Raw genomic sequence first — 66,434 nt, 5'->3', positions numbered from 1 at the left:
ATATGATTAAATTTTTTAAAATATAAATTTAACTCGTTTTCAATCATAATATGACAATAAAATTATTTTGTAAAATATTTTATAATCCTATCATTTCTCTTCCAGCTTAATTTAATTCACCCTTAAATTAAATCTATGTAGCATAATTGACACTTTTAAAAATTGATTCTCTCCATAACGGCATTACTTGAAAGGTTGTATATATATAATAGGCGATATTAGTCCATCCGTCCATCCAATTCCCAATGCTCCAACTACCTCGCATTTACTCCGATCGACGGATGGACGGATGGATGGGACGGATGTGCTCTGCGCCTGCATTGGTGGTGGCTCAGAAACGACCACCCAATCTATCGTGATTCGTGAGAGAGAGAGAACACGTAAGCATGCATGTGAAGCTCATAAATGAGACAATTGGGGCTGAGATTTGTGTCGTCTTCATGTGGTCCCCCCCTCTGGCCTCCACGCACATCCATCCCATCCATCCGTCCATCCATCGATCGGAGTAAATGCGAGGTAGTTGGAGCATTGGGAATTGGATGCGGAGAGTTTTAAATGCCACAACTTCCCTTTGAGGTCCTCATAAATGAATGACTCTGACAATTCTAACTTTGAGAACAACACTCTCCCACTTCACAATTACCTTTTCTTTTGTGGGATAAATATTATACATAAATATTTTTGGAATTACTTTAACCCATTTACAAATTCTACCATCTCATGGTTTAAAAAGAGATTTTCTATTTAGCAATTTTTTTTTTTTAGCCTTTTCAGCTGAAAAATTGTTATGCTTCTAATTTTTTTTTTTTTTTTTTTTTAAATATGATTAAATTTTTTAAAATATAAATTTATCTCGTTTTCAATTATAATAGGACAATAAAATTATTTTGTAAAATATTTTATAATCCTATCATTTCTCTTCCAGCTTAATTTAATTCACCCTTAATTTAATCCTTGATATATTTGCCGATAGTTAAGAGCAGTAATTACTAACGTTCCTGCTCTGCTAGTTAACGCGCTTTGGACGAATTTTTTTGTTGTTTAGCCCACAAGATCTCCATCAACAATTAAATAATTGATGCAGTGCAACTTGACTTTGATATCAATTAATGCAGCGTGTAGTGATTAGTTTGCCAAGACAAACAAGATAAGAATCACAACTCTTCTTAAAACTAATACTCAATCAAGGATTTAATGTGGATAGAAAAGAAAACCACTCTTAAAAGTGTTTTTCATTGATCACTGGTCAAAATAACATAATAAATTAAGGCTATAGATAGCCATTACATATATTTATACTACCTAGACTCCTGAACCTAAGAAAACGCTCAAATAAAAGTTTGTTTACAAAAATTTATTGGAGCTTGTCTGAACGTGTAAGAGGCTCTTTCGAACCTAACTATGGTTTCCTCGTATTCTTACATGAATTGTCAATTCACACAGCAGCTCGTTCTAACCCAACTTTAAACGAGTGCATCTATGAATAACTCATTCGAACCCAACTTCATATGAGTTATTGAACGAGCTATTTTGTCAACTTGTTTTAAAGCTTGTTCAAACATAAACAACATACGAGCAATTTTGTACGGCTTTTCAAATTTCTTTTTACGGTCTATTTTAACTCAGTAAACATTTGAATTAGGAAAACTTAATGAAATATGATTTTGTAACCCTCTAAATGAGCTTTCCAACACCATTAATTATGTCTCCATATGATGTCAGAATCGCTATATATGTCCCTTTTGTTAAAGCAAATATGATTGAAAATTGTCCTCTATCAACAACCTTCATTATTCGACCTATGGCCCACGAAGGAATGTGGGTCAAACACGGTAGAGGATTTTCTTCTATCCATTTTGGATTAGAGAATATCCAATTAATAATTAGGATCTCTCTAAGGTCATAAATGAAACATATGTCCCATTGATAAAAATAATAATAAAATATTACATATATTTTAAATTTAAATAAAAAAATAATAATAAGAAGTTTTAAAAAATAATAAAATATTAAGGGGTGGTCGGACCACCCCAGTTGGGCTTGGGGTGGCCCAGCCACCACCTGGGGTGTTTCGGCTACCCTAAATTTATTTATTTATTTTATTTATTTTTTAATCTTTATTTATAATTTTTATTAATTGGGTTGAAAATTGTTGAGTTAAGTTGAAATTTTTTGAGTTGAGTTGAATTGAGTTTAAAAAATTGCCAAACTTGAATTTAGAAAAAATTTGAGATTGAGTTGGAAAATCTTGCTTCCCAAACAAGGCCTTAACCTTTTGTTTATCAGTTTAACCAAAAAAGAAAAAAAAAAAAATTGTATTTAGCTATCAATATATAGATATGAATTAAACTAATGTTTTGTGCTACTTAATAAGAATAGCACAACACTCTCCAAACAACTGTAATTGAGTACTAACTGTATTTGTAAGTTTATTTTTTCAATTTTTACTTTGTTTGAACGTTTGTTCTTTGATAAAAATTGTAACTTCTGAATTAAGATAATAAATTGTTTGGATTTTTAGTGGGCTAAGGGAAGATTATATTGTGTTTATTTGATTGTTGTGCAAGAAAAGAGAATTGAAACTCTTTCAAAATACCAAAGAGATAATTAGACATTGAACCTGAGAGGATTTATATCTCTCAGGTTAAATATTGGGATAATACTAGACATCCCAACACTTTTTTTCAAATGATCTGGCCCATTAAATAAATAAAAAAATTTATATATATTTTTTTCTTGAATGAATGTGGGGTCCAAGATCATTTGGGAAATAGAATTTGGGCAAAAGTGTTGGGATGCGTAGCAGCCCTCTAAATGTTGAGTCAAATATTTTGTTTTATTAGGTACTCATAAAAGAAAAAAGATTTTTTTTTTTTTTTTGCTCTGTATTTGATTTAGTCTAAGGTTTCTATTTAATCAAAAATTTCGTTGCTTGAATTTATTTTTGTGTATCTATGTATAAAAATAATGAGTGAAGAAGACAATAAGCAGGCGCGTAGGAGGCCGGGAGTGACAAAGGAAAGATCTCACTTTAAAAAAACCATATTTGAGATCCCAGCCCATCCTGACGAGCGAAGCGGTGGAGGTGTTGAAAGGCAACTTGAAGAAGGCGGCCGACCACAGGAAGGAGGGAGTTGGAGCTGCCGCGTGTGGGGAAAAACGAAAAAGAAGGAGAAAAGCCACAAAAAGACAAGAAAAAATGGGAAAAACGAGAGGGAAAGAGGGAGGAGGCTTTCATCCCCTGCAAAAGCCGCACAAGGCGATGGCAAAACCTCACTGAGGAGGTGGAACAGCGACCTTTTGGTTGAGAGCTTCTCTCTATTGTTTTAGAAAGAGAAGCCGACAAGTAGTTGTAGACTTATAGTCAAGAAATGGACTTCTGACTCAATCATACACACTCACAATTCGTGAAATCTTACAAAGGCTCACTCATACAACTTTCGTGAAGACCCTCCCTGACGCACACCTTTCTAGTGAAGTAAAGACTCTATATAAGCCACACACATCATCGCATATTTTCTCATCTTTCTCCTTCAGTTTAATTTCTAGCCCAAATTTAAAAACCATCTGAAAATACTCACATATATATGAAGAGCATGTCGAATAGCCGACAGAGGCTCAAAGTGACTATGCAAAAAGATGATTTAGGAATGGGAGGTTTTGGGTAAAAGAGGTTTTTTCTTACTTGCTATATCCTTTTTATTTTGCTCTATCCTTCTTATTATATTAATATTAATATGATTCAAAGATATTGTTACACTTGTGCTTAGAGCATGTTTGGGATCGTCGTTGATAAATATAACTTTTAAGTCAAAAAACATTTTTTTAACACAAGTTTTATTTTTAAGTTTTTACCAAAAGTGTGTTTTGACCATTTTTAGGTTTTTTGAACCCTTAAAAATGCTTTCAATTTTTTTTTTTTATCAAACAGACACTTTTTTCTTCAAATAGACTGAGTACTAAATGTATTTGTAAGTTGTTTATTTTTTCAATTTGTACTTTGTTTGAATGTTTGTTCTTTGATAAAAAATGAAACTTCTAAATTAAGATAATAAATTGTTTGGATTTTTAAGTGGGCTAATAGAAGATTATAGCGTGTTTATTTGATTGTTGTGCAAAAAAAGAGAATAGAAGCTCATTGGAAATACGAAAGAGATCTGAGAGGATTTATCTGATTGCGTTAAATGTTGAGTGAAATATTTTGTTTTATTAGGTACAGAAAAAATATTTTATTTATTTATTTATTTTTATTTTGCTTTGTATTTGATTTAGTCTAAGGTTTCTATTTAATCAAAAATTTTGTTGCTTGGATTTATTTTTGTGTATCTATGTATAATTGATTATTTTTATATTTGTTTCTCTAGAAAGTTTATTTTTATTGAAATATAATAGGCATCACACTAATGAGATTTTAGGTTTTAATTAATTTAATTATTTAATTATTTATTTTATTTTTCCTGTTTTGTGATTTACTTGAATTGTTTTACACTTTTTTTGAAAGTATTGAAAGATATTTATTTGATTGCATTAAGTATTGAGTGAAATATTTGTTTTATTTTGTATTAAAAAAAATAGCGAATATTTTGTTTATTTTACTTTGTATTTTTTGAAATGATTAGAACTTTATGGGTTTTATTTATATTTAAATATAATAAGTATCATACCAACAATATTAGAGTTTTATACTAAAACTTTATCAATGTTTTGATAATCAAAATTCAAACTTTCTTCTTGCAATTTTTATTTCTTTTATTCTTTTCATTTTAAACTACATAATTGGAACAAAGATTTAACATGTTTTAGTTTATGTGAATTAAACTAAAACTAAGGGTCTTATCTTGTAATTCATTTGAATGAGATTTTTTTTTTTTTTTTCATTTGTGTTATACTCAAATTTTCACGCAAAAGAAAGGAAAAATTTATTTGATATTGTACCAAAAAAACAAAAAGAAAAGATTTTCGCTTTTTTTGAAACACGAAATAGATAATTAATCATTGAATTTGATGTGAGAAGCTTTATTTGATTACATTAAATATTGAGTAAAAAATTATGTAAGATGGAATGCATTTAAATTTTAAAATTAAATTATAAAGAAGAATCATAGCAAGTAAAAGGAGAAACTTTACAAAACCTTCATAAACTTTTATACTCACAATTTATGGTATCAAACTTTTAATTTTTTATAATGTTCTCATTCGTTAAGAATTTCTGTTAAATCTTGTCAAAAATTTCAAAATACACCTTTTTTATTATAAAAAAGTAAAAATAAAAATTTCAAAAATTCAAGCGTTGTCAAGATTTAACAGAATTTGCAAAAATACCTATGTTTGAATCTTTGCAATTTATTTTATTTTATTTAATAAAAATGAAAAATGATAAAGACACAACTTTAGCCCAACTTTTATCTTATGTGGTCATTTTTTTTAAAAGCAAAATAAAAAGTGGTATGATACAACCCCAACTTTTTTGCCCAACTTGGGCACAACTTTTCCCTTATTTTTTTATTTTTATTTTTTTAAAAAAAAAAAAAACATAAAAAAAATTTCTGAAAAAATAATATCCTATGTGGTCCTTTTATTTGGTATTTTTTAAAAATAAAAAATTGTATTTTTCTTCATAATAATGACCATATAAATCAGTGTCCCTTTATGTTTCTCCCTTGTCTGCCAGCTCAACAAAAGACACATTTCTTCTCAGAAGAAACTTGAGAATAACTTGAAGTGGGAACAAAAATCCATTAAAACCAACTGTAGAAGATGAGATCAAAAAAATTGAGAACCAGATATCAAGATCTGATCTTCTTTGATCTTTCATCAACAAAACAGGAGGGGCTCATATACAATTCTAACTATCCCTTTCCAAAATCACAATGGAGCAAATTTGAAGGTGGTAAAAAGCATATAGGAGTCACCTTTTTGTACCATAAATTAGAGTGCAAGAAAGGTCAGGCTTTTACTTTCTCCAAGTTGACTAGCAGACAGCCAGGTCACCGCAACTGCTGCAACAAGAGACCCATTTCCCTTGTAGATTTTATGTGTATTTAGTACTGGATGGGAGAATCCCTTGTACCATTGCATGAGACCTCCAAATGGTATAGAGCAATCTCAGACACACATGGCTCAAGCACCTTGTATTACCATAGAAACAAGTCCCATTTTCACAATGAGCAATCTAACAAGCCTCTCTAGGGGTATTTCCAATTAAATTGGACATCATTGAAGCCATTTATTGCTCCAAGCCCATTATGCAACCTGTTAGCCAACTCCGGTTGCTGAAGAAGGTTCAAGCTATTATCCGAAGGCATCAATGGCACACCTACCCTTCCAGTCAAAGTGCCAGAGTTATTCCCCATGGAAACTCTTATTCCAGTAGCAGCGGTAGAGAGACCAACCCCAACACCAAAGTTACCAAATCCTTCACCAGGAACACCTGCATTGTTATTGACACCTCCATTCCCCACAGGGGAGTTGGTACTGGCGAGTGAACTGCTAAGCCCAATCACATTGTTCATATAACTCCGCAAGGATCCAGCAGAGGCCATGCTACCACCCTCTCTGCTATATTGTGACGAATGCATTATTTCTTGTATGATTTTCTCAACAGATCTTTGGGATTCATGGTTGGCCTCCTTTGACTGAGCTGTATGCTGTAGTGCGATTCGTGCTGGTGAATTCACTGAAGATGTTAAGGCATTTTGAGGAGTCTGAGGGGGGTTGCTGGAGGAGGATGGAGTTGGAGATAAGAAGGGAGAAGAGGGATTGAATTGAGCTGGAGGCAGCGTGGTTGAGGACCCTGCAGATGGAATCTGAACATGGGTCCCAGAATAGGGACTGCTTGGATTGTTCATTTGACTTTCATGCCCAGAGTTCATGGAATTCTCACAGAGAAGTCCAACAATGGTGGTAGCAGATGTCAATGTGGACGTTGTGGACAGGGAATTGTTTACACTTGTAACACAATCGCTTGCAGAAGGCTGCATGAAAGTTCCCGGTAATGAACGATCATTTATTAAGTTCTGTCCTGTAATTTGCTGCTGCATCAGCAGCCACTCCCCAGTTGTTTGAGCTGAATTACGCGAGCTAATCCCACAAGGGAAGTTTGCTAAACTTTCTGAAAAAGATAAGAGTATATTAACTACCGCATGGTAACTTGACAGTATATAATTGGCAATAAGTACATAGCAATAGTAATGAGTAATTGGTGATAAGTATAACAATAGTTATGTGTATAATTGGCAATATGTATATAGCAATAGTAATGTAAAAAAGAAAATTGATCTAGGAGAAAAGAAAAACTAATTAAGGCAGTCAGACAAAAAGAAACACCAAATAAATGCCTGCCAAAAAAATCATATTAGCAAGTTCTCTCCCAGTTAACATTGATGCAAGTATGCCTTGAAGTCTGAATTTGCACAAAACTTTCTATCCTCTTCATTTGTGCTAAAGTAAGATTACTTACCCAAACTTTAGGGCATTGATAAAACTACAGGCATATGACATTCAAAGGCTAATTTACCAGCAATTGGAAGTAGGAAATAATAAAAGCCAAGGCATTATATAAAGAACAATGATTTGAAACCTTCGAAAATGAAAACTTCTGTATCATTTAAAATCATATGCTTTACAGAAAGATAATATACTCCTAGTGTATACTACCACCTGCAATGACTTGACATCTTTATGCTAACAAAATATGCCTCCTTAACTCCCTCCTATGGAATGGTTCTTTCCCAAGACAAGAAACAAATAAAAAGCAATGCCTATGAAAAGCTTATAGGTCAAATAAAAGAAGACTATAAACCAAATGAACGAAAATTCTCTGTAAAGCTTACCCATGGGTCCCTTGCCTGTCTCTTGGCTGTAATCAATCAGATCCTTCATAATATGAACCACCTCAGCTATCTGTAATCCACCCAGGAAACATTCAAAGATAAAATCATGTGGCAACTCGGTCCGAAATTCATCATAAATGTCACAGCTCAGAATGATTCATAGAATGTATTAACTTTGCAATTCTCATTCTGAGTAGAATGGAATATCTGCATATTGCTGATGAAAAGAAAAAAAATACTTAACAGAAGTTAAAAAAATGACTAGAACAATCTGGTTGACAAGGCATTCATACAAGGTGTAATGAAACATATGCTGGATAAACAATCTGAATAAAATACAGAAGTTTTCCATGTCAAAGCCAACCGTATTTTAGTAGTAACCCGTGGCTATAATGGCCATGCAAAATACCCTGTAGGTTAGTAACACCCAATTGGATGACCAAATCGAAACTACTAGATGCAAAAAGGCCCAGCCTTATTCAAATTATCAACAATAATTAAATATAAAAGTATTACTAAGCTGCACCGCATTATACCTGAAGGCATCGAACATATCTCTTTGTATACCCTAAATCATTAACTAAAGGCGCCTCCAAGGTTTTTGCTAATTGACAAGCAGATGCAACAAACCTGAAAAGATTACATAAATTGAGTAATAAAAATCCATTGAAGCAAGTATGGGGAAAATAGAAATTCCATACAAGTTTATCAGTCATCAAGCAAGTTTAACTCAAGTATCAGGGAAGATGAAACATTTTCAGAAAAAGAAATAAAATTAACTTTATGGTGTTCAAGTTCACCACTACACATTTGTTAGATGCCAGTATAGAATATACAGGACATAATGATAAAGCCTATTCACACTATTATACCAATTAATGAGTTAATAATACACAAGCCATAACATAACATGTATACTCTCGTATACTGCAAACTAGGTTAACAGGAAAAGTAGAAAGACATTTAATACACCTAGTGCCACTATTTCTCTTCTATTCTGCAGAAAGAAAACACCTATATACGCAACAGGCTACCAAGCAAAGCAATTTGAATTGAAAAATTCCATAATAAAAAATTCATAGAGATTTCTGTTGAAAGCCAACATGTCATACATACTCCTATCCTATTACTGAAGTCCATAGCACAATTATTACTACCTATAAATGAGTTAATAGGTAGTAACAAACCCTTAAAAAAAATATGGTAGAAATAAATACAGAAAGAGAGCTCAAAAAGATCTCTATACGTAATTCGCTACCAAATGAGCAATTTGAATGGACAAATTCCATACTCAAACTCATAGATACATAAAAGTTGTTCTGGAAAGCCAACAAATCATACTATATCCCTTCCATTTCTCCAAGTTGCAGGCTTGGGGGCTTGTGTAATCTACATTGGGTTTAAATTATCATAAAATGCTCTACAGAGCAGAAATAGATCCCTTGCCTTGCCCTCATTGGGCGATAGAACTAACTAACTGTAGGACAAAGGAACCCAGTTTGTGTATTTTAATTGAAACCTTATTAGAAATTACTCTAAATATTCAACCTTATGAAGGGAGAAATGATTTGGTTCACATGGACAATGTGAAAACCATAATTTAAGTTTTAATGATCACCAGACTCCTCATACACAATTTATTTATTTACTTTTTTTTTAGATAAGTGCCAGATTCCTGAAATATAGGACAACAATTATCACTTACACATCATAACTGTATTGCAGGTCACCATATAAGACCAAACTCATGCTGGATACTACCACTCTGGCCATTCCTAATTACTTGGGCCATTGGCTGGATGATACTAGAATGCCAATACAGAAATACTTTTTTGATAAGAGAGATAATTGTAATAGAACTTGGGCTTCAGATCAAGCAGGCCTGTCCAAATCTTATTAAGCAGGAGTAGAAAAAGGAAGAAAAAAAAAAAAATGGAGAGTGTTGTGACAAATGCACTTGTCAAGTAGTGTATGAACACAATTTCTTAATACCATACCATAAGGATAACAGGATGGTAACAATTTCAAACATGAAACATCTAATGGCACTATGTATTGAGGGGAATTAACCCCACAAGTTACTTATATTTTCTATCATTGTCTGATTTTCATATTTTCCTTATAGCATAAAGGGAAAAGAAGGGTAGCGAAAGCAGAAGGAGCTATTTGATAAAATTAAAAACCTAACGAACTATTTGATAACAATCTAAAGAACGGGGTAATAGTCCATTATTTTTCAAAAAAAAAAAAAAGAACTCAGCCTTGGAAAGTAATTCAATTAAATAAAAGAGAATAACTTACATATTACAATTCCTTCGTAAATCTAGTGAAGATGAGCTGGTTGATGCCTTTTGAGCAGATACCTGATATTTTTGCGCAGCAGCTCCAACCTGACTAAGCTGCAAAATACGTATTATGATCAATTGTCTACACCATGATTAATCATTAAAATCCTTTCCACCACTATACCTGAAGGATAAGTGGAGAAGAATGAAACCAAAACAATGATATTTACATGCACCACTTCTCTCTCTCTCTCTTTCCCTTTAGTAATAATTTACATGAACTAATTCATGAAAAGAAAAAATACCAAAAACAAAAAGAAAAGAACGAAAAACTCTGAAAGGGTTGCCAATAAACCTCAAAACATCTCTCTCTCTCTGTCTCAACAATTTACATGAACTAATTCATAAAAAGAAAAAATACCAAAAACAGAAAAAGAAAAAAGAAGAACGAAAAACTCTGAAAGGGTTGCTGATAAATCTCAAAACAAGATGGGGAGTGAAGCAGAGCCATAATCACTTTTCTAATGCAGCAAAATCAAGTAGGTCTTGAATGCACCTCAAAAACCATTAAGGGAATGCAACAATGGTTTTGGACCAAATGGCATCTCCTATTTCCATATTTTTTATTTTTTATTTTTTTAATCCCCTTCCCATGAACAAGGGGTAGAAGGTGAAACCATGAATTCAATTCTCTAACTACTTATGTTTACCTATCAAATACAGAAACAAAAGCCAAGGGAACTCTATACATATTTCTTGATTTATGACAATGGAAATAAATATCAAGATAAGTTTTTTTGCCATTCTGTTTCATATAGGAGAGGCTAAGGTAATCAATGCTAATAGAGACAGCAAACGTAATGCAATGCAGTATCAAAACTAGCAGGGGGCCTCAAAGATAACAATCTATTTGAGGATTCTTCACCTCCTAAATTAACTGCATAGCATTCCTTATGGATGGGTCTGTAGACGTTAAGGTTGATCTCCTTGCAAGAGAAGGTGAGCTTCTCAAGAAATTACAAGGGTGAGTCCACTCTCCATTACTCCTTATCCCAGTCCCTTTAATCCTTTTAGTCTATCATACTCCCTCAAATTTTAAAATTAACTCATTCTTCACTCCCATCTCCCTCTCTCTCTCTCTCTCTCTCTCTCTCCACTATTAATGATGAATAACCAATAATAATATGATGGCTTAACAAAATCGAGTAGACCAATTCAATTCAAAGAAGCTCCCCTGAAGGTTGTAGCAAGTTCGTTACTCAAAAGAATAATGGCATTTGCATCAGAAATGAAAGCTAATCACCTGGGGTATTATTATCCTTCGAGGGATAAGCTCCTCATGACGCCGTGCACAAAACTCCCAAGAGCAAATCTAACAAAAATGAATAGAAGTTGTACCAGAGAATCCATAATTTATCTAGAAATTGAAATATGTAGTACAAAGGTCATCTAATAATTCCCAACCTTCAGATCTGAAGAAAAGGTAAGACGAAGATGACCATCTCGTACAACATGAAGCTGCTCAAAAACACTTTCTTGTATTGCTTTTGAATAGTCCAGGACAATTTGACCAGATGTATTCTCGTATTCATGGGGCATATCAACATAAAGAAGCTCTTGTAAAGTACCACTATCATACTTGATTTTGAATAGCCTGGGCAGAACCTCAACACTTGTTTCTGAAATTTCAATGAAGACAATTTTTGAACAAATTTTAAAATTGGTATGAAAAATCAACTTTGATGAAGAAGATTAAGAGAGTTCTATTCCATACTTACAAAAATATATCCAATCAGTTTGAAAACTTGGAAAAGTTATGGTTTTTTTAGCAGATGACAACAAATTTTGAAAATATATCCAATCAATTTTCCTTAAAAATATTTGAAATATTAAACAATGACATTCACCATAATAATATCTTAATTTTCCTGTTCTTCACAACTGATCACCTCAGACACGCTCATTGGTAACCTCTTTTCACAATTGACTTCCCTCGTTTGGTACAAGTACACACTTTTTTTTTTTTTTTTCTCTTACCATTAGTTTCTTATTTGAATCATATTAGCATTTGGATCGCATGCCAATTTAATACCAGAATGCTCAATCAGCAAACATTATTTGCCACATAATTCTCCAGACTCACCATAACTAGAAGAGTACAGGTCATTAGAACATGATAAAACTTTTAACGTTTACTGAATTTGGTTATGCCTTAACAGTGCTATGCCAGCTTGGTCATCTGTCATTACAGTTTCAATTTGTCTGCTCCTTCCCTATGTATGTTTCCAAGATGGAGTGGCAGCTTCTCAATAAGGCAAGCATCACAAAATTTCAGTTCCCATATATGTATATAATTGTTCACCTATCCTTCTGCAAACATCAATACCATGATATGGGACCAACTGGGCAGAAAACTTTGGTAAATCTTTCTATTCTATTACTTGCTGTTTCATCTTTTTTGTCTTGCATAATCACAATGAACTTTATATATCATTCACTTTTTTTGCAAGAAAATTGCAATTCAATTTACTTTATTATACTATTTTGGTCTAACAAAGCCCCAAAATCTTTTCAATTGGAACTACAATTATTTCAGTAAGAACAATGAAAGGATTCCTTAAACCTGATGTTAAGAAGAAACAGACATGTTTTGAAGTTCCTTGCACTTAATTTTAAAAAAAATTAGAGAAAACTGTTTCAATTGCTTGTTACGTTGATGATCACATGGAAATTCCATCGTGTATCCTTATTTGTTTGACATTCACCATATAATCTTCCCTCAGTTTTTCTTATGCATATTTCTTTCAAATTTGGAACAGGCTATGATGAAACCTTGCCCTCAAAATATGATATCGACTTCCTTGGCTACTGTGCTCCAGTAGAAGGATATGGATATTTGGACAGTTGGACTAACCATTAGTTCTAATGCACATGCTAATAGTACCTTCTTTAAAGAGTAACTTGATTCCGCCACTAGGAGCCAATGAAGAAAAAGGTTTATTTATTATGTCATCAAGAGAAGACACCATAAGAGCTCATTAATAAGATTGTCATGAGCAGTCCACTGTGCTTACTAAGTTAATTTTTTACTCATTATCAATGAGTGCAAATTAACTCTCCACCATCTACTAGCCATCCACCACTCATTAAGTCAACGACATTTCTCAACGAATAACCATTGCTTTAAGACAATGTGCCCATATACGAGTACCATTCACAACTTCATCTCATTCTCTCACTAAACATCTTCTTTTTGAAATTTTACTTACTCAATGCCTTTGTTGTCTGCTCTTAAACAGAATGACATATATTAAGATCATTCTGATGGCGAGAGGATGGAATGGATGCACTGGAAGCATTTCATATGGGAAATTCTTCCTTCTTAAGCAATGAAATTCCCTCTAAGTTTAAAACTTAAAACTTCTAAATAAAATGTACATTCTAGAACATGAGAAAGCTTTTTTTTTATAAGTAATTATAAGGAGAACAAAATGAAAGTTGAAAACATGTATAATCTCCAGTTATTATTAATCAATAAGGAAAAGTCCATTTGCAATGAAAGATTTAGAAAATAATATGAGACATGCAAATTATACAGAAACTACACTTCGTCCCCATGAGGCTTGGCCCCTTTTTTCTATCAACTTATAGTTTTAAAATCATCACTTTGCCACCTTGAAGTCTTCTCTGTCACATTTGTTAGAATATTAATTGAATGATTAAATTAAATATTTTCTATTCACTTAAGCTTTAGGAAGTAATCATTTAATATGGTATCAAAGTAAAGGTTCTAAATTCAGACATTGACTCTATAGTTTACCTCCCACTTCAATTAGATATTCTACATGTTAAGCCTCATTTGTTAAGAGAGAAAGTTTGAGATCTCACATGAAGGGGAGTGTTGAAATATTAATTAAATAATTAAATTCATAATTTCTTATCAACTTAAGCTTTTAAGATAATTAGTGATTTAATATTATATCAAAACATAGATCATTAGTTCAAATTCAAATTGTACAATCTACTCTCAATTTCAATTAAATATTTCACATGTTGAGTCTCACTTGTTAAAGGAGAGTTTGAGCCCACATATAAAGAAAAGTGTTATTGAATGATTAAATTCCTCATTCCTATCAGCTTAAGCTTTTAGAATAATTGATAATTTAACATAATACCAAGAAGAGGCCCTCAATTCAAACCCTGATTCCACAATTACCCCTGTTTCAGTTAAATATTCTATGTATTCGGCCTCACTTGTTGAGAGGAAGAGTTTAAACCTAAATGTAAAGGGGATTGTTAGAATATTAATTAAATAATGAAATTCACTATTTCCTGTCAACTTAATCTTTTGGAATAAGTAGTGACGACCGTACTTCCTGTTAGCGACTCCCATTTCATTCAAAAGTACACTAACAGTAAAACATAACAAAGCAAATTTTAAAGAGGCAAAGTGACTTCAAAACTGCATGGTTGCAAAGTGAAAAGGGGCAATGCCTTATTTCTCTTTTAAAATGTATACCCAACCCATGTCTAAAAGAAGTGTAATTAACTCAGTGAATTCCAAGGAGTAGCTTTTTTTGAAAACAAATAAATGGCAATGGAAAATTAATGAAGAAAGGGATAACATACCAAAACCACGACCAGGCTTGCAATTGCATATTTCACAGTGCCATAAATCCAGCAAATTCTGAAATTAAGATTCTAATATGAAAGAAAAACCATAAATCATATAGCATGAATTGATAATACTTATTACCATGTCTCTCATACCATGATTGTGTCAACTGCATATTAAGGGGAGTAATGTAAATCATGAGTGAATAAATGTCAAGGTTCACATGAAAGCTGAACCACATTTCAGGACACTGTTACTCAAAAGGGTATCAATACCTACACCAAGTGAGTAATTTCAAGCTCCAATATCATGAACGATTATCGTATTTGTTTCTTTGTTTTATTTTATTTTTTTAATAAATATGGTTGACAAAAATGCACGATGACTTTTTTCTTGTTCACATATGGTATTCTCAGCTTGCTCATAGGCAGCCAACCTCATCCCTCAAATTATCCATCTCCTACACTTCCTTCTTAAACTGCCAATGCATGTGCTGCTAAACGAGCACAAGAATCACACATCTTTCACTTGGGAAAGTGTGCATCTACCGCCCATTCCTGGATAGTAGCCAATATAGTCCATTCTACTAGGGTTTGAGACCACTTTTTCATTCCAACTCCCCTCACCCCAGACCAAAAGGAAAACACTCTCTTTTCCCCATATCAATTGTAAATCAACTACTATTTTCCTGGTAACATACCTGAGGGAAAACGCCATTTGTTTGGTGGCTATTTCCATACAATGAAACACACCACTTCTTCTTGGCATTTGGAGTGAAAAATTCAGCAACAAATTCTCGCCAAAATTCAATATTGTTATCCTGCATTAAGAACGAACATCACAACCAGATCAGTGAAACACTAAAGCCTGAAAAAAAGAACTATACAAGAAATAAATAAATATAGAAATATGACAACATTACTTCTGGTCGGTGCTGCTGCTGATACATGTATTGTGTCAAACGACGAGCACACATTCCTGGTTCATAGACTGGTCTCATGGCAGATCTAATGGGAAAATTCTGCTGTTGCTGTGGATGGCACCGTTGCTGAGGAAGAGTCTTGAATAGCTCTTGATCCTCTTGTTGTTGCCGCTGTAGAATTCGCTGCGGTTGCAAAAACTTCATCTTTGTAGTGGCAGCTTGAGAAGACTGCCCAGACATTTGAAGAAAATGCAGCTGTTGCTGTTGCTGCTGCAAAAGCATTGCTTGATCAGAATGTTGATCTTCTAATTTGACTGGTCGTATGCGTCTTCCTATCTGGTTCTGTTGAGGCTCTAGCTTCACTGGACCAAGATTATGCAGAGACTGCAGCTGCTTCTGAGGGGCAATCTGATCATTCAACATCTGCGCCTCCAACTTGACAGCGCGCACACCCCCTAAACCACCTTGAATATACTGGAATTGCTGCTGTTGCTGCCGCAGTTGATGTTGCTGCAGTTGGCTGTGAGAAACAGATGACTGCAGCATTGAGTTTCCAGAAGAGGCTGGTAGTTGAGAATTTTGAACTTGATCAGATGAACCAGAATTTGTTATGTTTGATGGGGCAAAATATGAAGGAGAAGGAGTGAAACCACAGTCATTTGCTGCTGCCGAACGAGGATCAGACCCGGGAGTGGTACCAACACTTCCTTGTTGAAAACCCCCCAAACCAGAGGTGCTGGTGTTCAATCCCCCACTGCCAAATGTTTGATTGAGCAGAGATGAAATGTTGGATGTATGTCCAAGAAAATCCAAGTTAGACTGTGCACGTGGAGGTCCAACTGAAGAAAATGCTGGTTGTGGAGGCAACAAACCCCCTTGAGATCCTAAAATGGCAGAGTTCGATCGAAGGAACACAGGTGAAATAGACTGGGCACCACCAATCGGTGTCGGCGATCCAGATGGAATCATCTTGCTAGTAGCAGAACTGTACCTATTCACCAAAATTATCCAATAAAGCATAAATAACATGTCAAAAAAAAAAATCTAATCAAACTCATACGCCAACATGCACGACTCAAAATTTTGATCAACCTAGAGCTAAATCAATTTCTTTCTCAAACCTTAAACACCTTACGGTTCTCACATCAGAAACAGAAGTTTTAAATAAAACAAACCAAAAAACAAAGGTCTTCCTTTAAATAATTTGATCCAAGTTGTGGAATATGATGAACTAAGCACAGCAAAACAAATCTAGAAAAGCTACCCTTTGTTATTCAACCCACAGTTTTGCCAAAATAAAAATCTCTAGCAAAGAATTGAGGCCAATATCTGATAAGTTCTTCTATATTGAATGAAACAATAAAGCTAAGCCCCAAACCTCTTTCAGCAAAACACAAACCAGAAAAAAATCGATTACCACGCTATAAAAAGGATTAGTTGGGAATCTCAACTAAAATGTTGCAAACAACACCACCCCCCCCCCCCCCCCCCCCCCCAAAAAAAAAAAAAATCCTAAGAGAGTTCGTTGAATTCATTTTAATTCCAATTAAAAAAAATGAGAACTTACGTTGGAAAGGTTGCAAATATCGGACTAGTAAAATAAAATAAAGTACCACCATATATCGAGCCAAGTAGAACTAGTTCACTAAGTTCAGGAGATAACTTACTTTTTAAGTTTCAAAAAAATAAAATAAAAACTAATAACATAAAAATGCAACAAAATTTCTTTCACTCTCTTTACCCATTTTCTCGACAACCAAACAAATAGCAAAACCCAACAACTAAGAACAAACATAGCATCAATCACACCAAAATTTGTGTATACCCAGAAGAAAAAAAAAATGACACAAGCACATATATACACCTAACATATCACTGAAATTATACAATTACACTCCAAACAAAATATCTAATTCAGTTTGAAAAAAAAAAAAAAAAACGATAGCGAGAGAGAGAGAGAGAGAGAGAGACTTACACGATTGGCAGTCTCGGTGATTCTGGGTAGATTATTATCCTAAACAAGGTTTAAAACAAACCCAAATAGATAAAACCACAAACATGAGTTAAAAAATATGATAAAGCAGCATGATTTTTGTTGTTTGTCTTTACACGGGTTTCAATGTGAATATTTATTTTGTTTTCTTTTTCTAAACAATAATCTTCATCGTAGAAGCGTCCGTACGCACTTTCTGAAACCCTTTTCTTCAGAGTCTCTCAGGTTACACGCACACACTCTCTCTCTGTCTCTCACTCACTCATTGTCTGCTGTGTTGTTTATTCACTCACTCTCTCTGTACTCTGCGTCTCTATGCACTCCGTGCGTCTGTCTGTCTGTCTCTCTGTGTTCCGGACGTCAAAACTCTTTTAGATTGGATTCAGTATTTTATTATTATTTCTTGTCTTCTCTTTTTTATTTACAAGTTGAAATACTGTACACCTTTTTAACTAAAAAAGTCAATGTTGTGGGGGTAGGGGGCTAACATGCTATTCATGCCTATGCTATGCATGCACATCATATCATTATAATTATTTTTTAATTAATCATATTAAACTTTAGAGAAAATGATGTGGAGATCTCTCAAGTTTCCATGAGATTCCTGGTTTGGTTACAAATTAGATTTTGCTTTCGTTTTATTTTGGGGACATTTCATTTCAGGCTTTTGAGTTATTGCGCGTTTTGAAAAGACTTTTTCAAAATTTAAAAATTAAACTTTTAATTTTAATCAATTTACCTTTATTCGTTAGTTTTAGTTGTTAACTTCTAATAAAGATATCTAAAAAGACCAAATTATCTTTCAATTTTTTTTAATGTTTAATTTTGAAATTAAGGATAAATTTAAAATTTGACGGAGGAGGGTCAATTGAATCAAATTAAAAGTTCAAGAGGTTAAATTGATAGTTTTTAAAATTTAGAAGGGTCCTCTCAAAATGCGCCGTAATTCAAAGGTTTAAAGTGAAATTTTCCCTTTTATTTTTCTATAAAAATTCATACTTGATACAAATTTCAAGCACTCAAAATATCCTTAATTATATTGATTTTTTAAAATATAAGATTCAAATTTGAGTTTCAGTTCTATGTTTCTTTCTTATTTTGATTAAATTCTAAATTTCTTTAATTTGAAAACATCATTTGTCCATCACCCTTAAAATATTAGTTTATAGCATGAATTAGTGAAAACCTTTACTAATATAAAAAATTAATTAAAAATTTGTTGAAAAGTATACCAAATCTATATTTTGCTTAAATATTTTAAATAGTTTGCTTTTAAGTTCAAGCCAATTAGACTACTTTGATTACTTCTCACAAATCCTTTGTTTCTCATTTAGTTTTGAAATTTTTAATTTTTAATTTTTTTTTAAAAAAAAAAAAACACACAAATTCTCATTTAGTTTTGTCGTTTTGGTTTTTTGAGTGAGAAAATTAATTTTTAAGTTAATACAGAAAAGTTGGTATTAGTGGAGAGCATCCATAATAATTGTTAAGAATATATTTGATATTATTCTAGGATTATTTTCTTCCTTATGTATTATTAGGCTTCCTGTTTATCACTCATAACCTCTTTATAAATAGAGGTCTTTGTAATATTTTAGTATATATAACAATACTCAATACAATGTAGTCTTTACGTGCTTTCGCTCTCTCTTCTCTCTCTTTCTTCAATATATCAATATATTTAACAATAAGCATCCATCTTTACAAGGAAATTAGGTGTTACTTCAATGACCAAGTGTGGTCAATTGATGGCAATTGGAGTAACGCCTCAAACAACTAATAGCAATCGAGTGGATAGTGGTTAAGGCATTACTCCATTATTGTTTTTCAGCATCCCCATGAATGGGGTGTGATTATATATAACCTCTCATTGGATAGGTTGAGAAATCTGAAAAATTATAGAACCAGGATAAGAAAATGCAAGAGTTCAAAAGTTAAGGTTTGGAACAACTTCATCAAATCCTATTTTCCATTAATGAGACCAAAACTAATTATTTTTTTTTTTTTTTTTTTTTGAATAAATGGCAGATATTATTCAAAAAATCTGGAATGAATACAAAACATCTAGAGCCACACAAGACTCTAAATACCAAGAGTTCAAAAGAACTCTAAACAACAACATCAGAACACTCTAATGTAATTACATCATGAATAAAATCCGGAACTTCTTCTATCCAAACTCGATGCACCCCATTGATACCAGCTGCTCTTGCTAATCCATGAGCTGCACCATTGGCTTCTCTTCTTACATGTTCCACCTTCCAGCTTCTAAACCCCGGCAGAATAGTATGAATATCTTCTATAATTTGACCAAAATTACTCCAGGTTGCTCCTCCATTGATCGCTTGAACGACTGTTTTTGAATCTCCTTCCAGCACAATTTCTTGGAAGCCCAAATCACGGCAGAACTCCAATGCATTAAGGGCTCCCATCGCCTCCGCCACTGTAGGCTCCGGGCTTCCTTCTATAGCTAAGCAAGATGCTGCACACACCTGCCCCATGAAGTCCCGCACTATAATACCCACACCAAAGTGTTTAGAAGATACTCTCACCGACACATCCCAATTGACTTTATACGTGTCAAATTCTGGAGCTTTCCACCGAATTTGAGAGACAACGTGTTGAGGTTCGATAGCTGCCCTTTCCTCCTGGTTCTCCCTAGATGCTTCCCAAACTTTCCATTGGGCAGCTACTTCTTCGGCCAGTACCCTTGGATGTTTAAATGAGCCCCCATGAGTTGCTTCATTTCTTCTATACCATATAGCCCGCGCAGTAGCTGCAAAGATTCCCAATTCCTCCATGCTGCATCTATGAGACTGAAACTCAAATATTTCCATGAACCCCTCCTCCTTGCACACACTTTTCTGCAGGGATCGAACACTTATACTCCACACGTCTTGAGCTGCTGGGCAGTGCCAGAGTGCGTGAGCAGTTGTTTCCACTTCATTTGTGCAAAAAATGCAATTTGCCTCCTTTATCACCCCTCTGTTTTTGAGGTTTGCTTTTGTAGGTAGAATATTACAGCACGCCCTCCAAATAAACATCTTTGTGGCATTAGGCACCCTCATTTCCCATAGAGTCTTCCAAATAGCCTTACTTCCTGCTTGTTTTGAACCTTCACCATAAGTTTCAGCCTTTCGTTCGAGCTCCAAGTGATAAGCACTTCTAACGGAAAATTCTCCCGACTTCGTGAACTTCCAAATCATCGCATCTTGCTTATTATATCTGCTCAGTGGAAGCCCGCAGATTGCATCAGCTTCATCCTCCCAAAAGATCTCCCGAATTAGTGGGATATTCCACCTTGTTGGTTGGGTTTCAATCAAATCACAAACCTTAGCATCTCTTTGTAGAATTCGGCATGGAGATTGAATGGTATAAGAGGATGGATTTGGGATCCATTTATCCCCCCAAATTGACACTGAATTACCATTTCCAATGCGCCAAATCAGCCCAGCAAAAAATAGCTCCTTTGCCGAAAGAATGCTTCTCCAAGCCAATGACGGTCTACTCCCCACTTTCGCTTCCCGTAAGGAGCTTTTTGGAAAATATTTGGCCTTAAGGATTTTGGAAGCCAAACTGTCTGGTTGCTTGATTATTCGCCATAATTGTTTTGCAAGGAGTGCTTTATTGAATACATGAAGATCTCGGAACCCCAATCCCCCTTGAGACTTTGCACGCCCCATTTTTTCCCAACTCATCCAATGTATTTTTGTTTTCATTCGCCTTATTCCCCCACCAGAAATTCTGCATAATACCATTAATTTCTTTGCAAAGGACTTTTGGGAGTAAAAAGATACTCATACTATATGTGGGAATGGCTTGTGCCACAGCTTTTAATAAGACCTCTTTACCGGCTTGTGAGAGTAACTTCATCTTCCAATCCATGACCTTTTTCCGTACTCTTTCTGAGAGGTTCTGGAATTCTCTAGTTCGAGACTTCCCCACTAGAGCTGGGAGTCCCAAATATTTATCATACCTCTGTGTAACCGGCACCCCAGACAACCGAATGATTAGGTCTTTAACCTCACGTCTCGTGTTGCGGCTGAAAAATATCGACGTTTTGTCTCTATTCAACCGTTGGCCCGACGCTTTTTCATATGCTTCCAAAATTATTGTTAAACGTTGCCAATCCTGTGCTGTAGCTTTACAAAAAATAATACTATCGTCTGCAAAAAATAGATGGTTTAACCGCGGACCCCTTGGGGAAGTTGGAACTCCCCGGAGACTCCCAGTTTGTTCGGCATATAATAATTGGGAACTTAATGCCTCCGCACACATTATAAACAAATATGGAGAGATGGGATCCCCTTGCCTGATCCCTCTTGTAGGCTGGATCCTATATACCTTCAGGATTTCCGTTGATGATAATCGAGTACCATACTGAGGAAATACATTTCATAACTAGGCCAATCCACTTCGCACCAAAACCCAATTTTTCCATAACCCCTTCCACAAAACACCACTCCAGTGGGTCATAAGCCTTGCTCATATCCAGTTTTAATGCCATGTAACCGACTTTCCCTCACATCCGAGAATGCATGGAGTGCATAGTTTCATAGGCCGCCAACACGTTATCCGAGATGAGCCTTCCCGGGATAAAAGCGCTTTGGTTGGGAGAAATGATTTCATGGAGAATCACCTTCAATCTGTTTGCCATGGTCTTTGAAATAATTTTATAAATAACATTACAAAGACTAATAGGTCTAAATTCAGAAACCTTTGAGGGATTATTCTTTTTAGGAATCAATGCAATATGGGTAAAATTTAAATCATCACTAAAATTACCCGAATTGAAAAAATGTTTAACAATATTGCATACCTCCTCTCCAAAAATTGACCAATTGTCATGGTAAAAGCAAGCAGGCAATCCATCCGGTCCCGGGGCTTTTTGGCCACCCATTTGAGAGATGGCGTAGTAAATTTCCTCCACTGTGATTTCCCGCTCCAGCTGCTCATTCATGCTTGGAGTGATTCTCCTTTCCAACCCATCTAGGCATTCCCTTAGCCCATACGGGTTAGATGTAGAAAAGATATTCTGAAAATAATCCGTAAAGGCTCTATTGATACTTTCAGATGTTGAACATAAATTCCCAGCTTCATCTTCAATTTGTATAATATGATTCATCCGACGCCTTTGATTGACACTAGCATGGAAAAATTTTGTATTTTTATCTCCACTTTTTAGCCAGTGTTCTTTCGCCCGCTGCCTCCAATGCATCTCCTCTTTTTCAATAAGGTCATTAACCTCTTGCTGCAGTAATTTTATATTCCCCTCCTCCGGTCTAGAATCACCCATTTGTAGCAATTTTAATTGCTCGGTCTTCTGTTGAATTTGGGATTCGGCCTGCCCCTTCTCCTTAATTTGCCATCTTTTAATCACCTTTTTGCACCTCCCTACTTTTGCCGAGAAGGACATCCACGGATTTGAAGCCAATTCTTTCTCCCTCCATACTGATTTTATCAATTTATTGTGGCTGTCTATTTTCCCCCACCCAGCTGCATAGAAAAATCTCTTCTCAAACCTCCTTTGGTCACTCCTTACAATGCAAAGCTGAACATTAATTGGTGCATGGTCTGATGTACGATTGGCCAATACCTCCACCCCATAGTTTGGGTATGATGTCATCCAAGCTTGGTTTGCAATTGCTCTATCTAATCTCTCCATGATAAAATGCCCATCCTCCCTTTTGTTGCTCCAAGTAAACTTTGGGCCCACAAAACCCAAGTCATGGAGTTGACAACTATCCATAGCTTGTTGAAAATCCCTTATTTGCCATCTAGGCCGTTTGTTAGCACCATACTTCTCTTCATCGGCCAATATTTCATTGAAATCTCCTACACACATCCATGCACTAGAAGACAATGAATGGAGGTGCATAAGAAGATCCCATGATTCTTTTCTTTTTGCCACTTCGGGATGACCATAGAAGCACGTTAGAGTCCATTGTGCTATACCATCCACTCCTCTTATTTTAGCATTAATGTGGCGTCGACTGTAATTTTGAATCTCTACCAATTCATTATCATTCCAAAATAATGCTAATCCCCCACTCCTTCCCACACAATCAACCACAAAAACACTACTAAAGCCCAACTTGTACTTTACCCGTTCCACCCGAGACGCCATTAGTTTGGTCTCCATCAAGAAAACCAAACTGGGTTTCTTCTCCTTTACCAAGCGGCAAAGGTCACGAACTGTCCGGAGGTTCCCAAGCCCCCGACAGTTCCAACTAAGGATACTCATAGCTCTTGGCGGGGCTGTGCACCAGCCACCGCCAATCTAGACTCAGGAATCTTATTGCCTTCCATCACTCTCTTTCCTTTCTTTCGGACAACCACATTATTGTCTAAATGTGCTTTTCCAGCTACATTTCTTTTTCCCAGCACCGAACAAATTTCAGTTCGTTCATTTCTTTCTCCTTTCTTCTCACGGGCCCTTTTTTTCCAAGAGCGAATTGAGGCACCCCTTGTGTCTATTGGCCCATGTCCATTACTTAATGGGGGGTGATTGCAGTCCACATAAAGAGCCCGCCGAGGAAATTTTTAACATTAGTTCGGAGCAAAGGTTTGTTGTTCTCGTGTGTGTATTTGTGTTTTCAAAAACAATGGCTCTCAGGTGCACACATTATTGGCGTTGCATTTGTCTTCGCGATTGCGCCACCAACTTAAAATCGAGCAATAGTGTTGCACACACAAAGGCGGCAACATGCTCGCCAAGTGGCAAAAATGTCACGTGCAGCAAGCACAGTGGCAGCGCTACCCACATGCAGGGGCAATCGCCGCTAGAGTGTAGCTGCATAATCTTCAATGTAGCGGCAAAACCTCCCATGGATAGCCACAACAAGTAGTGGCCACATGTAATACCCCGACAAAAACACCCGTTTTAAAAGATTTATGATTTACTACAAAAAGGTTAATGTTTTCATAAAACAAGGTTTTATAAACCAAAAGACCAAAACCCTTTATTAGTAGCCCAACCTCCTAACCCTTTTTAAAACAAAACCCAAAACTACCCCCCGTCATTGACTAAACGTACGCTAGGGGACCAGCCGAACGTATGCACTTGACGTATAGTGTGAACGTACGCTAGAGGGACCACCACGGGTCTTCTTTGACTAGTCTTTTAGCCAGTGAGCAATACCCCAGAACATACGTCTGAACCCTTTTATTCAATGTGTAATGGTACTTGGACGTTCACCCCAATAGTACACGAATGTTATTTGACACTCTGAAAAGCAATTTTAACCTATTCAGCACCTTTTCAGAACAAGGCACGCCCCAAGCCCCTATATAAACTACATCCTTCGACCTTCAGCCTCCTCTAACTTCATAAAACCCTAATACTATTGTGAGGAGTGCTTTGGAGAGAGAAGGACAAGACCTTGGTGCCTTGTCATCCTCTAAAGGTAACCGCTTGCTCATTTTCATAAGCCTTCATGTTGCTCTTATTGTTCTTCATAATTATTTTAAGTTTTAAAGATGCTTTGACAAGTTCTTGCACCTATTTTCTTACAAAGAAAAAAAAAAGTTTTAAAGAGCTTTAAATCGCCTTTTTATTGCTTTGAGTTGCATGATGTGTACCTTGCATGTGTCTACTTAATAGCCTAGGATAAGATATATCAACCCTTAGTTTTAGATAGAAGCCTCAAAACATAGTTTGGAGCTTTTGGACGAGAGTCTTAACTCAATGGCCGAACATTCGCTCTCGAACCCAAGCGTTCACTCAGGGAGAAGGGCATTCGCCCCTTAGCTCCAAATGTGTATTATTAGGGTTTAACGACCCCTTTTTCGTTAGATAGGACCTAATACGTTACTCGTAGAAGTTCTCTAGTACTACACATAACGATGTGTCATATTTCATTATAGCAGGGACTTGTAATGTCAGAAGACTTAAGCGAGCGCACAAGGTAAGTAAGCACTTACGACCATTTTCCTTAAAAACGTGCGATATGTCAATTGATTGAGCATGCGTATGATATGAACATATCTATGTTTTCGTACAACTTGGTAATTGTTTTAATAACTGGTTGATAAGGTGCATCATATGATATGGTACACCGGTACGTGCGGTATAATGGTCATGGGCTTACTATATAGATTTGATTCTATGGTCAAACATGTATGGATGTGATATATGGGCCTTGGATCTAGTGGTTATTTTGTCACTGTTAAGTGCCAAAATATTCATATTTTAACCCTTAAACTTATGTGTGTTAATTCTTTAGTATGGTTAGTTTATGCTATTTTAGTTCCTTTATGTGTTTTTCATGCTTTTGTAGGCTTTTGGAAGAAATTGAAGTAAATCTAGAAGATTTGGGGTTCAAAGAGAGAATTTGAAAAAAGTTAGAGTTCCTAGCAGTGCGATCGATCGCAGAGGACTTACGCTCGAGCGCACTACCAGAGAAGACAAGTAACGAGTGTAGCCATGTGCGATCGTGCGCAGACCAGAAGAGTCTCGATCGCAGACGTGTGATCGAGCGCACACGGGTTGCGATCGAGGGCACTCGTGCGTTGGAGACACATCAAAGGCAGCCAAGCTCTCCCTTTCCTTCCAAATTAGGGTTTTTCTTGTCCTTGTTGTACAAGGACTTAAACCTACGATTGTATTAGGGTTTCTGGGTTTACTTGGGACTCTAAGATTCCTTTAAGCCTATAAATAGACCTCTTAGCTTCTAGGAAAAAGTGTGAAGAAAGAGGCACAAGTTCTGGAAAGGAACTAAAGGCTAGATCAAGATGAGTTTGGGTTTTTCTTCTCTTCCACCTTTTATTTTGTTATATAGTTTATATTTTAATTGGGGCTAGATTAAAGCCCTAATCATGTCTATTTATGATTTCAATATTGGCGCCCTTGCTACAATTATATTTTGGTGTATTTAACTTGATTAATTCATGTTATCTTGAATTCCTCATATGTGTTTCCCTGATCAACATATGCATATGGTATGAACTAGTTAATTAAATCAATTTAGATGATCGAGTCCTGGGTTTAATAAGAGTAAGAAAAACAATTCACACTGGGTTCTTGGGTTAATCAACATGGAGAACCGGAAGTAAACACCCATGCCCTAGGCCTCATGTGTTTGTCGATTTCCACATATTTATGCTTTTTTAAAGAACAACTTAGTAGACACCCATGCTAAATCTTTTAAGAAGCAAAATAATTAGAGTAGACACCCATGCCTAATTCGTTACTTAGGAAAATCAATAGCCTAAGGAGTAGACACCCATACCCTTAGGTTGGAAAATATTAAATATACTGGTATGATTAGCGCATTGGCATATTGTTATCTTAACTAGTTTGATTAGTGGTAGATATCAAAACCCTAATCCTTTTTAGTTTTAGTTTATCTTTTATTTTATTATATTAAATTCAATCAGGACAATTGAATTTTATTTGTTTAATTAAATAGGAAATTACTTCTAAACATAATTTACCAATCCTCATGGAAATCATCTCGTATTTGCCTACTATACTATCGTTTGATCTTGTATACTTGCGAGTAAAATATACCAAGTATTTGCCTATTAATTTAGGTGGGTATTTGGCACAACAAGTTTTTGGCGCCGTTGCCGGGGATTGCAACAAATTTTGGGGGCCTTACACCACAACAATGTGCACACTAGCAACAACGCTACTGCAATGTGCTTGCAACACCACTACACAATAGCTTTGTTCACAGTGGTGCTCATTACAACATCGTCGTAAGAAGTGCACGGAATTTGTACATTGGCTCGTGGTCGTCACTTCATGGTAGAGGAGCGACAGATCTATGTAGCTCAACTATGGAGGTAGAGCATATCTATGTCACCACACAAAGGTGGAGCAATGGCTCTATATGGGGTGGCGCAATGGATTGTTGCTACATCGAGAGTAACTTTTTCAACATTACTTTCCACTTAAGGCAATGTCTTTTTTGCAAGGTTGCTGGTTACAACCCGCTCTTTGGTCGAGCGCTCGTTCCCTAAGGCGAGCATTCGTCCAGGAGCTATGGTTTTGGACAGAAATCCCTAAAATGCTCTTAGGCTTCTATCTAAGGCTATGGGTTGGTGGCTCCTCCCTTAGGTTTAAAACAAACACATCAGCCACTAGGTAATACGACTAAAGAGAATCAAAGAAAAAGTGTTTTAAAGCCTTTTTAAACATTCATGGTATTGTTAAGAAATAAGCACATCCAAGTACAAAACATGCAAATTTTAAAGAGAACAAGAACAAGGGTGGGTTGAAAACCTTTCAAAATCATTCTTTCCTTTCATAAGAAAACTGAGTATAAGGACTCGTCATAGTAATTATGACATTAAGAGAGTAGTTGCAACATTTAGAAAACATAAAAGAAGGATCAAGAAGTCACCTTAGAAGATAGCTAGCTCCACACCTCCTCCTTCTCCAAGAACACTCACAAATCTCACCACTCTAAAAAATCAACCCAGTAGCATTTCCTAGAGCTCAAAGGGCAGAATGGCTGGCAAAGGGCGTGGGAAGAGGGTATTTATAGGGTAGAAAGGCTATGAGCTTTGCAGGAAAAGTTCTGGAAAGGTGCAAGCACTCATGTACTATTCACTACGGGTTAAAAATGCTTTTCAGGCGTGTGATTTGGGTATTGTCCAACAATTTAATAAATAGTCAACGAGTGCTCGCGTACTGTTCATGTGAGCACTCGTGTACTGTTCACAAAAGATAAAAAATGCTCAAATTGTACAATTGGGTTTTGCACAAGGGGTAATACACTATTTACACGAGCGCTTGTTTGGTCCCATGGACAAGCGCTCGTTCAGTGAGGGTATTTTGGGCTTTTTCTTGGTAAGAGGGTTTAAGGACTTGGGTTAGTCAAAGAAGGTTTAGGCCACGTGTTTTAAAGAATTATTGACCGATTAAGAAATCTTTAATACTTTTAAAAAGTGACGATTTATCGGGGTATTACATTAGGAGTGGATTTGCCACCGTTAGCTTGTTGTTTGGAGGATGGTTTGGGCATCTTAAAGTTTTGTTTTTGTTGATTATTTTTCTTTAGTTTTTTAGAATTTTTATTTTTTTAAATTTTTAGGGTTCAATTTTTTTTTTAGTACATATGGTTAGGTCCGAGATCAAATGGCTACCTCAGTTTCAAAAAGTGTCACAACAAAGTCAGAATCTCGATTTAGAGGGGTTAAGATTAAAAAAATAAAGTTGAACAAATATTGACTGAAAATATTAAAGAATATAACTAATGAAATAAATAAACAATTTAACAAAATTTAATTATTTTTTAAAAACATATAAATGTAACTTACAGTTTATTTTGTCATACCTAGTGCTAATTTATTCAATTATCCTATTGTGAGCTTGGTTATGTACACTATTTTTATCTCTCACATGACTTTGTAATTTCTCTTTCTTTTTTCAATTTTTAAACCCTTCATTAATAACAAATGAGTCTCATTCTGCTTGATTTGTCAACTAACAACAATTAGAGAGATAAGAAATGCAAGAAGCTTGATAAGACCATTGTAAAAAACAGAAGAACCTAGCAGCTAGCAAAGAAGTTCCTTTTAGACAAAAAGGACAAAGAATAAAATTAAAGGCTATATGCCTTAGCCTTGTCCTTTTAACTTAAAAGTCATACAGCTTATAAATCTTAATTAAGAAGACTAAGGTTAGAGTTGTAAGCACTTACGTTAATTATTTATTATTTATTTTTTTAATTTATTATTATTATTATTTTTGTCTTCCAAGTTCTAACTCTACACTTTTATAAATGAGTGCTTGCAAACCTTTGAGATATGTCACACCTTGAGACTGTATCTAGAATGAAAGATTTGGTCACCTTAATTAATTTAGTTTCATTCCCAGTAGCTTATTATGATTTGACTTCTAATTAGTTTGATGTGACATCTTTGAGGTCCATGGTAAGTGTGGTACAACTTTTAATTAGAACTTAGACACAATGTTTTGGTTGAAGTCGTCTTCTTCCTTGCTCTTTAACTCTAAAGCTCTGACACTCTAAAATGCAGACAATGTTTTAATGAGAAAATAAAATATAGAGATGTCACCTACTATTTGAATCCCGATCCTAGACTTCTCATGAAATTTTTTTGCCTCCTAATGAATGGCTGAGAGTGGGCAACCAAGGGCGGACAAAAACTTCTACATGGGGTAAAAAAAATTGGGGGCTGAGAGGGGCATTGACCCCCCTCCCCCTGCCTCGACAAGTGGTTCTTATTATAAACTTAAATACCGACTTATACATTTCGTCTAAGTTTTTTAAAAAATTGGACGGAAGCTTCGAGTCGGCATTTAGGTTTACAATATGTACCGCCAGTAACACCTTTTGAAACTAAGGTAGCAATTTGATTTCGGCCCTAACTACATGGACTAAAAAAGTATTAAACCTTAATAAGAGGGTCAAATAACTTTGGCTCCTTTGTGGTTAACGACTTTATTTTTACTCACTTGAGTTTCAATTCGTATCACAAATGGTACCCTGCTTATTGATTAAAACAGAGTTAGCACTTTCGTCCAAAAAATTGTTGGAAGTCCATGTCAGCTCGATAAAAAGCTGACACGTGGAAAGGTGTAGTATTAAAAATTTTAAAAATATAAAATATCTAATAACTAAGAGCATTCACATTGACCTCCACAAATTAGTTTTTTTTTTTTTTTTTGGCTATTTTAACTATTAATATAACAAAAAATTGCTCCAGATCCGGCTCAATAAAATGACTAAGGATTTGTTGAGCTGCTATAGTGCTCAGCAAATTTGCTAAGCACTATACCTAAACAAATCCTTATTTATATTAATAATAAAAGTAATCTTGCTCTCTCTCTTCTTTGGGAATAGGAAAAGTAGATAAATAAATAATATTTTAAGTTAAAAAGTGAAAGTGAATAGCTAAAATGTTGAGTCGGATGTAAGTGATTTGAAAAAGTAGATCGTTAAAATAGAAAAATGTGTTTTTTAGCTAAATTTTAGCCAAATATTATTGACCCGGATGTAAGTGCTCTAATAACTAAAAAATTCAAACAATAAAAAAAAAAAAAAAACAAGGGGTGACTCTTTGGGCAAAAAAGAGGTGGCCATTCTTTTAGCCAACAAGGGGGTGGCTGAACCACCCCCAAAGGCCTTGTGGGTGGTTCGGCCACCCCAAAATGGTTTTCCACAGGCCTTGAGGCATCCCCTGTGATGCCCCAAGTTTCCAAGAGTTAGTTATCACAAAATCAACCATTACACTTAAGCTTAGAAAACCCTTTTTGCAAACCCCAAGGGTGTGCCTTAACCTTAAACCAAGCTTTCACTTGAATTTAGCCCTAAAAACCCAAATCAAGCTCTTTGGCCGAACGTTCGGCAGGGAACCACACCTGTAATACCTCGATGAATCACCAGTTTTAAAAGACTAATGATTTACTAAATAGTAACAAAACATTTTATAAAACATGGTCTTATAAACCAAAACCTGAACCCCTTATGAGTGACCACAAATCCATTGAGATTTTCCAAAAAACCCAAGACCATACTCTCTGACCGAACGTTCACCCTTAACCTAAGTACAAGCGTTTTCTTGGGGGACCACCACGAGCGTTCGTTGACTAGTCTTTGAGCCATTGGGTAATACCCAAGCGTACGCCTGAACCCTTTGGTCTATTGTGTAATAGTACCCAAACGTTCGCCTTATAGTACCCGAACGTTCGCTGACACTCTGAAAAGTAATTTTAATCCATTCTCCACCTTTTTAGAGGAGAGCATGCTCTAAGCCTGTGACATCCTATAAATTTTGTAGATTAAAATAAAATTATAAAGCATTTTTTTAATATATATATATATAGTTGTTGTATTTAATTCATATACTCATATATAGAAAAGCCATTAGAATAGAACTCTAGGTGAGTTTTTATCCAATTAAATATCATGTAGATCTCCTAGAATATAGGAAGAGATTTTATCTCTTCTTAACTAAACGTGGTACGTGATAGGTGCATATATATATAAAAGATGACTCATTTAGTTAGGAGAGTATTAGTGAGATTATTAGCCTATTAGATACTTGGGAGTCTTATAGATTTTAGGACGATTTATTGCTTAATAATAATAATAATAATTAGAAAAAAAAATAAAGAAAAAAAAAATAAAGAGATGTAGCCTCCAAGCCAATTTTATCAACGTTGTCTTACTTTTTTTTTTTTTTTTCATTTGCCATTTGTTTTCATGCATAAGATGAAGCCTCCACATAATGGACATTTGTCCTCTTGCATGATTTTCCCCATAGCCATTTGACACATGTCCTTTAGCTTAATTTTTTGTTTTATTATATCTCTCTCTCAACTCTCCTTGATATACTATAAATACCCCATAGGGCCTTCTTTTCTCCTCACGACCACACAGTAGCGAAAACAGGAGGTTATTTCAAGTTTTTTCTCTTCTTGCAACCTTATTTCTAGCACAGTAGCGGTAGTGCCCCCCAAGATGCTTGCTTTCTTGTCCATGTTCACGAATTTAGTGTCTTGAAGCTATAATTCTTGTTTTCTATTTCTGGGTATTGGTTAGCTACCGGAGATCTATCCCATTTTTCCTGGAATTTGACTATTTAGTATAATTGATTGACTGGTAGAGAAAACTTGTGGTGGTGGTGGGATTTGAAAAGTCTTCGTTTTGTTCATAGAATTTGGGGAGAAGTAAGAAATGAGTGTTTAATTTTATTATTGCTTCCTGGGCTTGTAAAGTTTGATTGGACTAAATCATGGGTATTTTAGGATTCTTGTATGGGTGGCTACTTAAGGAGTTTGACTCTTATTATTGAAATGTTAGTTCTGAAGGTTTTATAGAGATTATATATATTTTGTTTAGACAGATTTTTTCATATAAGTCAGTATAATGTTTTTGTGATTAGATATTATACATCCATAATAATGATAATAATAATAATAAATTTTTTATCTTATTGGATAAATGATTAGCACCTCACACACACACACACACACACATATATATATATATATATATATATGGAATATGACCTTATATGCTTACACATGGGGTCCGTGCAAACACACACACACACACACATATATATGGATATTTTATTTAAAATTTTGACTAAAACTTTAATATACTCTTCTAAGTTCATCTTTACAATTTATTTAGGTGAAAGGACGACTCGACTCAACCCAACGTCAAATCTAAGTAAGGGGACAAAACACCAAAAACCCCAACAAATTTTATTATAAATCTTTGAAAAATGTTGGGGATTTTATAAAGAATTCACTTACATGATTTTCAATTGCACTTCCTTTCATATTTTAATGCCAAGTTTTATTCAATCATATGTCATTGTTTAAGAATTTTATATATTACAGTTACCATATTTCAAGATTTATGCATGACTGCAATTATAAATGAAAAGAGCTCTCAAAGTTCATGGCATAGCATATAGTTACAGATGAGCTTACAGATCATATAAAATGTTATATGTGCATTTATGGCTATAAATGTTTAACTCGAGACACGATTATAGTGATGATCGGTACCACATAGGATAGAATGACAAGCACACCGAAAGACGGTTACGAGAAGGTGTGTGCTACCGGCCAGGTGGCCTTCACCTAGGGAAGTTCCAAACCTGGTAGCTCTCCCCTGTGACGACGGGATGAGCATATAAGTCCTTCGGGACAAGCCAACGTGCGCCGCTCACGGTAAATTTGTGATATCGGGTCAAAAGGGTAAAACAGTAGTTTTGAAATAAAAGTAAAAGGAAGTGCTTGTATATTTTATAAGTTACTTGCTATTCTTGTATTAATTGTCAATTATTTTATTATTTATGCATAACTGAATTATAGTATAAAATCTGCATAGCATGTTTTATAGCATCTTGGTGCTGTGGCTACTTACTGAGTTGTCGAACTCACCCCTTTTCCCTTTAAATTTTTCAAATGCCGTTATACATAATAGTGTTGAGAATGGGGCTTCCCATAGGTGTCCTTATTCTTGAGGACCCGATTATATGGCCTTATGCTTGGAACACATGGACCTACTACTTTGCGGAGCCGTATGAGTTTTAGAGCTTGGGATTCCAATGGGTTGCAAGAATCAAGCCATTGTTGTGCAGACTTTTGTTTTTTTGTAGACTGCACAATTTTTGTTATGTGTATATAGGAGAACACTTGACGCATGGGGAGGCTATAACCTCCCTATAGTAGTTGCTTTTGATTATGCCTCATAACAGGGCTTGAAATGTTTGTTTTTTTTGGATTCCTAGCTCATATGTTAACAAGATCTTGTAAATGTTCATATTAAAACACTAGTTCTATATAACTTTTGACTTCCTATCTTTCTTTAGTTTAGTCTTAATGTAATGATATCTGATAATTATATTTCTTAATTATTGTGTTTTCCCTTTTAAGTTCACGTTCCCCTATTCTCCTTAATCGGGGGCGTGACAAAGCCCCTATATAAACCCCTTCCTTTGACCCTCAGCCCCTCCTCACACTAGAGAACCCTAACCCTAGAGTGATGAGTGATTTTGAAGGAGAATAAGGAAGCCTTAGCGGTTTCGCTATCTTCTAAGGTATTTTCTTTCCCATTCCAATAGCCTTAATATTGTTCTTGTTGTTTTCTTAAGTATTACAAATTTTAAAGATGCCTTGACAAGTTCTTGTACCCATTTTTCTTACAAATACCAAGAATATTTTAAAGAGTTTTCAATCTGCCTTCGATTTCTTTGAGTTTGTATGTTAGCCTGTTTTATTACTTTGCATGTGTCCATTAGGAGCCTAGGATGAGATGAACCACAACCTAGAAGCATAGGACCATATTTGGGCTTTTGGCTGAGAGTTTTTACTCTTTGGCTAAATGTTCGCCCACAGGGCCGAGCGTTCACCCAGAGAGCAGGACACACGCCCAGAAACCCACATGTGCGAGTTTAGGGTTTTGACGACCCCTTTCGTTAGATAGAACTTATTGTGTCTCTCGAGGAGTTCTCTAGTGCTACATATAACGATGTGTCGTATTTCATTATAGTAGGGATTTGTGATGTCAGAGGACTCAAGCGTGTGCACGAGGTAAGTATGACATGCTACATCGGTATGTGCGGGATATTGGACATGGGCTTACTATATAAACTTGATTCTATGGTAAAACTATGTATGGATGTGATATAAGAGCCTTGGATCCAATCGTTGTTTCATGACCAGCTAAACCTTAATTGGTGGGTCACTATAGGATGTACATTATTAGTAACATGAGCCACCTGCGATCAGTCTCGGTCGGGTTGCTAGTGTTATGGACAGTAGCATACAATGGTCGGGGCACCGACATTGTATTATAAGTCCCTCGGGACAGCGCCAACCCTACTGAGAAGGGGTAGTATCTCGGGTAGACCATATATGATAATTATGAAAGTATTAAAGCATTAGTTTCCTACATTAAAATACTTAGTCGATTGCCGCTGAAAGTACACCACTCTCTTTCAACAAAAAGATATTTTCCTAATGTATTAACATAGACAACACCTTTTTCAAATCTTTATCAAACTGCATGTTTATTTCTGCTCACTAACAACTGGCTCATGTCGTACCCAACTGTGATGTTTACTTACTAAGTCGTTAGACTTATGCAGTTATTACATCTTTTAGAAAGCCGCTTTCTAGGAAGAGAGAAGTTGTGAGGTTGCCACTACACAATTGTTTAAGACAAAGATCTTCATGTTGTTACCAGGTTTGATCAGGTTATCATTCTTATTAGTTGCTCCATGTCTATGTTTCGAGTATAATATATGCTTCTTTTATGGTTATTAGATTTCTCAAATTTATTTCGCATTTTCATGCATTAACTCTAATCATGCATAGAGGAGCGGTTCCCTAGTTAGCTACTACTTAGCTATATTGGGGTAATTGCCAGTAACATTACTAGACTGGTCAAGGCCAGATTTGGTGGCGTTACAATACCAAACGTTCGACCATGTCCTTAGTGTGAACGTTTGGCAGGGGATCACAGCGAACGTTCGTTAACAAAAGTTTGATCCACTGGGTATTGACCGAACGTTCCACCTACAACCTTAGAACTACTAAGTAATAGTGCACCGAACGTTCGCCCATAGTATTGAATGTTCGGTGACAGTCTGAAAAGCATTTTTAACCTATTCTCCACCTCTGCATGAGGGGGGCATGCCTCCTCACCCCTATAAATACCCCATTTCGTCCCTCAGCCTCCCTTTACACTAGAAACCCTAACCCTAAAGTGAGAGGAGAGTTTCTAGAGAGGAAGAAGAAGATTTTGGGAGAAATTTTGATATCTTCAAGGTAACGCTTGAACTTCCACTAAGCTTTCATATTATCTTCCTATTACCTTTGTTGTCTTCAAGTTTTTAAAGGTATTATGACTTGTGTGCCATTTTTCCCTATTGGGAGAAAGAGTGATTTTTCAAACGTTTTATAAACGCTCATTTATTTATATGGTTTTCTTGGATGTCATGCTTCTCTATGTGTGTATGAACTTGTTTAGAGCCTAGGGTGTAGATTTTAGCATGGTGACCTGAGGATAGAAGCCCAAACTTGGCATTTTTTACTCTACTCAAACGTTCTCTAATTCTGGCCGAACGTTTGCCCCTTAGACAAAATGTTCGTCCAAAGTCCCGAATGCATAAAAGTAGGGTTTTCTAACCTTTTAGCTAGGCGTATTTAATTAGGACATTTTGTGTCTTTAATGAATCCTCTAGCACTACGTATAACAATAGCCATGTTTTGTTATAGCATGGATTCGGAATGTCGGATGACTTAAGAGCGTACGAGGTAAGTAAACATTTACGACTGCTTTCCTTAAAAACGTGCAATATGTCAGCTGACTAAGCATACGTATGATATGAGCATATTACTCTCTTTTCGTAACTTGGTAATTGTCTTAATAATTGGATTAATAAGATGCATCGTATGACATGGTACATTGGAACATGCGTTATAATGGTCATGGACATACTATATATACATGATTCTATGGTCAAATGTGTATAGATGTGTTATATGGGCCTTGAATGAAATGGTTGTTTCGTGACCAGTGCAGCCATAACTGGTGGGTCACTACATGACGTACATTATTAGTGGCATGGGTCACCCAAGGTCGGAATCGATCGGACTGCTAGTATATGGATGGTAGCGTTCAATGGCTGAGGCACTAGCATTGTATTATAGTCCCTCGGGATAGTGCCAACCCTGCTAAGAATGAGTAATATCTCGGGTATACCATACATGATAGTTATAACCTATTAAAACATTAATTTTTTATATTAAAATTCTTAAGCGATTGACTACTGGATTTTCACTTCTTTATTTCAAATAAAACGATACTTTTATGGTTTATTAACAGAGACAACATCGCTTTTAAATTCTTATCAAAACTGCATGTTTATTTCTGCTTATTAATAATTGTCTCATTTCATACCCAACTGTGATGTTTACTTACTAAGTCTTACGCAGTTATTACATCTTGTAGAATCTTTTTAGAAAGATGATAGTGGTGAGATTGCCACTTCAGGTTAATAAGATGAGACGGAGACCCACCTTGTTTAATCAGGTTTGATTAGATTATCTATATTTCAATTAGTAGCTCCACGCCTATGATCAAGGATAATGCAAGCTATTATTATAATTTTTAGATTCCTCATATTTATTTTACATTCCTATGCATTTATTCTGATTATGCTAAAATGAGCAATTCCCCAGTCAGCTACCAGTTAGTTAAATTGGGGTGATTCCAGTAACCCTACTAGACTGGTTAAAGCTAGATTTGGGGACGTTACAAGCCTGAGGGTGGCCGAACCACCCCCATGGCCTTTGTGGGTGGTTCAGCCACCCCCAAAAACCAAAACCTATATATATATATATATCCTCAACTCCCCCTTGGTATCAGAGCCATAAGAGTTGAGGATCCATATTTCCATTTGCTTAAAATCTTGCACTTTCTTTACCCCACACCTCTCTCTCTCAGTTATAAACCAACCACCCCGTTAGGTAACCTCAGTTGACCTTTAAGTCCCGTCTTTAGCGTGGGTTTTGGCGTCTTAGGGCATGGTGAAGGGTTAGTGTTGGCCAAGGGTATGTGTTGTAAGTTCTTAGAGAGTTGAGTCTATGACTAAAGAGAGTATTAAATTTTAGCTTTTGAAGATGGGGAGATCCAGTTCTTCTGTTAGCTTTAGGTCTTCCTTACCACTGGATGTAGTTAATATTGAACATTTTTCAATTGAAGATGATAATTCCTTTAATTTTGACAAATGGAATATCCCTAAACTTTCCACAAAGGAAGTTTACTCAACTTCTTGGTTAAAATCCACTTTTAATGCTGAATACTCTGTTAAAACTGTTGAACAAACATTTGCTATTTCCAGTAATAATGAAAAATTCCAATTGTTTAATAAAAAATTTGTTAATGATTCTCTTACTAAAGGATTTAAATTTCTACATATTGGATCAGTCCAAGTTGCTGTTAAACCTTTGACTAGATTATGCATTAATGATTCTGTTTTGTTATGTCTAGGTGATGCTCGATTTGTTAATTTTCAGATTAGTATTCTTGGCATGATACAATCTTCTCTGTTTAATGATCCTATTCATTTTGATACATTCCCTAAGTTAACTCTTGCTCTGAATGACATTCATATTCTTCAAGCTTTAACTTTAAATGTACTAACCTCTGGCTATGATATGGAAGAAGGTAGCAGACCTCTTGCATATCATCTACCGTATTTATTACAAGTTATTAAAAACCAATCTAAATCCTCAAGCTGTTATCAAGAATTCTAGTAATTCTACTGTGTTAATTCAAAGTTCTACTTGGGATGCTAACATACGAACTCCCAAAATGATCCGATGGGAAGAAATTGATCTTCCTAACGATTGGCTTTTGGAGAATGTATCTAAGCCTGCCAGAGTAGTAAATGATACCAGTAATCTTGATTACATCCAGCAGTATTTAGATGGATCCGTTAAAATCAATTTTTCAGATTTAAACCGTTCTAACAAAATTGAAAGACCATTATTGATCAATGAACGGAGAAATTATTTTGCTGGTTCAACCACCACAGAAGGACTCTGAAGAAGAGATCAAGCCGTTGACAAATTTCTTGTTCATTCTGATTTAAAATTAAAAGGTGTTTCTGATGATTCTCAAGCTTCCTTTGCTTTTTACACCACTAAGCAAACACCTCCTCCCACTCAAGTTGATGATGATGGAGGATCTCTTTCTTCTTCTGCCTCAGATTTTAACTCACCTCTTCCTCCTCCCCACTAATTAAATGTTCTTCATGCTTCTATTAAAGATTTCTTTTCCCAAATAGACTGGCCTGCTTTACAAAAAGATTTTTCTTCAAAAGAAAATCAACCATTAAGGCATGCTGGTTCTAATTTCTCTGAAAAAGAAAGATCTATTATCAAAATCCGTTGGACTGAAAAATGATTGAAGACCAAAAACATATTTTGTTTTTTAATTTTCTTCAAAACAATTACCCTAGCAACAATGTTTTAAATGTAGTTAAAAAATCTTTTGTTAAATAAAATAAAACTACAGTTAAAGCTTCTCATCCACCTTTTGAAAACTTATTAGTCCATACTTACAGAATTGATACTACTGTTAAAGCTTCTCCTTTTAAAATTCCTGATCCTGCTCATGATGAAGATAAAATCGCATTGAAGATAAAATCGATTTTCCCAATTTTTCAGGATTAAAAACTGACAAACCAATCATTTCTCTACCTGAAGAAAGGAAAAACCTCAAGCTGAGAACTACTAACCAAAAAAATGTTGAAAAAATTGACAAAATGTTGTCAGAATTAAAAACCAGTAAAGCCACCTCCTCTGGAAAAGCTTGTGTTATTCAAAAAAATCAATGAAACTTCTAATTCTGAAAATTCTGAATATTCCCAATGTCCTTCCGATTTCAACATTAGAATGATTGAGTAAAATTTTGAAAGAAATGATCCGAAGGAAAGACTCCAAAGAATTTTTGATAAAACCAAACCTGTCAATCTCACAAAAAATTGGTATTCAAAACCCACTCCTCCTGATTTACAATTTGAAGAGAGATTTTTTCAATCTCAATTTTCCGTTTCAGCAGATAAACTTTATGAAAGGAATATTGATGGCTTATCTGAACAATAAGTGTTAAATAAAATGAATCACATGTCTATGGTTGTTAATGCTTATGTTACTAATCACAATTTAACTCAATTAGAAATTGTTGATTTGCTTTCTACTGGTTTCTCTGGAACTCTTCGGAATTGGTGGGACAAACACCTTACTGAAGAATCTCAGGAAAGAATTATAAAAGCTGTAAAAAAAGATGAAGATGGTTTACCAATATTTGATGAACAACGAAGTGCTGGTGAACCTGATAGTGTTAAAGCATTAATCTATACTATCATTAAGCATTTCATTGGAACGCCATCTAACATTACTTCTTGCTTCTCTGATTTCTTGAATAATCTTCTTTGTCCTACTATGTCTGATTACAGATGGTATCAAGATGTTTTTCTTTCTCATGTTATGGTTAGAACTAATAGTCAGAAGCCTTATTGGAAAGAAAAATTTATTGATTGATTACCTTCACTATTTGCTCACAAAGTTAAAGATGAACTCATTAATTCTAATACTGGATTAATCGAATATGAAAACATAACTTATGGTGATTTGTTTTCTACCATTAAAAAATTTGGTATAAAATGTGCACTGATCAAAAAATGATAAGACAACAGTTGAAGAACACTAAGAAAGCTAAATATGAAATGGGTAATTTTTGCGAACAATTTGGGTTTCCTCCTATGGCTCACTCCCAGAGAAATAGAAAGAAACCCAATAGAGTGTTCAAGAAACAACCTGCTCCATATTACAATAGTTACAAGAAAAGAAAATTTAATAAACCAATTAAAAAATTTCCTGCAGCTAACAAATCCAAAAAGAATAAGTCAAAATTTGATAAATATTTTTCCAAAGGAAAATGCTTTAATTGTGGAAAATCAGGACATTTTGCTGACAAGTGCCTAAAACCACCCAAAAAATTAAAGAAAGAAATTAATGCTTTGAAAATTGATGACAATGAAAAAGAAAATCTTTTTAGAATCCTACAATCAATGAGTTCTTCTTATTCATCTGACTGTGATTTTTTAACAACCTCAAGTGACTCTGATTACCATTCTGCTAGTGAATTTTCTGATAATGATTTCAAAATTGGTTGTAATGATTCTTGCTGCAAAAATGTTAAAACTTGCAATGTTCTCACAAAAACTGAAGAACAAGAAAATTTGCTAATTACTTTAATTTCAAAAATTGAAAATCCTGAATTAAAAGAGGACTACCTTAAAAAACTCAAGAATACGATGATTAAAAATGCTAGTAAACCTAACAATACAAAAATCTCTCTTGATGAAACTTTAGAACGATTTTCTAAACAAAAATCCAAAGAAATTACTATCTCATATTTGCAGCAAGAGATTAGTAATATTAAGAAAGAAATTGCTGATTTAAAAAATGATTTGTTTACTGTTAAAACTAATAATAACGATTTAAAATAACAACTTTTAATACTAAAAATTCAAGATTGTTTCCAAGACAACAATTCTGATAATGATAAACAATCTGTGCACTCTGATGAAGCAGAATCTAGCAATAAAGTAATTTCCAATAAAGTCAAGATTATCAGTCTTATCAACAAGGTTGTTCCACCAAAATGGTATTCTAAAGTTCACATTGTCATTGCCCCTGATTATAAGATTGATGTTATTGCTTTGATTGATTCTGGTGCTGATTTGAATTGTATTCAGGAAGGGTTAGTACCTAGTAAATATTTTAAAAAATCCACTAAAAATTTAAATTCTGCTAGTGGAAGCCGTTTGCAAATCAAATATAAATTGACTCCTGCTGTTCTTGTTAAAAATATGTCTGAAAAGGTTATTCTTGGCCTTCCCTTCATTGCTATGCTTTATCCTTTCTCTGTTGATGAATCTGGTGTTTCAAATGTTAAAATGGGCATTGAAGTAAAATTCTATTTTGCTTCCAGATTTGAAATTGATGTTAGTCATTTGAACCTTATCTTTGCTAAAACCAGTCATTTAAATTTTTTGAAGCAAGAAGTCAAATACAAAAGAATTGCTGAACAACTTTCTGATAAATTGTTGCAATCTAAGATTGCATCCTTCAATACCCAGATCATAGATCTAGTTTGCTCTAAACTTCCTATGGCCTTTTGGCATAGAAAAAAACACATTGTTTCTTTACGTTATATTAAAATTTTTTTCTAAAAATAAAATTCCCACTAAAGCTAGGACTATTCAAATGAATACTGATACTTTAAATTTTTGTCAGAAGGAAATTGCTGATTTACTCGTTAAAGGAATCATTCGAAATAGCAAGTCTCCTTGGTCTTGTGCTGCCTTTTATGTGATGAAAAATGCTGAATTCGAAAGGGGAAACCTTAGACTAGTAATCAATGACAAACCACTAAATGATTTCCTAGAATGGATCAGGTACCCCATCCCTAATAGGAAAGATTTAGTCAGTCGCATCAGTGAGGCTTTAGTCTTTTCTAAGTTCGATATAAAGTCAGAGTTTTGGCAAATCCAAATTGATGATAAGGATAGGTATAAAACAGCTTTTACCACTCCTTTCGGACATTATGAATGGAATGTCATGCCTTTTGGGCTGAAGAATGCACTCAGTGAATTCCAAAATATCATGAATGATATTTTCAATCCCTTTAGTCATTTTACCATCGTTTACATTGATGATGTTCTGATTTATTCGAAATTTGTTGATGAACACTAAAAACACTTGAATTCGTTTTTAGAAACAGTTAAACACAATGGACTTGTTGTCTCTGCTAAAAAGATCAAGCTTTTCCAAACAAAAATTAGATTCCTTGGTTTTGACATTTCTGAAGGACGAATACGACCCATTGACAGAGCTATTTAGTTTGCCGATAAATTTCATGATGTTATTACTGATAAAACCCAGTCCAAAGATTCTTAGGTTCTTTAAATTACATTGCAGATTTCTATAAAGATCTAAGAAAACACTGCAAGCCCTTGTTTGACCGTTTACTCAGTCATCCTCCTCCTTGGACGGACATTCACACTTCACTTGTCAGAGAAATTAAAACTCATGTCAAGACTTTACCTTGCTTAGGCATTCCTTCAGATAATGCTTTCAAAATCGTTGAAATTGATGCTTCTGAAATTGGCTTCGGAGGTATTCTGAAACAAGTTGTTTCTCCAGGATCTCCCGAACAAATTGTTCGATTTCATTCCGGATCCTAGAATAATGTGCAAACTAATTATAGTACTATTAAAAAAGAAATTTTTTCTGTAGTTTTATGCATTACCAAATTTCAATCTCGTCTACTAAATCAAAAGTTTCTATTACGCATTGATTGTAAATCTGCTAAATATATTTTGAAAAAGGATGTTGAAAATATTGCATCAAAACAAATTTTCGCCAGATGGCAAGCCGTTTTAAGCGTTTTTGATTTTGACATTGAATACATTAAAGGCTCCAATAACTCCATTCCGGATTTTCTCACTCGTGAATTTTTGCAGTGCCAGCATGGGAAGCAAAAAGGACAAGGAGAAGATTGATTCCAAGTCTGTGGTCTTAAAACCAGAGACTACCATTACTGCTCCAGTTACCAATTCATCTGTTGCACTTGCTAACCTTTTCTCAACTTTTAGGCCTGGATCACCAGCCACTTATTCCAGTGCTCTCGTTTCAGATTATGACCCTTTTGTCATTGCTTCCCAAAAATCCACTGTTCCTTTTATTAAATACGATAAAGCCTCAGTTTATATCATTCTTCCCCATTCCGAACATTTATTTCATATTGAGATTAACCGATCTCACATCAAATCTCCCACTCAAATTCCTACTTCCTATTTTCCTCCTCAATTTCATTGGATCCCTGAGCATCCTCAAAAAACTCTTTCATACTACACTAATATTTTGCTCCAGACAAAGTCTGTTCATTTCAAACCCATTTACAGTAAAACTGAACGCCAAAAGCTCATTTATCATAGTGTCTACTTTGATAGAATCATTCTTGAAAAAGATTGGGGAGAACATCCCTCGCAACCTAGAAAACTGGACGATTTTCCCATTCCGTTTTGCTATTATGACTATATTAATGCTTGGTTCAAATTCATGCTCTTCCAAAATCCCTAAGTTTGACCACTCTTGGTTCATAAGTTTTGATAAAGAATTTGTAGCCATTCTCCCTCTTTGGTTTTCCAATTGGTGGATAAAGTTTGGTCTTATTCCTGATGTCCTCCCATTAAAACTCATTGAGGCTTTCAAATCCTTTAAGAATCTTTACAATACTGATGAACATGGGGCCAAGTTTTCCCACATTCTGCGTTTGGCTAAAAAATTCAAAATTCCGTGGATTATTAAATGGCAATATGTCATTCTCGATGACAAGCTAGAGAGACATTGGTATGTCGAATGGTGGGATAATTACCCACGAATTGACAATATCGTCGATAATGTCAAAAATTTAGCTCAATTGTCAAAAATCCAAGCTCCTCCAATTCCCAAGCAGTTAACTATTGGCAATCCTGCCAAACTGATAACTCCTACTACTTTCCTTTCTCCTCCCAAGGAGGCTGCTACCCCTGCTACTTCTTCTAGTTCTTCTAAGAAGAAAACTTCTTCGAAGAAGAAAGAGAAGAAAGACATTTTGAAGCTACTTTTAACCCCATGAGAGAATGGTATGGAAATTCTAGTTTCCCTAGGGATAGTCCTGATAACTATTACCCAGGAATTGAAGATTTATAATTTATTCATTTGCCCTTCCCAGTGGCATTGTCCATTTGCCCTTCATAATGGCACCGCTCATTTGCCCTTCGCAGTGGCACCGCTCATTTACCCTCCCCAGTGGCACCGCTCATTTGCCCTTCACAGTGGCACCATTCATTTGCTCTTCTCAGTTGCACCGTTCATTTACCCTTCTCAGTGACATCGTTCATTTGCCCTTCACAGCACCGTTCAAAAGCTACATTTATCAATTTTTTCTGATGACATTGGCCAACTCATCACGGTACAGTAATTGCCGACATTACAGTAACTGCTACAGTGCCTATCGACACAATAGTTCTTTACTTTTACTGTTAATTATTCTGATGTAATTTTTATTTTCCTATTGGAATTTGCCTATAAAAGGGACAATGCCCCTCATTGTAAGGCAGAAGCTTTCAACCTAAACGCCTGAAATCCCTCTGCAACTATTCTGCTGCTTTCTACTTGTAATCATTTCTGCCCTTGTGTAACTTCACTACTTCCAAGTTTACATTTGAATTTGTAAGTACTCTTGTTAATCAAATCTTTTGATATATTTCCATAATTTTGTTCCATTCCTCTTTTATACGCTCCAATTTCGCGTTTACTCTAAAAATTCTTGCATCATGTTTATTTTAATTCTAATTACCTCCTACATGGATGGTTCTACTGCTTTATTTTCATTTATTTTCAATTAGTTATTTTCAGTTATTTTGTCGTCTTCACTCCCCTTTGGTATCAGAGCCATATATATATATATATATATATATATATATATATATATATATATATATATATATATATATATATTTATTAGAACTTCAGGGGTGACTTGAATGGCCATATTAATATGAGATAATTGGTATTCTTACCAGGCCGTGGTAAATTAAGTAAAGCTTGCCCTTTGAGATTGGTTTCAGTATGCTATTTTGGGGTAGCTCATGCTTCTTCTTCTTATTTCTTAACTGCTTTTTTTTTTTTTATTTTTATTTAAATTGTTTTAGTTTTTTAGTTATTAATTGTTTCATTTTATATATTTATTTTTAATTTTAATTATTTTTTAATTTTTAATACTACTCCCTGTCATGTGTCAGTTTTTTATTGGGTTAACGTGGGCTTTCGTCATTTTTTTGGACGGAAGTTGGACGAAAGTGCTAATTCCATTTTAATCGATAAGCGAGGTACCATTTGTGATACAAATTGAAACTCAAGTGGATAAAAATAAAGTCGTTATACTACTTGGTAAAAAATAAAGTCGTTAAACTCAAAGGTATTGAACCCTTTTATTAAATGTATTTTTGTTATTGGGGGAATACTGGGAATTTTTTGATAGTTTAGGATACATTGTTACAATCTAAAGTTTGAAAAATATTGTCAATTAAGTGGTAATACGAGGGATTAAACATTTTCCTAAAAAAAATATTAAAAGAATTGGGGCATCTACAGTATAAACTGCAGATGCAAATTTCATATTCCTTTTTGTTTGTTTTAGTGACAATATAGAACTCCCAGCTATAAAAAAATAGAAGATTCCACGGTCTTACACGCCTAGGTAGACCGTTTGGTATTAAACATTCTCAATTGACTTTTATGAAAGAAAGAAAAATTAAAATACGTACAAAGGCCAAGTTGAAAAAGACATTAGTCTAGTGTCAGCTATACTCATTAACTTGCCTTGTACTTATCTTGATATATATATATATATATATATCAAAACGCATCAGGCAAAGTAAGATGACTCTGAAAACTATTATGTTTGGACAATTGTACCTTTTCGACCACTTCAATCCTCAAGTGGTAATTGTTTTAGATTATAATTTAGGGATTGATATGCACTAAACACAAAAAATAAAAAATAAAATTCCAACAACCACCTTTTTTGTTTTGATTTTGTTGTTACGACTAAGCCATTCATTAATAAATGATGCAAAATAAACTCACAATTTAGACATGGCATTGTGACTATCATTAACAAAGCGACCTTTTGATGATAGTATTTGAGAGATCCTCTTGGTTAGTAAATTAAAAGCTTTTAGAAGAACTTTATATAAATTTTTTTTTTTCAATATCCAATAGGCTTGTAGTTGTAGGCATTTGATAGAAAGAATGTTAAGATTTTACAATTGAAGTCTTTAAAATTCAAGTTTGTGGAATTTCGTTTGAATGAGATTGGAATTTGTTTGAACGAGAAGGAACCTTCATGTGGTAATTTGAGGTGTGCAAGGGTGAAAACTGACGGCTAAGATTAAATCTTGAGAAATTTCTTTTGAACATGTCACATGTTTTGTTCAAACGAAAATGGCATTTCCACATGTTATCTCGCCATGAGATATATAGGTGAAAATCGATGGTTCAGATTAACGCACGTTAAGGTTAGATGAGATGCAACGCTGAATTTAATATTAGTGTCATGTGTTGTTCGAATGAGGCATAATATAACGACCTAGATTTTAAAACTCTTATTTAAATAATATTAAATAGATTAAAAATATAATCGATAAATTAGAACAATGATACGTGGATTAATGATATTAAATAACTATTTAGTGATAAAGGTATATTACATTGATTTTTGACCTTTTATGTATATTACTTCAATTCTAAAATTTAGCTTCACTAATATGTTTATAATTAAACCCAATCTAGTGAATAAATTATTTATATTGGTGTTTAGCGAAGTCAAAAAATAATTTGAAGCTTTTTAGTTTTTAGCCTAAAAAGCAGTGTCTTAATTTTTATACTGTTTAAATGAGATTAAAACTGCTAAAGAAAGATACCAAGGCTAGCCACCTTTGTTGAAAGCTTAAAGCTTCTAGTAATAAGGCTTATAATAAATATCATGATTATAATAATTTAATAAGGCAAGTGGCCAAGTGGGAATGCAAATAAATTGAATAATTAAAGCCTAAGTTGAATCGGAAACTTTATACAGGCCAAAAATAGACTCAAACGAACTCGGATGAAGCCGAACCAAAAATATAAAATGTTTGTCTTGGAGTCCTCTATCTACTCTCAAAATTTCATGTCAATCGAAGTACATTTGGACATTGAAAAATGGATCAGGATACACTGCCCCTATTTTGGACGAAAATACTATTTGGTATAGAGCATGAAATATGGACTAGGTTCATTCTTTTGGTTAAATACATCTCAACCCTTAGATCAAATGTGTAAAAATAAATCCTAACCATTCATTCTCTTATAAATAGAGCCTTAGCTAAATTCACTTTCACTTGAGTTTTTACAATCTTAGAACAAGTAAAATTGTTTGCTCCTCCTTTCATTTTATTTATTTGTTCTAGTCAAATACCATAAAGCCTAGATCTTTCTTGTAGTGTTCAAGTGTTTTTCTAAACTAGCTACCTAGAGAAGATTTGGTGGAGTTTTACTTCTAAGGATTATTGGATAAGTGTTTCTTGTATAAATATCATGATTTATTGCTTGTGTCACTTGTTTTCATTTAATTGTTTAAAGACCCAATAAGCGTATAATGTAAAATAAAGTAATAGATACAAATGAATTAATAATAATGAGTTAGTGGACAAAATCAATTAAGGGCTTATGATATTATTTATGTATTATTTACTTTACACTATTTACATTCCGTCATTTCTTTTATTGTCATTTAAATTTTAATTTATATTTTTTGCGGTAAGGACCATTTGGTCTCATCCCCTAAATATGAATTCAGTATTTACATTCAGTCATTTCTTTTATTGTCATTTAAATTTTGATTCATACTTTAGTAGATACGGACCATTGGTCTCATCCCCAAAATATGAGTCATGCTTTATATATATTATTTATAATACTAATTTGTATTTAGTGATACTGGCCATTAGCCTCGTCATCAAAAATGAATTCAGGCATAAAGCTAGTTATAAGTGACTGTCTTAGATTAATATAATAAAATGAGTAAGTAAAGATGAAGTGACGGATAATAAATAAATATAAAAAGATGAAGGTCTTTAAACAATGATATTATTGGAGAATGAACTAAGTATTGTTTGTATGTATGTATTATATGCAGAAGTGGAGCAGAATACTACACTAAGGAGAGTAAGTATGGATATACTTACTGAGTATTAGCTTTGTTTTATTGTTATAGGAATTCTTATTTTGTCTTATTATTATAATTTTGCAATACAGCTGCTGCATAATGTGTCTAATAAAATTGGCTGATAAGATAGCCACCTTAAGAACAAGTTGAGTGGATTGCCGCGAGGAACTGTTGGTATCTCAGTTGATGGGGGTATATAACCGTCCAACAGGCCTAATATATAACTAAGCTGGGGCGGTGTAGTTGCCAGCACCAAACAGGCAAACCTCTAAAGTGTGAGGGATATAACGAACGTAAGCGGGCTGAGAGCTCATGACAAGAGGTCTGAAGAAAGATTATCATAAAACACAAACTAATCTGTCATTACGCTGCATTCACAACTCATTCATTATTATATATTTTAGTCTTTAATCTTACTTGTTCAAACTAGTCTTTTTAGTCTTTGTCTCTAGGAAAATAGATTACTCACTTGTTTGCCTATGTAAATATGATAACGTCATCTTTACATAAATCTTGATGCAAGAATAGAAAGTGAGGACGATGGTCCTTTTACTGGTTTTGATGGTTGATAGACCATCTACTGTAGGATTGATGCTTACTCTATGGAGCAAGACTCATTTATGTTAATCGCTTTTATTACGTATGGTGATGTGTGTGAACTTATATTAATAAATATTACAATAGTAATTTAGGTGCCGTATGTGGCATATATTTGGTACACTTAGTGTGTACATAGATTGTAATGAAAAACATGTTTTTATTTTATATCATCTCGAGGTATTTCAGTCAGGTCAATGGTTTTGTGTAAGTTATTCCTAGGTCATAGAAAAAGAAAAGAAAATATACATACTCCGCTGTAAGATTGTATTTTCTAAAGTTGCAGCGTCACGACTTCGATATTTGCTAGTTCAAATATCGGGGCGTTACACATAATCTCGTTCGAGCAAGATTAAAAGTTCACGAGTAAATTAAAAAACTTAATATACAAGAAATGAAGGAAAAATCTCAATCTTCCTTTCTTCATCCCTCCCTTCAATGAGAGAGAGAGAGTCTTTGAAGGATTGGAGGAGCGCTTGAAGAAAAACTTCAAAGGAAGTTGCAACCATGTTTTTCATGCATTTGTTAAGTTTTGGATATTTTGTCGGTAATGTTTTGGTGGAGGTTTGGTTATTAATGTGATGCTGAAATTATGTTTGTGACTGGTTTGTGTTTTGAAGTTTTAAAGTGAAGTTTTGAAGTGAGGGTTTGGTTATTGTTATGTTCATTTTGATGTTTTGATGCTTATTCGATGTTGTGATTATTTGATTCTTTTGATTGAGTTGACTCGAGACCCATGTACCAGGCTGAACAGGCTTGACTGAATGGACCCGGAAGGGCTGAAAACCCGATTGAGTGGGTCATGGCCTAGTGGAAACCCATGAACCAGGTTGTAGTTTAGGCCAAATCGGCCTAAAACCTGGTGGGCTGGGTCAACTGACCAAGTCAACCGGATTTGTGGACGCGCATGACACAGCTGAAAAGGCCTTCCGCATGTGAGTGCGTGAATAAGACTTGCCAACGCGTCCGCTGGCACATGTCACCATTGTGTGCCGGTGCGTGCAAGCGAGTGGTAGAACCAACAGTGGAATCAAGCAGTGCATGTAGAGGTGGCACTGGCTGAAATTGCACAAGTCCATTCATCTGGGGCTAAAAAACTAATTTTGGTGGTTATTTTGCTAAAAATAGATATAATGGTGGCACATAAGGCGTGTCGACTTACTGTCGGTGTGCATGGAGGCACGTGCGATGGCCGGTGGAGATAGGTCTTCCATAGATTGATAGATTTGTATCTTGCAAACCTAATTCTCGTTTAGACTTTCAGAACCTGGTTTGAGGAAGGTTGGGAAGACATTGGCATAGTAAGCAGAGGTGTGTGTAAGATTGTTAATGACATGCGATGGCGTGTGGAGATGCATGCAGAGGCCAATGACGTCGAAGCTTCCACAGATCAATAGATCTATACCTTGCAAATGTGATTATGAGATTATGTTTTTCTAGAATTAGCTGTGGCGAAGGCTTTAAAAAGCATTGGCAGCGACAACATATTGTTCAAAAAGCGCATGAACTATCTGATTGAACTGAAAAAAAAAAATTAGAGGCCAGAACCTAGAAAAGGTCACTTGGAACAACTAGGAGAATGCCAATAAGGAGACACTATGAAAACACCACAAGACGTTTGTTGCAGGCCACATAAAAATGGCTCTAATACCATGCAGAAATATATAATATGATATGTGAAAGTGAAAGTAAAGAGAGGGTAGAAGCAAAGAGAGCTGGAGACTGATAAAAATTGTTAGGACTACATCTTGGAGAACAAGAGCTCCTTGGAGAATGACATTGGATGATTTCTGTCGACGAACTCGAGATCGACGGCTGTTTGAGCTTTACGCACCAAAGACGGTAGTTTTGAAATTGATTTTGAGGTTGGTGATTAGGGTTCGATAGATTGGAACTGGATCGAAGCCAAACCTGATTGGATTAAGGTTGTTTTCATGTTCTGATTCTTTGTTGGGGTTAGGGGTGTTCGCGAGAGAAGCCACTCACGAGTAAACTCGGGATCGACTCGTATAAGCTTGACTCGTGCTTGACTTGATTATTAAATGAGGCGCTTCGTGAACACAAATCCTGGCTCGAATATTAAACAAAGCAAGCTCGGCTCGACTCGATTAGACTCGTGAGCAAACTCGTATAAAACTCGACTCGTATATTTTTTTTTATTAAGTAACTAACTATATATACTCAATATTACTCAATAATAACAAATATACTATACAACTTATATATATATATATATATATATATATATATATATATATATATACACACATATATAACAAATATATGTATATAATTTTTTTAACATTACTTTCTCTCTCTCTCCAGTCTTCCCCCGTCTTTCCATCTCTGATTCTCTATTGCTCGTCTTAATCACCCAAACAAAAATAAGCTTTCTCTACTTAGTCGTGATCAAAGAGAGAGAGAAAAATCATTAAAAAGACCCAGATTCAATTAGAGACCCAAATGAAAGGAAGAACAATCAAGTGGAAACTATTGAGGGTGATTGAGAAAGGCAGAAACTATTGAAGAATCAAACAGACCCAAACACTTTGGATCACTGCCTGTCTGGAGAGTGAGAGTAAGAGAGTAGGAAATGAGAGTTGGGGTGGAAGATGCGCTGTGACTGGTGGGAAAAATTGAGAGAGAGAGAAAGAGAGACATTGAAATTTTTTTTTTTTTTTTTTGTAGGGGGCGTTGTTCCACTGCAGTCTGAATACATGTTAACTTGTCCCATATTGCTAAGAAAACACCAATCCCCAAGCTTGCTTATCTATAAAATGATGCATATCCTCTTTTTTCGAAATCAAGTGCCTTGTTGTATTAACTCAAGCTCCATACTCAGTTAGTAAGGCTAAGCAAATGCTCATATGCAAGCTGACTTCTTGAACTGTTTAAGAGTACGTAAAGTTTAAATTTATTTTAAAAAATAAATAAATAAATATAAGAGCTAGCTAGCTCTGCTTGGCACGACTTATTATGAGTTCGAGCTCAAGCTCAATTTTTTGGCTTGTCCTCGAGCTCGGCTCAAATAAGAGTAAAATTTAAATGAGCTGAACCCGAACAAGAGAAGCTCACTTAGGCTCGGCTCATTTACTCCTTAGTTGTTCGGGCTCGGCTCATTTACTCCTTAGTTGAAGTTTTGGTTGTTTTGGGTGTTTTTGGGTTGGCTGATTTATTGGATGTTAAAGGCGTTGTTAAGGTTTCAATTTTGAAACCCCCAACGAATGGGCAGTTCCATTTTGATTGTTGTGTATAAATTTTCATTTGATTGTTCAATATAGGTTCTGTATAGATTTTTTTGGGTTGGAGAGACAGAGAGGGGAGGAAATCGGATTATTAAAAAAGAATGAAAAAAACTTTAAAAAAATATTATTTAAAGGGTTGGAGAGAGAGAGAGGGGGAGGAAATCGGATTATTAAAAAACAATAAAAAAAATTTTTAAAAAAAAAATATTTAAAAAGAGTAGAAAGTGAAATAGATAATTTGTTAAAATTTATATTAAAAAACGAATAAAAATATGGATTTTGAATAGCTAAACTAACCACTTGCTAAAGATGCTCTAAGAAAGGAAGATAGTGTTGCAGCTCATGCAGCATGAGTCATGCTTTAACTAAAGTAGTAGTGTAGCAAACTATTGATAAATTATGGATGGAAGAGGCTCCTAGGTGTATTTGTGATAGCGTATTACTTGGGCAACACACTTCCTTAATAAAGCTTCAGATTGATTACACCCCAAAAATAAAAAATAAAAAATAAAAAAATTATTCAATCCTTAAAACAAATTGCATAAAGCATGTACATGGGGGCAATGGGGCAACTCTTCCACTACTTTGCATTCTATATCCTTGACTGACATATCAAATCATAGTTGTTGTTGTTGTTTTTTTTTTTTTTTGTCAAAGCGGGAGGGGGAAAAGGGATATCAAATCATAGTTATGAATTATGTTCCATTCCTATCAAAATCAAGGAAATACTTTTGTATTGACAGGTAAATTGGTACATCAAACCCCTTGGGGTTGTTTGCCGATGGACCCCCAAAAAAGCCCCATATTATTTATCTCAAACTCAATTTTTAACATTCTTACTTTTTACATCACATCAATCACATTTTATTATTATTTAAATAAAAAATTACTACAAAACAAATTTTTTTTATTTTTCCATATCAAACATTCTTACTTTTTTTTTTTTTTTTTTCACATCAATCAGAACTTGCTACAATTCCATGCCACTAAACAAACAAAGTCCAATGACAAACAGCCCCTTGGTTCCATTTCGCTCAAATTCCAGTTTATTTCATTCTATTCCGTACGTTGTAACAAGGTTCACCCACTATTTGTACTATACTACTATTTTGTTAAACTTAATAATACTGGTTTTCACTTAAAAAAAAAACTGCTATTTTGTTAAAACTATTTTTAAAGAATAATGTAAATAGATGCTTTTTTTTTTTTTTTTTGGTCGGTACATGTAAAATAGGAGAGTAATGTTAGGGATTATCCGTTTATTTTCTCAAAGTTGATGTGACTTTTAAAATTATCATTATCAAAACTCAATAGTAATCCATCAAAAATCTATTAATGATTTTAAAAGGTAGATAAGCTTTTGGGAAGATAAAAATAGAATAAAATGATATAGTTCATAACATTAGTCAAAATAGGATGCGGGATTGCTCATTTTTGGGCTCGTCCATTGTGCCTTATTTTGTTTTTGTTGCTGAGATGTTGAGGAACGAGAAGGGGGTGGTATTTCTTTATTATAAAGAAAATCCGAGGATGGGATAACTTTTAAGGGGTAAAGATATAAAGCACGCCCGGCGTGCTTCAACAGTGAAGCACACCGGCCGTGATTTTTTTTATTATTATTATTTTATTACTTTAATTTTTTTGACAAAAAAAAAAAAAAAAAAAAAGGTGATAGGTGGATAACCTTTTTTCGTCCATATATGCTGCAGTGGACATATATATTTTGGTTTTTCATAGAAATTATGATGCGAATTTATGCACTAACAACTGTTACAACACTTGTACACAGTTGATCTACCTTATTAACTCCCAGAACATGTCAGAATCCCTTCAGCTACACTAGTGCAATATATCACACGGCAGTGGAAAATGAAAAAGAGGGTTGCCAGTTACCTGGATTCAATTCCATAAGTTTCAGAAGCTCTTAGGAATGAGCGACGCCACCAAATCTGGAAGGATTTGCTTAGATTAGGGCATTCAGTGCCATGCTTGGAGAAACACCGAAACCATTCCATAAACAGCTTATACTGATGCTTCAAAGGAAGCGTAAGGAGTGTCTGACCCATAGCTTCCTCCAATGCCTTCATGTCAAGGCCTTTTCTGCATCTCTGCAGCCAACCAAAGTCCAACAGCATTGGACCAAACCATGCCAGGAGAAGCCCTGATCTTGATTCGGATCGGCAATGCATTTTTCTGGTTCCCATTGCAATGAATAGAAGAGCTGAAACCCTGCTGAGCTCGTACCTCACCATTGGAGATGCATTCTCATGCATCTTAAGCAGTTCTCCCTGATTTGCCCAAATATCCACAAACTCCTCAGCCATTTGCCGGTCAAGCAGGATTTCTAGCAACCAGTTTATGTTATCGACTTGTCTTGAGATGCGTTCAATCAAGGGCCTATCCTTTTCCTTCTTAGCCAATCTCTCATAGGGAATAGTGCCAGAGGCCTCCTCAAACAAGCTGACAAGTGAACTCAGACATGACTGGCAAGCAATGTAAAGATCTTCCTCATTGAGATCAGCCTGGTCCTTCTCATAGACTGAACTTTTGCACAGGAGACCCTTGACTAATGACTTTAGCTCATTCCTAGCGTTGGCATGAGTACAACTGGTGATAGACCAAACAAGCTGTCTGGCTAAATGTTGTTGGGAATCTACCAAGTCACGACAGTACAGTCTAGCCATAATATCTCTAGTTGTAGCATCATCAAACTTAATTTTTGTAAACAGGATCCTCAATTTATCCTCTTCTTCCTCAGTCCAAGGAACAGCTTCAAGGTACTTTAAACAGAAAAAAACTCCATTGCTGAACATGATACCTGCTGATACCTAGCAAGAATAGGAGAAGACTTGGTTAAAGAAGCACACAACTGTTATTACATATATTATAGTTGATATTTTGGAGAAGCTTTCTTAACGCCATACTTTTAAAGAACTATAACCCCCTCTCTCTCCTTAATACAATTTCCATTGCTCTCATTCCGAAGAAATCTGGGGCTATTGATCTTAAGGACTTTCGACTTATTAGTAGTGGAGTTTACAAGATTTTTTCCAATGTCCTAACCAATAGGTTGAGAAGACTTGTGGAATTTTGAAGCCCCAGAATGTCAGAGGTAGGAAAAATCCTTGATGCCATGCTCATAGCAAATGAATGTCTGGAGAGTAGGATCAGATTTAGTGAGCCACGGGCGCTTTACAATTTGGATATTGAGAAGTCCTATGATTATTTGGTCCATTTTCCAATATCCATTTGATATTTGACATCTGATGAAGAAAAAGGTTTAATAATTGTAAAGTTAAATTTTTTTCACTCACTGTTCAGTCTTCATAGGCACCAGTAAGGGTCGTGCAGCTTGGTTCAGGCTGGCTGGTCAATGGACCAACCTAATACCAAACTAACCTACATAGTTTCTCAAACAAACAACCCAGCAATGAACCAGTATACATGTTGAACAAAGCCAAAATGAAAGTAACCCACTGACAAGTTGATTTTGAAGCCAAAGGAATACCATTGTACGCTTTGTGACAATGCAAAAATAAAATTCTACTTGGATTTTGGAAAGTTTGATACTCATCAAACTACTAAAGCTGGAAATCATAATGGCATGAAACATGTAATTTCCAGGTGTATAATCCAAAGTAACAAAGTTTTCATCTAAATCCCAAATATGATTTTTTTTTTTTGATAAGTAATGATGCATTAAAGAACGCAGAGGGGCGCAACCCAAATCCCAAAATAAGTAACTTCCACAAAACACTCTTAATAGAAACAAAAGAAGAACAAAAAAAAACCACTTACTATAACAAATTTTGTTGTGAAGCATAAGCATATAGAGATAGAATTGTAGCTTCTAAGTATGAAATAAAATGTTTAATGGTCACCTGCCCCCACACCTCTCATTATTACTACCTAACACAAGGACCAGGTGCAGATAGTTTCCTAACCACCTTGAGACCCTTTAAAGACAATGAAAAAGTGTATAGATGAAGCAGACCTTGTTTATGGTTTGAAAATGCATTGAAAGGAAAGATGAATTCAGAAAGAATAGCAGACAAACAGACAGAATTTGGAATGCTTGGTTTATGTGAATATAACCTTGGACTTTATCCAGCTGGCTAAAAGAAATGGTAGACTAGTCAGAATCTAGGGTTTCTTGAATTCTTCAGAATACCAACTCCAAAGAAGATTATCCAGCTTCAGAAGGACTACTCCGGTTCTTCTCTCAGGACATACTAGCCCTTCTAAATTCTTTCCGCCAGTTCCTCTGAAACTATCTTTTGTGCTGCTTTAGGCATTTCTGCTTCTCTTCTTTTATTAGCTTTTGTTTTTACTTGTAGGTTTCTCTTCCTTCTTATTTCTATTTTTTCCTCCCATAAAGTTTTACAGACACACTCGCACACATGATGTGCATCAGCACCAACATTTTTTTTTTAATAAGTAAATTAACAAATACACGCCAGGTAGGGGTCAAACCTACAACAGAATCATCTACTATAATATTCATGGGACAAGTTCAAAATACTGGTGGAAGTGTTTTCATCCACCATAATCCATCTCAATACAAAATTTTGCACAAATTTTCACATAAAATGAAAAATCTAAATTACATAACTCCCTACAAAATCTAAAACTTGTCCTAAAACCTGATCAAATATGGAACATCTCCCAGATGTCATAATTTTAATTTGTAACATACATAACCAGACACCATATAACTGGAGACCACGAAACATCAATAGGTCTTGGTAGTTTTTTTAGTTCTCAACCTCTTACTTTCATTTGGTTTTTGTTTTTCTATCTTTCTACGTACATGATGTAAATGGACCTTTTCCCAATAATGTGAATATGCGATCCCTAAGAAAGAAAGAAATGTATCACCTAAAAGTTCCATTATTGTCCTTAATGTCAGCTTGCAATGGCTTCCCCAGAGCACATAGAGCACCCACTTATCCACCAAAATATTGGACTCAACTATAGGGACCCGCTGAGTCAAAACTAGTAGAATGTAACTAAATTTGGCAACTAAGCAGTGAATAAGACAGGCTGCACATGGTGCTGCAACCAAGCACCTGGTTAAAATGTTTTTTGGTGGACCGCTATTTGCATAGCCATTAGCCAAAAACAAATCTCGATTATCAGATTAATAAAATAAAAATGATGCATTTTGAAGGGGACTTTCTTCTTATGAATTGCACATTTTATCCATCCAGTTTCCAATCGATGTTTTACTAGGAAATAACAAGAATCTTAATTGAAAGTTATGAGATTGACAACTAAAATGAACACTGAAAAATTAATTTTGCAGTAGATAAACTGAGCTCCACCAAACATCAGACTCATACGCCCCGTTTCCTCAAAATGGGAGGGACCATACTTTTACCTAAAGCCACAGACCTTTCCGGACACAACAATCTCACTCAAATGCAAATATTCTAATTCATTAAATTTGCAGCCACCCCATTCCTATACATACTATTTCAAGCAACACGCATATAGTCTAACTCAAATTACAAGTATTCCAATTTTACATACCATCAAGATACCCCGACACATATCAACCCAAGCAAATCTTCAATCACACAAAGCGCAAGAATTTCAAAGAAATCCCCTCTCAGGCATTACTACAAGCACAAGAACCCGCAAGAAACAACAATTCCAACAAAACCCAGAAACAGAAACTTCAAACTATGATAAAAGCTCAAAATAAAGAAAACCCAAAGGCCACAAACCTCCAGTATATCGATGCACCGATACGCACCGATCTTCAAGAGCCGCCTTGGAATATCGTCCTCAAACATCAGCTCGATGGTCTCCCTAAACACCCCAAGATTCTCCACCTCCGGGACCTCAATCCTGCACATTTTCGCCCCGGAAGACGACCCGCTCAAATTCCTCTTATACTCCTCGATCAAAGCCCCGAACACATCTGAACTCGCGCTCAGAACCTCCGAGTTCAGCTCCAAGACCAAGCACCCACCTCTCTTCCCTCTCAAGTTCAACCTCACGTCGAAGACACCCTCGTTCTCGGCACACCCGGAGCTCGAGGGCGAGCCCGCCGGCGGTGCTCGGAAGCTCTGGGATTTGGAACGGGGTGTGGAGGACTCAACAGCTACAGCGGTATCTTCTTGGACAGAATGGACGGTGGGATCGGAGTCGATGGGGGAGACCCGTCCAGGGGACAGGATTCGACGCGGGTCGATCCGGGTCCGACCCACGAAGCCAAGCCCGGATTTGGAGCTCTGGGGCGAGTTGGGGACCGAGTTGGTGCTGGGTTTTGACAGGGTCTCGGACTTGGTGGGAAGAGACTTCGCGCGAGAGAGAGAGAGGCTTTCTGGACTTGAAGGCGGGACTGCGAATGAGCAACACCATGATCGGCGGCGCACCAGGCCCTCCCGACGGGACCCTTGTTTCCGGCGGACGGAATGGTCCATTTCGGGGTGACTCGGATCGCGAGCAAGGACTGACTCAGAGCACGAGCACAAGGAAGAGAGAGAGTGCGTATGTGTCAGTTTGTGTTTGTATGAGAGTGAGTGAATCCATGAAAATGTTTACAGCATTGTTGCCCTCCACAGAGTGAAAGCGAGAGAGAGAGAATATGTAGGTGGTCTTGGTTTTCTTGGGAATCGTGAAGGGTTTTTGGAATTTAGTTCGGTATGTTAGTTTTGGGAAAATTACACGTACTCAACAGTCACTCTCCATTAATTATCACGAAATTTGCTTCTTCTTTTTTTTTTTTTTTTTTTTTTTAATTAAAATGATCATCTTCAAATTATTAGAAAATTGCAATGTATTCTTTTTCTTCCAATAAAACATTCAAATAAAAAGAGCAAATTTTTTTAATTTTGTGGGTCACCAATTGTAAATCTTTTATAAGCAAGGACAAGGACGGGAGTGGCCTTGGTCCCCCAAATCACAAGAAAAAAAAAATTAGGCAAAAAAAAAAAAATTAAGGTAAAAAAAAAAAAGAAGTTAAAATTTTTTTTGCCAACTGGTCCCTCTCCAAAAAAATTTTGGCCCTTAATCCCTCCCCAAATTGAAATTTGGTCCGTCCTTGTTTATAAGGATATTTTTACACTTTTGAGTACAAAGGAGGTGACATTGCAATTTTCAAATCATTTGGAGGACATTTTGAGAAAATTAAATTGCATAATAGACAGAGAGAAGAACATGTCTTTCCCTTTTGTTTTTATTTGCTTGTGTGTGGTAAATTAGTAATGATACAAGAAGAGTTTTTTTAAAGTTTTCTTTTTAAAAATATAATGTGATTTTTAAAATTATTATTGAATTTGAGAAAATTATCTTAAATTTAATAGTAATTTTTAAAATTTACGTCACGGTGAATATATATAAAAAAAAATCATCCAACTCTTTTTGCTATTTAATTTTGGCCTTCTTTTTGGTACTTTTTTGATAGAGAATTGCAGTACTACATGAGAATTGGTAGTTTTTTTTTTTTTTTTTTTTTTTTTTTGAGCAATGATTATGGGGAGAACATAAATTGGTGTACTTTTGAGCTTTTGATTGCCTCTTGGAATGGGAAAGGCATCGGTCCCGGTTTTTTGGGTCTCGTGCTTCAAACTATTCTTTGATGTTTCCTTTTCTTCTCCTTTCCCATATATATATATATATATATATATATATTCTTTGATGTGAAAAGTTAGAATTAATTGGCTTAAAATAATAGAATAACAAGGCGATTGGGACAAGCAATCCTAATTGGAAAAGTGATGACACTGATTAATTTACAACAAATTGATGTCAAATCCTTAACGAACTAGGATTTGAATCATATGGGTATGAAGTTATCATCAATTACAAAAGATTTCATGTGTTTAGGCTCTAATTAATTATTATTAATAAATGGTTACAGAAAATTTTAAGAAGAAAATATACTTTAGCCTCTCAAAATACTACTCATTTTACAATCATGCCTCCAAACTTTAAAAGTGATATTGAGTCATCGCATACTGCCGTTGCATGTTAAATTAGTCAGTTTTGCATTTTTCTTTTCAAAATATCCTTAGATTTATTAAAAGAATAACAATCTGAAAAAAATTAAAAATAAAAAACACCAAAAAGATGGTTCCCTTTCAATATTAGCCTAATAATATATATATTATTTTGAATTTTATTTATTAAAAACTTCAATGGTATTTTGAGAAAAAAAGAAAAAGTAAAAGTAAAAGTAAAAGTATCTAATTTGACACATAGTGGTAGTAAGGGAATATAGCCTAATGTCACTTTGTAAAGTTTAGAGGTATAAATGCAAAATGAATAATAGTTTGAAGGGCTAAAATATATTTTTTCCAAAGTTTAAAGTGTCCTATCCTAAATTAGGTACTTAATGTCTACGAATTATAGTAGGTCTTTACGTTTCATTATGCATGAAGAAGATGTTAAGCACTCCATAGTATCTTTTAATCATATAATAACTTTTCATAAAATTTAATAAATTAAAATTATGAGTTTAAGTTAAAATTTAAAAATGTTCCTTGCGTGCATCATCTTCATGATGCAATAGAATGATGCTATTCTCTAACATGTTTTTATTCTAATTTGTCTTCAAATCTTGCTTTATTATTTTCGTCATAAGCTATGGATTTTGCTATTCTTAGCCAATGTCTATGCTTCAATTGGCCTAAAGGACAAGGCATCTCTTTATTGGTTAAATCAATGCTTAAAAGTGAGCAAATCAATCATATTTTTCGATGATACGATTGATCGCACGTTTGCTTTCGGGCAATGAATACATGAAAGAAGGGAGAAGATGAGATCGAAGCCTTGCCGGAATGCCAACGAAAGATAGCTCTAATACATAAGTAATTAGTAAAGATAATCACTCTAGATCGAGCGCTCTGAATCAGAATAATAAAATAACATATATGTTACTTCCATGGGTGTCATGATTCTTTTTGTACAATAAAGCTAGGACCGTTGTATGCAATTAGTCAGGTGTCATCGGGAAATTGGGCGTGGGCAAAAGTGCGTGTTCTATGCATGACAAGCTAAGAGCATTGCCCACTTTTTCACCCAAAACTATGGGAAACTTAGAAGTGGCTCTTGCTAGGATCTTGGTCTCAATTATAAAAGGTCCATGCTTCCTTACAACTTAGAGACAATCAAGAGAGGAAAGACTCACAAATCAGTTTTTGTTTTTATTCCATGAAGTCTTTCCCCAAATGAGATTTTGGTATCTCCATTCCAACGGTTAGATTTTTCAGTAGGGGGACTTTCAAGGAGAAACATGTTAATTTCTAGATGTAAAAGTTGTCACATAGTTCAAAAAAAACACACACACGTGTGTGTGTATATATATATATAAAACTTCAAAACGGGTCGAAAAGGAATATATGGAGGCTGTAGTCTTCCATGAATGTTGTTAGAAATGGAATAGGTGAATATGGATTTAGTAAAAGATAAATACTCTCATAAGATAATTTTCAATCTTATCCCAATAGAAACTCTATAGATAGATTACATTATCTCTTATCTTAAAGAGAGTTTATATATTTGAATTGTAACGCTCCATATTATAAATATCATTAGCCTATGCTAGATTAAAGCAAGGTGAAAAATATTTAAATTCTCTGACTTCACAGATTCGATAAGGGAAAGAAGCAAAAATAGAGAGTAGGGTTTGTCGCTGAACAGTGGGTTAAGCAAGGTCGCCAGAGACGGGGGAGGACGCCGGAGACTGAAGTTGGGTTGGGGAGGAAGCTGGAGCCTAGGGTTTGGGTGAAAAGCAGATGTTCGTCGTTGGCAGCTTCATCCTCTCCTTAGAATTGATTTTCGATTAGTATGTTTTAATTCAATGGTTTTTATGTTTTAAATCTTAAATCTATTTGTTTGTTTTAATTGTTTTAATACCTATTTAACAAAATAAAACCCAACATTTCAAATTTGTTTTCTGTTTTTTTTTTTTTTTTTTTTTTTTTAAAAAAAAAAAAAAGAATTAGGTGGTAGGTTAATATACAGTCATCACTGATGATATGGCCACTTATGCTCGGTGTCAAATTTTAATTGGTCCACGTGTCAGTGACGTGGACTTCCGTTAAGTCAACTAATGGTCAATGGACGAAAGAACCAATTTAGTCTTTGTCAAAACCACAGTATCTTCTGTGATAAAAATCAAACCCTAAGAGTTAAAAAATAAAAAAATGAAACCCTAAGGGTATTAGGTATTGAACCCTCTCAATTATAAAAAGTCCACTTCCTTACTACTTAGAGACAATCAAGAGAAGAAAGACTAACGCATCAGTTTTTGTTTTATTCCATGAAGTCTTTCCCCAAATGAGATTTTGGTATCTCCATTCCAACAGTTAGATTTTTCTGTAGGGGGACTTTCAAGGAGAAACATGTCAATTTCTAGATGTAAAAGTTGTCGTCATAGTTCTAAAACATATATATATATATATATATATATATATATATTCAAAACGGGTGGAAATGGAATATATGGAGACTGTATATATAGTCTTCCATGAATGTGGTTAGAAATGAATGAATATGGATTCGAGAAGGGAAGGAAGCAAAATACAACTATCACATGGATAGGTTTTTCTAATTATAAGATAATTTTCTAATTTTTGTTTTAAAATTATTTTAGTTACTAAACACGAAAGAAAACAAATTATAGACCTATGTCCTTCATTCCATTGGCTTTAAACAAATCTCAATTTACAAACCTAAAAACATTAGAAATTTAGACAAGGAAATACAATAAAGAGACGCGCATATGTGTCTCTTTATTTTTGAAACTACCAATTTTTGTAGCGTTTTTTAGGTGACGTGTGAACAATGCTCGGCACCTTCTAGAAGGTGCTGTTTTGCTGGAAATGGCACCAAATAATGCCGTTTTCACTGTTCAAACGAAATTAGTCCAAATTCTAGTCTATGTACTAGAAGGTGCCGTTTTGCTGGAAATGGCACCAAATAATGCCGTTTTCACTGTTCAAACGAAATTAGTCCAAATTCTAGTCTATGCACTTTTTGTCATTTTGAAAAAGTCACTATTTGAACGTCAGTAACTTAATAATGACGTTTTTTTTTTTTTTGGGCAAAAAACCCCATTATATGTGAATCAATATTAAAGTCCAATATTTTTGTAGTGCACATATATACTTAAATATATAAAGACAAACAACAAAAATAGGGATGATATCAATCATTAACCCAAAAATCTCATTCAAATTGTCATGAACTCTTGGAAGCATTTTTTGCACACCTTTGAACCCTAGATGCATTTTTATTTTTTATTTTTGGTTCGATTGTGCTGATTTTTATGTTTTAAATTATGTTTATCGTATTTTAGTTTGACCCTTGCAACAACAATTTTCTAGCTCCACCACTTGGCGAAGCTCCATTAAGAGAAGATATCAATATCTCTATTGCCTACTTTTTCACCAAAAATTATGGGACACTTAGAAGTGGATCTCGCTAGGATCTTGGTCTCAATTATAAAAAGTCCACTTCCTTACTACTTAGAGGCAATCAAGAGAGGAAGGATTAATACATTAGTTTTGTTTTGGAAAATATTAGGTGTTCTTCTGATCCTAAATGAATATTATTTTATAAAAACCGAGTGAGAAATATAACGGTCAGATTCTTTTTTTTTTTTTTCCTTAAATAATATTCACTTATGGCTAAGAAAATACCAGGAGAAAACATTATTCCCCTTCTGTTTTTATTCAACGAAGTATTTCCCCAAATGATATTTTAGTATCTCCTTTAATCCAACGGTTAAAATTTTCAGTAAGGGGTTTCACCTAAAAAAAAAAAAAAAAGTAAGGGTCCTTTCAAGGAGAAACACGTCAATTTCTAGATGTAAAAGTTGTCGGCATAGCTCTAAACATCATGTTGAAAACGGGTGGAAAATGAATATATGGATGCTGTAGTCTTATGTGAATATTGTTAGAAATGGAAGAATTGGATTCGAGAAGGCAAGCAAACATGATTGGCTTATTATTTGGCGAAAGTAGCTTTTCAACAATTTTTCTGAGTAAATTAATATGAGGAAAGTTTTTAATAAGGGAAATTATACTTTTCCCTCTGAATTGTCATTTAATTATTTTACCCCCTTAGCTCTCCAAATTACTACTTGTTACCCTTAATTTCTTCCTATTACCATTTGTTAACTGCTATTACTAAAATAGATGGAAAAACTGGATCAGCATGTGAAAGCTACCGGTGTTAAAATGACGAAAAAAAACAAAGAACATGGGACTTTTCACGTGCAAAATAGTCACATGCATAAAATGTCCTAAATTATCCAATTTTAGACGTTAAATTGACTTAAATTAATACCCTTATCCTTATATATATATATATATATCCAAAAACCCTTAGATTTCGTCAAGCCTTAATTCACCCTAATTAACTATCACCATTCACCAACCCCCAATTGGTAGGTCAGAATCCCTAAGACTCACGTCCATGATTTTCCACGTGCCTCATCTCCATCAACGTAATCCCTAAGCTAGTGCGGTGACATTAACAAACAGCAATCCCAAACACACACGTGTACGGTGTACCCACCAAACCTTACAAGAAATTCCTACAATTAATAGACAACAATGCGCGCGTGTCATGCAGTGATTGGCTCCAGTGCTACACGTACGAAAGTGTCGGCCCGAACAAAAACCCCTCAAGTCATTCTATTCTGGGGAAGCCACCTCGTGCTGTTTGACCTTGGGGGTTTCCCTTCCCACAATTGGAACGAGGTAATCACCACCCGCCACGTATCTAATGAGATCATCCCCGGCACGCCACGCAGACAGATCCTATCGGCCATAGGTTGACACGTTACGCACATTTCGTGGTCACCGGTCCATCCCCTCAACTATATATATTGTGTTTGTTTTTGTCGCTAAATATATATATAATGGAGGGAGCAATGCTGCCGGCGGCGAGGATTGCCAGGAAATCATCGATAGAGAGCGAGCCAAGGACTCTGGGGATTCATCAAATCCAGTATGCAAGGGTACGTATTTACTCACAAAAATTTCTTCCACCGTTAATAAAATAATGAGTAATGCTACACATTATCTTTTTATCTTTTTAAAGTTAACTTGCCTTTTAAAATTATCATTAAATTTTAGATGAATTACACTTGAATTTTGATCCGATGATGATTTTGAAAGTTACGTCAACTTTAAGAAGATAAAAAGAGAATAAAAAAATAATCCCTAGTATATATGTAATTTGCACGTGCTCAAAAGATATATACTTTTGGAGGAATTTTTATGATCTAGTTTGTAGTAAAAAATGCATATGGGAATATTTTTATGGGTTTGTGATGAGTTTAGAGGATGTTAATTTGGTGATATAATTTTGGTGATAGGAGGCAGCGGAGTATGTGGTGAATACTAGAAGCATAGAAGAAGCAATAAGTATTTTCACCAAGGTAATTTAACTTTTAACTTTTGATAACTATTTATACGTTTTCTTTTATTGATTTCAATTATATTTGATACATTTATGTTTGTGTGTGTTAGAGAGAGGGGGTAGTTTCTTGCATAATAAATTGTTAAAGAAAAGTTAGAAATTATCATGGGATGACAGTTTCAACTAACTTTTGAATTTTTCTTTTTTAACTGCTGATGTTGGCTGCAACAACCCTAGCCTATTATGAATAAAAATGTAGTTTTTAGCAATATTACTCAAAAGAGCGGTAATTGTTGCATGCATGATAGATCTCTATGCGCATTAATCATTATGACGCAAAATCCTTTCCCATGTACCATTAGTTTGAGGAGTACTAGCTAGTCTACAGTGGCAGATCTAAGAATTCATATTAGGAGGGATAAAACTAAAATAATAATTGATACCAGGGGCAAGAAAAGGAGGAGTATGGGTCAAGGTCAAGAAAACTAAAAAAATTACCCTTAAAAAAAAAAATTCAAAATTTTGGAGGATGCCCGCCCCCGTTTATATCTGCCACAGGTAGTAGACAACCATTTGGTAGTTTGACCCATGAAGATCTGCAAGAAAATGGACTCCCTTTCTTCAATTTTGCATGGGTTATGTAAATACATAATTTGCAATTCCTTTCTTCCTTGGATTATTGTTTTGGATCAAAATTGATTGCTTGAATGGACGTCTCAAATGGTGAGCAGG

General features: G+C 34.9%; 3 protein-coding genes across 4 annotated transcripts in view; 1 reads left to right on the top strand and 2 right to left on the bottom strand.

Annotated features, from left to right (window-relative positions):
• Window positions 1-5,712: 5,712 nt before the first annotated feature.
• On the bottom strand, window positions 5,713-17,982 carry LOC132165441 (transcriptional corepressor SEUSS-like). Of its 2 annotated transcripts, none has more exons than XM_059576009.1 (10): window positions 17,630-17,982; window positions 15,655-16,645; window positions 15,433-15,552; window positions 14,747-14,804; window positions 11,582-11,796; window positions 11,421-11,489; window positions 10,134-10,231; window positions 8,369-8,462; window positions 7,833-7,902; window positions 5,713-7,111 (listed from the first exon to the last, which is right to left on the bottom strand). In XM_059576009.1, the coding sequence occupies exons 2-10, from the start codon at window positions 16,621-16,623 to the stop codon at window positions 6,186-6,188; spliced, it is 2,619 nt and encodes an 872-aa protein (XP_059431992.1). In that variant the 5' UTR covers window positions 16,624-16,645; window positions 17,630-17,982; the 3' UTR covers window positions 5,713-6,185. The 2 variants fall into 2 exon arrangements, with proteins under 2 accessions (XP_059431992.1, XP_059431994.1); XM_059576011.1 differs by having other exon boundaries at window positions 15,655-16,639.
• A 36,058-nt stretch (window positions 17,983-54,040) lies between these two features.
• LOC132166355 (BTB/POZ domain-containing protein At2g13690) lies at window positions 54,041-58,906 on the bottom strand. Its single transcript, XM_059577157.1, has 2 exons — window positions 58,049-58,906; window positions 54,041-55,147 (listed from the first exon to the last, which is right to left on the bottom strand). Exons 1-2 carry the CDS (start codon window positions 58,748-58,750, stop codon window positions 54,209-54,211), a joined length of 1,641 nt encoding a protein of 546 aa, XP_059433140.1. The 5' UTR covers window positions 58,751-58,906; the 3' UTR covers window positions 54,041-54,208.
• Window positions 58,907-65,211: 6,305 nt separating this feature from the next.
• LOC132166778 (uncharacterized) overlaps window positions 65,212-66,434 on the top strand; it is a 1,476-nt gene continuing 253 nt past the window's right edge. The window contains exons 1-3 of the mRNA XM_059577663.1: window positions 65,212-65,298; window positions 65,659-65,721; window position 66,434. The exon at window position 66,434 is cut by the window's right edge and continues 253 nt beyond it. Coding sequence (XP_059433646.1) covers window positions 65,212-65,298; window positions 65,659-65,721; window position 66,434 — 151 coding nt within the window. The remainder of the gene's footprint in view (window positions 65,299-65,658; window positions 65,722-66,433) is intronic.

The sequence above is a fragment of the Corylus avellana genome, chromosome ca11 (genome assembly GCF_901000735.1).
Source record: "Corylus avellana chromosome ca11, CavTom2PMs-1.0".
Taxonomy (NCBI): domain Eukaryota; kingdom Viridiplantae; phylum Streptophyta; class Magnoliopsida; order Fagales; family Betulaceae; genus Corylus; species Corylus avellana.
The sequence above is the reverse complement of the archived record's forward strand: the minus strand, read 5'-3'. Positions and strand labels throughout refer to the sequence as shown.

Coding starts and splice junctions, on each gene's coding strand:
- LOC132165441 (XM_059576009.1), bottom strand. CDS start 16,623: ATGATTCCATCTGGATCGCCGACACCGATTGGTGGTGCCCAGTCTATT. Junction 14,805..15,432: donor CAAATGGCGTTTTCCCTCAG/GTATGTTACCAG, acceptor TCTTAATTTCAG/AATTTGCTGGATTTATGGCA. Junction 8,463..10,133: donor TTACGAAGGAATTGTAATAT/GTAAGTTATTCT, acceptor TAATCTTTTCAG/GTTTGTTGCATCTGCTTGTC.
- LOC132166355 (XM_059577157.1), bottom strand. CDS start 58,750: ATGGACCATTCCGTCCGCCGGAAACAAGGGTCCCGTCGGGAGGGCCTG. Junction 55,148..58,048: donor GGTGCATCGATATACTGGAG/GTTTGTGGCCTT, acceptor TATTCTTGCTAG/GTATCAGCAGGTATCATGTT.